Here is a 72089-nt window from a genome sequence, read left to right as displayed (position 1 = left end):
TCCTCAAAGAGGGGGGAGCTAGATTGGAATGAACTATTCCAGGCTAGATATACTAACTGAACTAAGATCCTGTTACATACTGCTGCCACCTGCTGGTGTACATGGGGAATTACAGCAAAATACATAAAACAGGCCTGGAAAATACATATAATGGAAAATGCATTGTTAGATTACACAGGATGACAATATACATATACACCTGACATGATGCAGCGGGGAGACAGAGTTTAGTGACATACTCTGGGATGTTACACACGCGCCTTGCAGCCACACTGCAGCCTCTTTCATGGGACACAGCCCTGCTGCTGGACAGAAGCTAAGTAAGTGATGTGGATAATAGGACTGCGGTGGGCACGGAGAGCGACCCTGATACACAGTCATCTACAGAAAATCTGGAAGTATCTGGAAGAACTAATGCTGTTCAGATGCAAAGGGTGGTGACACCAAATACTGATTGGATTAAAATTTCTCTTTTTTTCATTCACATTACATTTTGTTAATTGATAAAAATAAGCTAACAAGACTTCTATTTTTGAAAGTATTCTTACTTTGCAGCATTTCCCCACGCCTGCCTAGAACATTTGCACACTACTGTATATGTAAGGTTGGGGAGATTGTCAAAATTCCCAGAATTTGGCAATGGACACCTTTTCAAGGATTGAGCACTCCCATCCTTCCAGTTGCCTTTATGGCTGCTTTGCCAATGGATTTTCTCCGTTTATCCGTTATCATTAACCCAGCGCCCTCTACTCTACGCTTTTAATCCATATGCAAATGAGCAGTTAAGTGCACTGGGGGCGGGTTCAAGCCACACTGTGCTCCTCCTGCCTTCCTCTCTTTCTCAGGGTCAGGTGAGATAACTATCCAGCAACCTGGTCCTGTGAATCAAAAAGGGGCTGACAGAGGAAGAAGATGAGCAAGGGTGCACAGAGTGGCTTGGGCCCGCCCTCGATGCACTTAACTGCTCATTTGCATATGGATTAGAAGTACTTTTCCTCCTGAACGAAGTAATAGATCATTACATTTCGCTAAGCTAGCCCTACAAGGCACCAGGACCCTTGTGTAGCTGCTCCCTCTACCTATATCTACCGTAGGTTGTGTATAGACTTTGAATACGGATACATAATATAAATGTTGCACAATTACTCTTTCTATGTCTCTCTAGATGTCTTTTATATTTATATATTGTACTGTATCTTGTGTTGTCTGTGGTCACACGACTGTAATTTATGTGGTTATTTCCTTTCTTCTCCGGACACACAAAGGCCATCCTTCAATGAATATCAATGTCCCCATGTAGAATGAGTCACCGCAGATTTCGAAACTTTTTTTTTTCTAGTCAAACTAACCATAAATGTTTGATTGCACTGGCTAACCGGAGGCGAGAATTATACCTTCTACATTATGAATATTGTGATTTTGTGAACGCCGGACACCTCGAAAAATAATTCAACATTATTATGAACTAAGCTAATTAGAGGATGAGATTTCCAAATTATTTCAAGATGATTTCTTTGCAATAAATAATCATTTTGACTGCAAGGATTAACTCCTTAATAACCAAACCTGAAAAAAGGCCTTAAAGAGGACCTTTCATCAGTTTAAACCTAGTCTAATTATGGTCTCACCTTATAGGGCGGCCCCCAGCTCATTTTCCGTGGCTAAGAGCGGTGCGCTCTGATTGGATGCGCTCACAGCCACAGAGAACCGCCCCCAGCAAAACTGCGAGTCTCTGCCTAGTATAACCGAGTCGGCTCATTATAATATAAGGCGCCGAAATCAGCGCGGCCAACAGCGAACGAACGGGGGGGGAAAGTGTGGGGGTTAAGTTTGAAAAAAAAAAGTGCCAAAGCATCAGTGGGGGCCGCCCTATAAGGTATGACCATAATTATACTAGGGCTAAACTGTTGAAAGGTCCTCTTTAAAGGGTTTGTCTAATATATAATTCCCTTCAAGCGGAAGATTCATACTTATGTGAGATGGAGAAACAGTCACCATTGTCTGAATACTGTATACGTGCATATTGATTTATTAGCACTGTCATTCTGCTCTTTAACCACAAGGTGCCGCTGTTTCTTAACACAGCTAACATATTGCAAGTGTTTGAATATTCATAGTAGAGGGGTTTGGACAGTCTAGAGAAGAACCAGGAAGCTGCAACTGCCTCCATCTTGAGAACGGAGAAGGACTGTGTGTGAACAGAATCCGGTCGAATCCTGGCATAATGCGGTCCTGGAGTGGCCGGAGTCGCAGCAGAGAGTAACTGATCGCTGTCCTGTACCCAGATCCTGTCCGGAGTCAAAGGATTGTTTCTAAGAAAGCTGTTAGGAGCTTTGGAACGGAGCGCTGCCTAGCCTGCAGGACCCCATGGTTGCTGAAGAGACTTGTTGCTGTTCAGTTTTAAGACCTCATCGGATACAGAACAAGACCCGGGTCAGTAAAAGCGTGCACGCACCAAATTGAAGATTGGCGCCTAAGAGACTGAGGCTAGGTCTGTTAGTTAGTTAGATAGGGACTCTGTGTTATATAAGGCCAAAAGTATTTTCCACGTTTACTACAAGGACTCCATAACTAAAAGGGACATTGCACAATTGAGAGCTGACAACTTGCCCACGACTTCAATTCAGTTCCACGCATTTCTCAGGAACAATACTCTGATACGGGTTCCTGGACTAGTTATGGGAAGGGAGGTGTTCTAGAGTGGATAAGATTGTAAGCTGCTGTGCTGCACCGCAGACAACCCCGTACTAAGCACTCACACAATCGTTCGTGTCGTCGATAGGGCAATAACAGGTATGGTGGGGAAGTTTTAGTGTGCCCGCCAGTAGGTAAATTATAGCAAATTTCCTTGGTATCCACCAGGGGGCATCTTGCTGTGCAGCACAGGGGTCCTCAGCTGTGGCTGAGTGTATGTAACTTCATTTTCTTTGCCTCCATATTTGGGATTGTGTTCATTGCTAAATCTTTTAGTAAAGAAAATTCTGTTTTGCATAAGCTGGTGTCAGTGTTGCTTTCCTCATTCGTGACTTCGCTGTATCCTGGGGAGCCCACCCCGGTACATGGCTTACACTTACCTGCTTCCCTGCCGCTCCGGTCCTCTGTCCTGCCCTTGCTGTCTCCATCTGCTGGTCCCTGTGCTGTTCCCATTCAGCTGACTATGAGCAGGACACCAGACCTGGGAATACTACATTTTTTTGCATGTGGATGGTAATGGTGGGCAGGAGAAAGGACTAACCACTCTGTTCCTCCGCTCTTGGTAGAGGTGGCCCTCCTGTGTAACCAGATAGAAGAGAGGAATCGCACTGTTGAGCTCCTGCTCCTAAAAATGATTATTCAGAGTAGAAAAGCCGTGAGAATTCAGGCAGAAGTGACCAGCTAAAAACTGCATCAAAAACAATGCTGTGAGGTGAGGGACTATAGCAAAGACACCCATCATTCAGGATACTACTAGGCCAGTACAATACTAGTGCTAAATTGCAGCAGTTTAAGTGGTTATCCCTTAATTAATGCAAAACATTTCAAATCAGACAAACATGACAATTCCTTACTAACAAAGCTAGAACCAGCCCTGTACCTCACATGGATCTAGAGATCTCCCCATTCATTGCTCAGCTAGATTTATATCAAGCTGGCAGCTCAGGGGGGCAAGTCCTTTCTGCTGCAATTGGCTGTACTAAATTTTTAATTATATGTGATTACAAAATAATTCATATCCATGTGCTGGTTTGAAAACTGCACAATATTTATCGTTGGACAATTCTTTTAACGATCAGAAACATTTTTTTTTCCTCTTTGTATTTTAGCAGCCATAACTTTTTTTAAACATTTTTCCCATAATTTTTTTTACATTTTGTCACACAAATTATGGTGTGAGATTTATTTTTTACACTGTTTATGTTTCAAATGAAATAACCTGATAATTAAATTCTTTAGTTTATCATGGTTTGTGGATAACTAATGTGTATAATTTTTATTTGTATTTAATCTGTGCACAACATTTAAAAAAAATTCCAATGGGTCCGCAAAAAAAATGGGTCAGGTAAGGGCTCTTTCACACTTGCGTTGTCCGGATCCGGCATGTACTCCACTTGCCGGAATTACACTCCGGATCCGGAAAAACGCAAGTGTACTGAAAGCATTTGAAGACGGAACCGTCTTCCAAATGCTTTCAGTGTTACTATGGCACCCAGGACGCTATTAAAGTCCTGGTTGCCATAGTAGGAGCGGGGAGCGGGGGAGCGGTATACTTACAGTCCGTGCGGCTCCCGGGGCGCTCCAGAATGACGTCAGAGCGCCCCATGCGCATGAATGACGTGATCCATGCGATCACGTGATCCATGCGCTTGGGGCGCCCTGACGTCACTCTGGAGCGCCCGGGGAGCCGCACGGACTGTAAGTACACTGCTCCCCGCTCCCCACTACACTTTACCATGGCTGCCAGGACTTTAGCGTCCCGGCAGCCATGGTAACCACTCTGAAAAAGCTAAATGTCGGCTCCGGCAATGCGCCGAAACGATGTTTAGCTTAAGGCCGGATCCGGATCAATGCCTTCCAATGGGCATTAATTCCGGATCCGGCCTTGCGGCAAGTGTTCCGGATTTTTGGCCGGAGCAAAAAGCGCAGCATGCTGCGGTATTTTCTCCGGCCAACAAACGTTCCGTACCGGAACTGAAGACATCCTGATGCATCCTGAACGGATTTCTCTCCATTCAGACTGCATGGGGATAATCCTGATCAGGATTCTTCCGGCATAGAGCCCCGACGACGGAACTCTATGCCGGAAGACAATAACGCAGGTGTGAAAGAGCCCTAAGATGACTATCCAGCAACCTGGTCCTGTGAATCAAAAAGGGGCTGACAGAGGAAGAAGATGAGAAATGGAAGTGACTCCGTTCCATTTCCGTATGTCCATTTCACAAAAAAAATAGAAAAAATCCTATTATTGTCCGCATTACGGACAAGGATAGGACTGTTCTATTAGGGGCCAGCTATTCCGTTCTGCAAAATACGGAATGTACACGGACGTCATCTGTATTTTTTGCGGATCGGTATTTTGGGGTCCACAAAATACATACGGTTGTGTGCATGAGCCCTAATACTGCATTAGCATACTCCGCCTAAGGGCTCAGGCATACGACCATATGTATTTTGCGGTCCGCAAAAAATGGATCCGCAAAAAATACATCTGTGTGCATTCCTTATTTTGCGGAACGGAACAGCTGGTCCTTCATAGAACAGTCCTATCCTTGTCCGTAATGCGGACAATAATAGGACATTTTTTGCAGAACGGAAATACGGACATACGGAAGCGGAATGCACACAGAGTTAACTTAGGTTTTTTTTGTGGACCCATTGAAGTGAATGGTTCCGCATATGGTCCGCAAAAAAAATGGAACGGACACGGAAAGAAAATACGTTCGTGCGCATGAGCCCTTACTGAAATTTAGAAAATTTTCTGAATGCAGGAGAGTGCAGATTCTAAGGAATCTCTCAGGGTCTTCACCATTAACTAAGAAGGTATGGACTTTCCTGGTCAGAGTCTTCAGGTCATTCTCCTCACTGATTTATGGAGGAAACTTTAGCGTTTTCAGGAACTGATCCATAGGGGATTAGTCCGGATGCAGCAAGGTAGATGAGCTGAGAATAGAGTCAGGGGATGGGCCGAGAGTCAGAACCAGGAGTAGAACAACAGGTAACAGGTGAGTCCAAGGAGTCACGTGGAAGAAAAATCCAAGGTCAGTGTCACGAACAACAAAAACAACATGGGGGAGATTTATTAAAACTGGCGTAAAGTAGAACTGGCTTAGTTGCCCATAGCAACCAATCAGATTCCACCTTTCATTTTACAGAGCTCCTTTGGAAAATGAAAGGTGGAATCGGATTGGTTGCTAAGGGAAAATAAGCCAGTTTTCCTTTACACCAGACAAAGCTGTAAGCCGGAGTCCCCTTTAAAGACGACCAATGTTATCAAAGATCGTTAGCTGCCATGGCAACCTGAGGGGAAGCGAACGACAGGCCAGACCAGCGTGGCTGTAGCTGCGAGCAGGAAATGGCTTGGGGAGAAGTTCCTGACGAGAGACACTAATTTTGGTCTTCATTATGTAATGTATTTTTCCATTTTTGCTTCTCCACATTAAATATTTTTTTCCATAATTTTTCAATACATCAGGTTTTTCTTTTTTTCATTTTTATATGCTCAAATTTTATGTTTTTTTATCTTTTTTTTTTTTAGATGTTCTCCAAAATGTATTCAAATGTATTACAGCCTTTGAAAGTAAAATGCACAGACACTTGTTAGGGAAAAACTGCTATTGCCAGGGCTGAAATCAGGGGGTGCCAAAAGGAGCCCCCCCCCCCGCCCCTCTTGTTGTGCCATGTTGTGCAGTACCACAAACGGCTACTGCAAAGGGTTAATTACCGCAAAAAGGGTTAATGTAATTTTATTGTATTGAACTTAATATCAAAGTATGGGCAACCAAACGGTTAATATTGGCAAACTGTTTAGGTTACCAGAGGGATGGACTAAGCTTACCCTGTTTAAGAAGTCTAGCCTGAGCAGAGCTCATAGAGCTGAACTGTGAGAACAACCACCACCTTCACGGCCACAGCTACCACTCCCATCCTCCATGCACTTGTTACTGGTGGCAATATAACAAAGGTTAAATGATGTGATTGGAAGCGGCCCCCGTTGCCACTCAGGGGACCTGCCTTGCCCACCCAGTCACCATGATATAACTGTACAGATGTAGAAGGCGTTGAAGTCATTCCTGGCGCATTAACACACAAGCTTATTGCTCTGACTTAGTTTAACAACGCGCAAAGTTTCTAAAGTTTAAAGTCGGTATGAAGTTACACTGTCGGGGTAACGCTTTAACCCAGTGATGTTGGCGCTTGCCACATCTGTATGGCTTTTTACCGTCAACACCACGGGCCTGCAGCGCCATACGTTTCTGACGCATGGCGTTAAGGGTTAAACAGCACCTATCAGATATTCCAGACACAGTGTTTTCTACATTCCCGCACTGCACCAGTAAAATAATCGGATTGCGCTCCTTCTAGAATCCTAGAGAAAGCATCTGATTACTAATCCATGTGTCTCCTCTGCGTTGACTTCATTGTAACTATAGAAGAAAGCATCAGATAATCCGGCCATAAGATGAAGTGCGGAGTGCCGCTGCTTAGGATTCATAAGACACGGAGGAATTCTGGCAGACTCAACCCGCTTCTTCTTGAGAGTCTATGACTCAGCCAGCTGAAGCCTCGGATGCTGCAGTAACCCACCGTGCTCCGAGACTGCTGCTGCTGAGTTTTTACATTATAACTTGAGACAAAATTAATTCTCGGCACTCGCCAACGCAAAATGTGTGTAAACACGCAGACGCGAAGCAGACGTTGCAACAGCTAGAAATTGTCTACATTTTTTTTTTAAAGGAACACTAACCCTAGTAAACGGTGAAAAAAATGTTGTCGAAATATTGCAGATTGATGGATAAACCCTATTAAACCAGGAATGCTGATGGGTACGGTTGATCCTGCCAAAAATCGTTTGTGGCATTCCCCGCCCCCCCCCAAAAAAAAAAAATGACTGCTTTATTCTCAGAAAATTAACCGCTGCAAGATTTCAACAAGATTTTTTTTCCACTATTTCCTAGGGTTATTGTTCCTATAAATATAAGATATTTCCGCAAATGAATTTCACAAGACGGGTATCCTTTCAGTAGGATCAACCCCACCAGGCAGCATGCCTGCGCTAATAGGGTTGATCCTGATGACTGGTGTTTTTTTTTTTTTAAGCTCTATCCAATCACCTCTCAGGAAATAAACCTTTGCAAAATCTCAAAAGGATTATTTTTTCACTAATTCCTAGGATTAGTGTTCCTTCACAAGACAGGTCTCATCTTAATCAGAAGGATCAACCTTACCAGGCAGGATGCCTGTTTGGTAGGGTTGTTCCTGCTGACAGCGGCTACTTTAGATATTGTGGAAGGGCTCCTGCTCCAGCCAATTGCCTTAGGGCTCATGCACATGAATGCATTTTTTTCCCCGTGTCCGTCCCATTTATTTATTTTTTGCTGCCCGTATGCGGAACCATTCGCTTTAATGGGTCTGCAAAAAAACGAAAATTACTTTGTGTGCGTTCCATATCCGTATGTCCGCGTGGCCGTTCCGCAAAAAAAGATCGAAACATTACATAACCTATTCTTGTCCGTTTTGCAAACAAGGATAGGCATTGTTACAATGGATCCGCAAAAAATGGACGCAATATGGATGCCACGCGGACGTCATCCGTATTTTTTGAGGACCGCAAAATACATACTGACGTATGCATGAGCCCCTATGGGAAACTGTAAGTTTGTGAGAGGGGGAAATAGAGCATATTTTTCTATAGGGTTTTTTGGGGGGAGATGTAATATTTCTGATGGGATAGATTATCATGCAGAATGAGTGGTCAGTGTGGTACACTGTACAGTGTCTGGCATAGTAATGTCCACACGTACACCACTGTATTACTTATCTGTGGGGTCCCAGGGATGAGACCCCCACCAATAACACATTGGTAAGCAGCAGTCCTTAGTGGGGATCAGTATTTAGTGACAGTATTATAGGGGGTTTTCAGGACTAAAATATTGATGACTTATCCTAAGGCTAGGTAATCAATATCTGATCGGTGAGGGTCCGACACCCTGCACGCCTGCTAATCAGCTGTTTATAGAGGCCGTGGTGCTCTGGTGAATGCTGTGCCCTCCCTGCTGTTTTCCAAGCACAGCACCATACATTGTATAGTGGCCGTGCTTGGTATTGCAACTCATGTGACCAATGAACGTGACGTCACTGGCCAAGAAATTTGATCGGCGGGGTGCCTGAAGTCGGACCCCCATTGATCAGATATTGATGACTTATTTTGAGGATAGAACATCAATATACTAGTCCAGGAAAACGCCTTTTAGGAGAGACCATTGGCAAGATGAATAGTAACTGGTAGCATTCAATGAAGATCTGTACCAGAAGAAGTGGTTAAAGGGTTAATTCAATGGGTAGGGTATCATTCTTTAAAAAGGGCTCTAAGTGGGATAAAAAAAAATAATTATTAAAAGAAATGGTACTCCCCCTCCGATCCGGCACTTCCGGCCTCTGCATCCTGGTCTTTCTTGACCCACAGGAAATTCATATGTAGTAATAATTAAAACATGAAAGCTCTAACCCTTTCAGTGCTGGTCCAAATATCACCTTAAGGCCGAATGCACACGACCGTGTTCGGTCCGTGGTATGCCGGGCTGGATTCCTGTTCAGAGCAGGAGCGCACGGCGTCCTTGGTTGCTATGACGCCATAGTGTATTACTGTTGTGCAGCGGCAGCATGAAGTGCACGGCGTCATAGCAACCAATGACGCCGTGCGCTCCTGCTCTGAACAGGAATCCAGCCCGGCATACCACGGACCGCTCTCGGCCGCGGAACACGGCCGTGTGCATTCGGCCTAACAGAACGGTGGTCACTTTGTATCCAGCTGTTGTCTGTGTCCAGTTATTGTAAACCAGAGGTTGTAAGGATGCGCCTGGAGATTCACAGGTCGGTGTGCAGTAAACCCCTGAGGAGCCGGTGCAGAGGATGGGAGTGGTAGTGGCCCTAATGAGATATTGTGTCATGATGTACTCCCCGGGGATCGCTGCAGTGGAGAGGTGGTTTGAAGAATCAGGCCAGAAGTAAATGTATAGAAGTCTCTCTTTACTTAGTGCAGACGATAACTTGTGGCACATCTGCAGCGGGTGCCTCCCCCCAGGGCCCTTTAAGAGGAAAAAGTACTTGTTTTCGTGACGCCAGTTGCAGTGAAGCAACAAGGGCACAGGGCCCCTTTTAGTGATGTAGTAGATGGTACCTAGGTGTAGGAATGCCAGAGTGGTGTAGGGTGGCCTAAATGTCCCTTAATGTTGGTGCACGTGTCACGGTGCTCCTACATGGATACCCTGGACCCTAGGCGTTGGCTCAGCAGCAATTTGTTGATGAAGGGGATGATGAAATAATCCCAGAACTTGTGATGAAGTCGATAACAGCTTTACTTTGCATAAACATTTCCCCAAACAGTCTAAGGCTTTAGCATTAACTGTGGCAGGCAAACTCCTCTCTGCTACATCTGTTACTTTCTGGCTCTGCTGTGCTGACAGGATAGCTGTATAATTTAGCTTTCTCTGGGTGCTGCAACTTCACTTTGTAGTCTGAAAGCTCCATTCTCTGTACCTGTAGCTCTGCCATTTATGCTGCCACCTACTGGTGAACTAGGCATATTACACGTGAACATAAACAGTTGTAAAATTGGAAATGCACATTATGAAGGACTTGGAAATAAAAACACAGATGACATGATATTAGACCATTAGAGATAGTAGCAGGGTGCAGTAGTGGTAATGCCATTCTGGGACATTACACATCAATAGCAGTTGATAGGTGAGAGCTGCAGTGATTTTCTTTTTACCTACATCAATAGCAGTAAATGCAAAGTGCAGTTTCTGGGACCCGAAGAGCAGATATGGCGGTTACTTGGATGGCAATTTAATGACACTTACAAACACTTTTGAATATAGATGGCCACTGTTTAATATAGGCAGGGAGTTAGTACGGCATGGTGATGGGTGTCGGCCCTGTTTTCCCTCACTGGCAACAGGGTCTGCAAAGCTGAATCTTGCCGGTGACCCTGCTGTCTTGGCACACTGAAGCTTCTTGATTCTGGCAACTTCCCTGGAGTAAATATTCCTTTGAATACGAGCTGTAGCCTTTGCTTTCTTCCTCCACTCTGTCTGGACTCGTACTCCCCCTCCTGGCAGGAAGTAGAACTGGCCCACTCCTACCAACAGGGGAGGAACAGGGTGGTTATCTCTGTTCCTGCCAATCATTGCCAACCATACCTCTTCACCTGGAACACAGCAATTCATAACATTAACATTACATAACAATACATTAACCCCTTAGTGATTAGCCTGTTTTGGGCTTTTCTTCCTTTTTTCATCGTTGCGTTCCAAGAGGTATAACTTTTTAATTTTTCCGTCTATATAGCTTTATGAGGGCTTGTTTTTTGCAGGACAAGTTGTAGTTTTTAATGGTGCCATTTTGGGGTACACATAACTTTCTGATTAACTTTTATTAACTCTTTCTTAGGGGGAGATAGGAAAAACAGCAATACTGCCACTGCGTTTTTACGTTATACATTTTATAGCGTTCATTTTTTGGTATAAATAACATAATATCTTTATTTTCTGGGTCAGTACGATTACAGTGATACCAAATACATATAGTTTTTTTTTTACATTTTACAACTTTTGTGCAATAAAACCCCCTTTTTTTTCTATGGAGTTGTGTGAGGGCTTGATTTTTGCGGGACGACTTGTATTTTTCATTGGTTTAAATCTGGAGTAAATGGCGCTTTTTGATCACTTGTTATTACGTTTTTTCGGAATAAATTAGCAATTCTGTCTATTTTTTTTTTTTACGAAGTTCACCATAGGGGATAATTTACATGATATTTATGTAGTCAGGGTCATTACGTACGCGGCAATACGAAAACATATGGGGAAGATTTATTTTTTTGCAATTTTTTTCATTGAAAAGCATATTTTCAATAGAAAAAAAACATTATTTTTTTATGGGATTTTTTTTATTGAATACATATATACATATATATATACACTGCGTGCAGAATTATTAGGCAAATGAGTATTTTGACCACATCATTCTCTTTATGCATGTTGTCTTACTCCAAGCTGTATAGGCTCGAAAGCCTACTACCAATTAAGCATATTAGGTGATGTGCATCTCTGTAATGAGAAGGGGTGTGGTCTAATGACATCAACACCCTATATTAGGTGTACATAATTATTAGGCAACTTCCTTTCCTTTGGCAAAATGGGTCAAAAGAAGGACTTGACAGGCTCAGAAAAGTCAAAAATAGTGAGATATCTTGCAGAGGGATGCAGCACTCTTAAAATTGCAAAGCTTCTGAAGCGTGATCATCGAACAATCAAGCGTTTCATTCAAAATAGTCAACAGGGTCGCAAGAAGCGTGTGGAAAAACCAAGGCACAAAATAACTGCCCATGAACTGAGAAAAGTCAAGCGTGCAGCTGCCAAGATGCCACTTGCCACCAGTTTGGCCATATTTCAGAGCTACAACATCACTGGAGTGCCCAAAAGTACAGGGTGTGCAATACTCAGAGACATGGCCAAGGTAAGAAAGGCTGAAAGACGACCACCACTGAACAAGACACACAAGCTGAAACGTCAAGACTGATTTTTCTAAGGTTTTATGGACTGATGAAATGAGAGCAAGTCTTGATGGGCCAGATGGATGGGCCCGTGGCTGGATTGGTAAAGGGCAGAGAGCTCCAGTCCGACTCAGACGCCAGCAAGGTGAAGGTGGAGTACTGGTTTGGGCTGGTATCATCAAAGATGAGCTTGTGGGGCCTTTTCGGGTTGAGGATGGAGTCAAGCTCAACTCCCAGTCCTACTGCCAGTTTCTGGAAGACACCTTCTTCAAGCAGTGGTACAGGAAGAAGTCTGCATCCTTCAAGAAAAACATGATTTTCATGCAGGACAATGCTCCATCATACGCGTCCAAGTACTCCACAGCGTGGCTGGCAAGAAAGGGTATAAAAGAAGAAAATCTAATGACATGGCCTCCTTGTTCACCTGATCTGAACCCCATTGAGAACCTGTGGTCCATCATCAAATGTGAGATTTACAAGGAGGGAAAACAGTACACCTCTCTGAACAGTGTCTGGGAGGCTGTGGTTGCTGCTGCACGCAATGTTGATGGTGAACAGATCAAAACACTGACAGAATCCATGGATGGCAGGCTTTTGAGTGTCCTTGCAAAGAAAGGTGGCTATATTGGTCACTGATTTGTTTTTGTTTTGTTTTTGAATGTCAGAAATGTATATTTGTGAATGTTGAGATGTTATATTGGTTTCACTGGTAAAAATAAATAATTGAAATGGGTATATATTTGTTTTTTGTTAAGTTGCCTAATAATTATGCACAGTAATAGTCACCTGCACACACAGATATCCCCCTAAAATAGCTAAAACTAAAAACAAACTAAAAACTACTTCCAAAAATATTCAGCTTTGATATTAATGAGTTTTTTGGGTTCATTGAGAACATGGTTGTTGTTCAATAATAAAATTAATCCTCAAAAATACAACTTGCCTAATAATTCTGCACTCCCTGTATATATATATTTTTTTTACCACTTAATAGTCCAACAAAGGGACTTTAATAGACAGCTTTTTGATTGCTTTTTAAATGCAATGCATTATCCCTATAGTGCATATCATTCTAATGGCAATGCTATTCTAACATTGACCAGCAGGCTGCACCACAGAGGCGCAGCCCGCTGGAAATTACTGAAGGCTGGTCTGGGGCCTACATCAGACCCCAGGCAGCCTTCACACACATTGGCACCCCACTATTGCATTTGCGGGGTGCCGATGGGAGACAAGGAGTCCGTTCCCTCTGTCAGCACTTTACATGCGGCGGGCGCCATTGCCCGCGGCATGTGTAACGCGCACAAGGCTTTACCACGCCCACTCCCTGCCTCTGTCTGTATATGCACTAACAATGTAATTTTAATGCATTGATTCCAGGTCCTCCACATTGTGCATCTCCTGTTATACTATCTGATTATGATCAGGTAATGTGCTTGGTTTACCAGCGGGTGGCAGCAAAGCTTGGCAGTGCTACACTAGCAGAGAGTGGAACTCGATTCCAGTCTCTATGCCTCCGCAGGGAGGGCAGGAAGTGCGATAGAGGTCAGAGTGAGTCATCCCCTGCATGAGGGAGGTGGTGTGGTGAGAGACTCGCCCCTTACGGGCGAGCTTTCACAAAGAACGGAAGAAAAGATACTCTGGAACTACAGATAAGAGACAGCATAAAGATTACTTGCAGCACTAAGAGAGCTGAAGATTTAGCCAGCTTATTCATACAGCAGAAAGAGAGAGAAAGGATTCCTATTTAAGTTTGCAAACCAAAAGTACAGCAAAGAGAGATAGCAATAGATGTAGCAGGGCCGAGAGTGTTTACCAGCCTGCCAAAGTTTGCCAATGCCTGCTGGGAATCAGGAAAGTACAAGAAATTGTTTTGAAGAAAAGTTTATTCAAGTAAAGCTGTGTTTGAACTTTATAACCAAGTCTGGACTCGATTCATTCCTTCATCATCCAAGTTCAACTACCCCTTGCTCTGCTTCGGACGGCCATGTCTGGGATCTCAAGGATCTTCCAGGTAGGAGCATCATAACACGTGCATCTAACATCTGCAGTGACATTGTAGGCCGCACTACACCACTCTGGCAATCCTACACTGGGTGCCCCACCAACAACACATCTTAAAAGGGAGCCATCCGCTCCTGCTGCTTTACCGCAGCTGGCGTCACGACCAACTGTTTATACCCCTGTTGGTCATAACACCTTAAAGGGATCTCCAGGCCGGGGCCGGACGTCGTACATGTAAAGTGTTAAACAGCCCGGATCGGCACTCCTTCCGGTCTGGGCTGCTAGAGCAGGGCTGCAGCTGTCATGTGAGAGCCGGGGTCCCCGCTCCCCGCTGCACGGGGGACCCATGCAGCACTTAGACTGGGCCGCCTAAGGCCCCTTAGTGACCACTGTAAAAACACGTATGGGTGGTCTCTAGGGGGTTAAACTATGGCAGTGCGGCAGTGCAGGGAGAGATGAGCGCTTCCATTGTGGGAGCGCTCATCTCTATATCCATCTGTATCTCCATCCTCAGGACACCCTGGCACAGTATCAGCTTAGCACAGTTCTTTTTTGGGGACATTATGGTTACACTATTAGTGTCAGGGACACTACTTGCTGGGTGCAGTTATTTTTTAAGGCACTGTGTTCCAATTATTATTGAAGGGCACTATCTGTGTGTAACTAGTATTTTCAGGGGGCACAGTATTGGGGGTGCATGACGGGATGTTGAGAATGGAGAAGGTGGGAGGATGATGGAAAAGTAGGAAACTAAGATGTCTGTCTGTCAAACTCTGCAGAGACGAGATGCGGCTGAAAGAAATCATCATGGCGGTCTGGTCTGAAAGGAGAAGATGAGGAAAGAGAACATCTACATCAGAGGAGACGTCACTGGATATAAGAGGTATGTGACACTGTATTAGGCTACCTTAACATATGCGTTAGTGATTCACTGGATCTGGCACTGCTGGATGCAGGCAGAATACCCGCCGGCCCCATTAACTATAATGGGATTCGGCAGAGATCCGGCCACAATCTGGCAAAAATGCAGAGAATCAGCGGGACACAAACCGCGGCATGCTGTGGTTTGTGTCCAGACGGAGCGTAGTGCCGCAGGTGTGAAAGTAGCCTTAGAACTTATGCACACGACCGTGACATACAGTCCGTGAGCGATCCGTATGTCCTGGAGCGGCATACATCGTACGCATGGGAGAGCACAGCATCATAGGTTACTACGATCCTGTGTGCATCTGGCCGCCCGCGGGGCTATTGTCCTGCACTTATAAGATCATATGAATGCAGGACAATAGTCCCGCCGGCGGCCCGATGCGCACAGCATTATAGTAACCTGGCCCGCTCACGCACCTTATGTCTCGGAGGGCATGCGGTCGTGTGCATGAGCACTTACCCTGTATGTTTTGTATTGCTATAAGTAATGTTAGGAGGGAATAGGTTATGTTGAGAATTTGGCTTGGGGGGGGGGGCCTGGGGGGGCCCAGGCACATTCTTTGCACAGGGGCCCTCTGCTGTCTGTGTCCGCCCCTGTATGGCAGGTATCCCCCAGACACTGCTGTGAGGTCTAGAAAATTGTGATCTAAAAATAAAGAAAAAACAATAAATCAGATTTGGTTTTAGAGAGTAAAAGGTTCTTCCACTTAGGCCCCTTGCAGACGAGCGTTCCTCCCGCAGCGAGTCCGCAACGCAGCTCCCGGCCTGACCTCCCAGCGCTGCCGGGGGTCACATAGCATTATATTGATTTATGATACTTTGTAACCCTTACAGTTCTGAAATCAGAGACAAACCAAGTGGCCGCATTTCCCAGACCAAATCCGCGCCTCGTGCTAACGCCTCCTGTGCTCCGAGGGATTGCCATTAGCAGGTCAGATACACGATGAGCCGTGGACTCCGTCGTGACAGGCGTAGGCGTAAGAAAAGTGAAATCTAGTAAAGTAGAAGCAGGAGATGTTGGATTCATAATCTATAACTGACCGCGGATATGAGTAACCCTTCACCTGCTGCATGTCTTTCAACAAATGTGACTTGTTTTTATTTCAATAAAGCTGCTCTACAAATTTCTAATATACTTTGTCACTATTTTCAAGATCACTGCTTGCTGTCAGTGAATGATAGATTATTTTTTTTTTAATCCAAAATCATATTCAGTTCTGCTTACAGCAGAAGGCAAGAACATAAGAGCGGTGCCTGAGGGTCAATGACCAGAGGAGTCCGCAGCCCTTTAGGCTAGGTCTACACGACGACATTTTGTCGCACGACAATATTTATAATGATAGTCTATGGTGTCGTGCTGCAACATGCTGCGACTGCGTGACGCGACAGTCGCAAAAAATCCATTCAAGATGGATTTTTCTGCCACTGTCGCATCGATGTCGCATTGCGACACCATAGACTATCATTATGAAAATTGTCACGCGACATTGGTGCGCAACAAATGTTGCAGTGTAGTTGTGCCCTATCTGTCGCGCGACTTATTGTCGTCGTGTAGACCTAGCCTTAGTCAACTACACTTAACCCTTTGAGGAGGCAGCTGATTTTCTGTTTTTATTTTCGTTGTTCCCTTCTCGCCTTCCAAGGCTTTTTAAAATTTTCTTTCACATAGCCATCTAGGGGCTTATTTTTTTAGGTTGCATTTTAAATAGCTACGTCTTGTATTGAAAAACTAAATAAAAATAATCTTTATGGGACAAAAAAAGCTATTCCGGCAAGTTTTCTTTTGGTTTTGGTATTCTGGCATTCGCTGTGCAATAAAAATGACATGACGTTTTTATTCTGCGTGTGAGTATGATTATGGCGATACCAAATTTCTATCCTCTTTATTTTGTTTTACTACTGTATCTTAGTGATGAGCGGGAGGTGCCATATTCGATTTCGACGAAATTCGCGAATATTCGCTTGAATATTCGTCGAAATCGAGTATTCGTCATTATTCTAGTTATCGCGATTAATATGCGATTTAAATAATTGCGTATTGCGATTTTAACTTAAGGCTACTTTCCTATTCGTTTGATATCTAGAATTAGCGAAGATGACGAATATGACGAATGTATTCATCATATTCCTCAGAACGAAGATAACAAAATATTCTCCATCTTCGTTTTAGCTCCATATTCGTCGAACTTCGCTAATTCTAGCAATCAAATAGGAAAGTTGACTATAGAGACAGCTAAGTTTAATTCGAAATCGAATATTCGTCATTATTCTGGAGCAGCCAGGAATCCAGGAATCCTCAGGACAGGTAAGAACTACTTTTGGGAAGTGGGAAAGAAAAAAAAATATAACAATAATAATAAAAAAAACAACGAATATTCGAAATAGCGAATTTATAGTGCTATATTCGAAATATTCGCGAATTAGCAAAGTGCCGATATTCGCAAAAAAAAATTGCTATTTGAATATTCGCGCTCAACACTACTGTATCTATCTTTGGAAAAAAAAATCATACCTTTTGCTATATTCTTGTACAGAGCTGTATGAGGGTTTGTTTTTTTATTACTTTCTATTCAATTTTATATATTTTTTGGGGGGGAGGAGTGACCAAAAAATGGGGAATCATGTATTTATTATTTTTTTTTCCCGCAATAGCATTCACCATGCAGGAAAATATATTTGTATATTTTAATAATACGGACATTTGGGAATGTGCCAATACCTGTTGTGTTTATTTTTTATTGTTTATTTATTTTCATATTGGTAAAGAGGGTGATTTGAATGTTTAAAGGGACACTGTCACCAACCTGGCTGGTTTTAAACTAATCGCATGGTTCAGTGGGACACAAAGACATGACACAGATCCTCCAAATCGCCCAAAAAGTAGTTTTATAATATGCTAATGAGCCATCGCAAGTGCCCAGGGGCGGAGTGTTTGCCTCAAGTGCCCAGGTCCCCCTGCCTTACTCGCGCCTCAGTATTGTCCGGCTGGTCCTGTGTCTATGTGACATAATTTTCCCTGTAGCCCAAATCCTGTGCCTTCGCAGTGCCTGTTGTCACTAAACAGTAAAATACCAAATTTTTTGTTCTGTAAGATGCCCTTTTTTACCCAAAAGTGGAGGAAAAGTGTCCGCGCGTCATATAGGATGAACACTAATTAGTACATTAGGACCGGGGAGCAGTGAATACAGCGCTCCTTGTGCTGGCTGTACTCATCGCTCCCTGGCCTTCATCTGCCCGTAGGCCCGCTCTGTGACCTTACACTGTGTGACGCTGGGTCAAAGAACAGTGAGGCAGGAAGAGCACTAAATCTCCGGAGTGTTGTCGTCTGAAGCATTTTTTTGTCCAATCTGAGGTCTGATTAGGGGTTCGAACTGAGGTCTAATTAACACCGGGGGTGTAAGATCCTCACCTGCTTTGCACTCCAGGGGAACCAAGAGGGGTCCTCGTGGAGTTGCGGGACAGGTTATGCGTGTCTCTGATGCACCAGCGCTGACCCCTTTGCGAGCCAGTGCGGGGATGCGTTCGCGTGGACATCGGAGGGGAGGACCGTCGGAGTCCCGGGGACAGAGTGGCCAGGCGAGTGACAAGACGCCGCGGCCAGGGTTGTCTCCTGGACGTTTATGTTTCTGGTGAATAAACACCTTTTTGCTTTCATCACTGGTCTGTTTGTTGGTGCCTTGCATTACAGGGGGTATGATCTGAGGTCTGAGCTGACATCTGATTAATAGAGATGTCCCGAACTATTCGCCGGCGAACAGTTCCCAGCGAACATCGCTTGTTCGCGTTCGCCGCGGCGGGCGAACATATGCGATGTTCGGTCCGCCCCTATACGTCATCATTGAGCAAACTTTGACCCTGTACCTCACAGTCAGCAGACACATTCCAGCCAATCAGCAGCAGACCCTCCCTCCCAGACCCTCCCACCTCCTATCAAAAAGCAAGGACAGCATCCATCTTAGATTCATTCTGAAGCTGCAGTGTTAGTTAGAGCAGGGAGAGTGCTATAAGGGTGATGTCACAGCACAACGGGAATCTAACTGGGGAAGGGGTGAAAGTAATCCTCCTCCTACCATGGCCACGCTGGCAAGGACAGGATGCTTTACAGACGTGTTGTTGATGGAGGACATGCAGAACTTTTTAAGTCCTACACTTCGCCACAGCCCTTCGGGGTCCACCCTCAGAGAACGACTCGACCGACAGGTAGCAGACTACCTCGCCTTAACTGCAGATATCGACACTCTGAGGAGCGATGAACCCCTTGATTACTGGGTGTGCAGGCTTGACCTGTGGCCTGAGCTATCCCAATTTGCGATAGAACTTCTGGCCTGCCCCGCTTCAAGTGTCCTGTCAGAAAGGACCTTCAGTGCAGCAGGAGGTATTGTCACTGAGAAGAGAAGTCGCCTAGGTCAAAAAAGTCTAGATTACCTCACCTTTATTAAGATGAATGAGGCATGGATCCCGAAGGGACTGACAGTGGGGGATGCATTTGACTAAAAAAGGCCTAATGAGATGCCTTGGGCTAAAAATGGTCCACACCCTGCTGTATTTAATCTCTGCATGCCAGATGACTTGCGTGACTTCTCCGCCACCAACTAGGGTTAAAGCCGCAATGTTTTAGTGCACTTTCTGCCTGGATAACATAAATTTTCCCGGCCGCTGCTACAACAATACCTAATTTTTCAGGGATGTGTACATGCCTAATTTTTCTGGCCTCTGGTGCTGCACGGTGGCTGCAAAAACAAAAAAAGGCACATACATGTGTCAATTCCCCTTCGTGATCGTTACCTTGTTGTGGTGAAGGGGCTTGCGTATCACAATGAAGCGATCACCTCTATGAGTGTGTTGGCAATGTTGGCACACCCCAGATGATAAGGTCGTTGCTTCATTGTGAACAGACCAAAAGCGATCGGCTGGATAATTTTTCATAGAAAAAACATTAATTTTCTTTGTGATCATCTAAGGTGATTATTAAAGCCTACTAGGCCAACCCCCATCGCCTGCAATCTCCCAAACGTGCGCACGAGCACAGTCATCACTACACCAAGATTGACGCATAGAGGAATAAAATTTATGCCATGAGTGTGTCAACTATTGACAACTCTTTGCGGTTGTCTAAAATCTATTCGATACACGTCCCCTGATAGGGGACGTAACAGGGATTGAACTGATAAGAATAGTACTACTTAACACACCACTCATATAGGGTAGCACAGTACATTGCACGGCGCACGCGCAGGGCCCCAAATTGGAAGTAAGAGGACCGACCAACCATCTTTTTCCATCTCCCGGTTACTAAAATCTATTCCATACACCGGCCCCTGATAGGGGATGTAACAGGGATTAAACTGATAGGAATAGTACTACTTAACACACCACTCATATAGGGTGGCACAGTACATTGCACGGCGCACGCGCAGTGCCCAAAATTGGAAGTAAGAGGACCGACCAGCCATCTTTTTCCATCTCCCGGTTCCTAAAATCTATTCCATACACCGGCCCCTGATAGGGGACAAAACAGAGATTAAACTGGTAAGAACAGATTTTTTTAATAAAAAAAAAAAGGACAGCCTCTGCGGAGCTGGGTATTTTTTGGCCGCGTTACTGAACGATCATGCACAATGGCTGTAGGCTCATGCATCCTTTTGCAGAGGTGACAAACCTGGTCAGTCAAACCCAAGGCACCATCATCGACCTCATCCCATATGTGTTTTTTCTGGAGCGTGCCCTGCGAAGAGTGCTGGATCAGGCCGTAGATGGTGTCACTGATGTAATAGGGGAGAACACCAAAAGACAGCAAGACGGAAGGGAAAAGACACTAGGCCTCACCCGTTTGCGAACATTTGCGGAAATTCGCGTTCGCCGTTCGCAAACGGAAAATATTATGTTCGCGACATCGCTACTGATTAAGGCCTCTTTCACACGGGCGTCATGGATTTGGGCCGGATAGGATGCAGGTGCGTCGCAGGAAAATGCACAATTTTTTCGCGTGAGTGCAAAACATTTTAATGCGTTTTGCATGCGCGTGAGAAACCCGGACTTCTTCACAGACAGGGATTGAACTGATAAGAATAGTACTACTTAACACACCACTCATATAGGGTAGCACAGTACATTGCACGGCGCACGCGCAGGGCCCCAAATTGGAAGTAAGAGGACCGACCAACCATCTTTTTCCATCTCCCGGTTACTAAAATCTATTCCATACACCGGCCCCTGATAGGGGATGTAACAGGGATTAAACTGATAGGAATAGTACTACTTAACACACCACTCATATAGGGTGGCACAGTACATTGCACGGCGCACGCGCAGTGCCCAAAATTGGAAGTAAGAGGACCGACCAGCCATCTTTTTCCATCTCCCGGTTCCTAAAATCTATTCCATACACCGGCCCCTGATAGGGGACAAAACAGAGATTAAACTGGTAAGAACAGATTTTTTTAATAAAAAAAAAAAGGACAGCCTCTGCGGAGCTGGGTATTTTTTGGCCGCGTTACTGAACGCTCATGCACAATGGCTGTAGGCTCATGCATCCTTTTGCAGAGGTGACAAACCTGGTCAGTCAAACCCAAGGCACCATCATCGACCTCATCCCATATGTGTTTTTTCTGGAGCGTGCCCTGCGAAGAGTGCTGGATCAGGCCGTAGATGAGCATGAAGAGGAAGAGTTGTGGTCACCATCACCACCAGAAGCAGCCTTGTCGTCCTCGATTGCTGGACCTGCGGCAACGCAGAGAGAGGAGTCTGAAGAAGAGGAGTCAGAGGAGGAAGGTGGCTTTGAGGAGGTGGAAGACCAACCAGAGCAGGCGTCCCAGGGTGCTTGTTGTCACCTTTCGGGGACCCTTGGTGTTGTACGTGGCTGGGTGGAGGAAGAGACCTTCAATGACTTCAGTGAGGACAAGGAACGGGACATGGTGTCACTGATGTAATAGGGGAGAACACCAAAAGACAGCAAGACGGAAGGGAAAAGACACTAGGCCTCACCCGTTTGCGAACATTTGCGGAAATTCGCGTTCGCCGTTCGCAAACGGAAAATATTATGTTCGCGACATCGCTACTGATTAAGGCCTCTTTCACACGGGCGTCATGGATTTGGGCCGGATAGGATGCAGGTGCGTCGCAGGAAAATGCACAATTTTTTCGCGTGAGTGCAAAACATTTTAATGCGTTTTGCATGCGCGTGAGAAACCCGGACTTCTTCACAGAAGTTCGGGTTTGGGTTAGGTGTTATGTAGATTTTATTATTTTCCCTTATAACATGGGTACCTCCTGACGAAGCCTACGTGGCGAAACACGTGTCGAGGTTGAAGCAGTGGGGGAATCGTGCTACCATTCTACAGCAGCAACATGGGTAGGAAACTTGGTAGCTGGATCAGGGTGGGACGAGAGGCTTGCAGTTCATTGTTATATGCCATCTTCATTAGTAGCATTGCACCGTCCATTGACACCTCACAGCATCCTTGGACAGATGTTGTGGACAATAGTCAGGTAGTTGTTTTTTACTAGGGATTAGCAATTGCACCCGCAACTACACTTTTGTTCACGGCCTCTGGTAAATTGTTGTTCCCTGCTGTTTATGGTCACATTATCCCCCATTGTGATTCTCCACATTGTATAGCCCTTTGTGGCTCAGTCTCCATGTCCTGTCCCTTTTGAGCATTACCTGTAATGATCATGTGATTTATATTGAATAAAATGAGATTTTTTTGTAAAAATCCTTGCTCTTTTTTTGTACAAGGGACTAAATGGCAAAACAGATACCCTCAGTGGATCTGCTTGACCCGTTCTCTTTGTTATGAGGCACATCACTTCAGAGTCTATTCTTAGACCGGTCTCCATGAAACATGCTGCAGAGAATGACGAGGTCTAGAGCTTCCTAGTGCTACTCCATGAGTGACAGTACATGGTTGCTTCCTTAATTATGCTCCAAAGGTCATGATTATAGCCTCTGATTTATAAACTGTTTTCTGTCCAGATCAATGCTTGTCCTTTTCATGGCTGACATTTATTATAGAACGTACACGGATTCTCTTTACTGAGGAATAAAACATAATGTGTCCCACCGTCCTTGTAGACCTGCCAAGAAAATAAAGCCATGATCAGTCATCTCTAATATGAGCCTTCACGAATTGTGCTCAGATTATCTAATTCTTTTATATTGGTCTTGTAATACATCGGGGGAACAATAGAATTCAAAACAGCAAAACCAAGTGATTGAAAACGGGAAATTGGGCACTTATACCTTACGATACAGATTTATTTGCTTTATTTTCTAGGACCTAATAGCACCTAATAGGACCTAATAGGATTTCGTAATACAGATGCTAATGAAGAAGGCTATGCCATTGTTATGCTGCCTTGGGGGCTTCCTACTTAAATGTTGATTACAAAATGAGTATCTCTGACCTTTGCTGTCTCGACAGGAGTGCAGCTGTCAATTAGAGAGAAGCAAATCGAACTTGACAAAGTGTAATTCGATCCAAATTTCAGGAAAAATTTGATTTGCACCAAATCCAAATTTCCTCAGGCTTCGTGGTAACTAATCGCAACTTTTTCTAAAATGGCTGATGCACGTGTGAGGACATGGAGCAAGGAACTCAGGGAAGGCGGGATCACCCATAATGCCATGCATTCAGCCAATCAGCAGCCAGCCCTGTGATGTCACAGCCCTATAAATAGACTCAGTCATTTTGGATTCAGCCATTTTCCAGTGTACTTAGTGCAGGGAGAGACGTCAGCAGGCGCTAGGGACAGTGCTAGGAAAAACTTCATTGTGCTAAAAAAACGATTTACAAGTTCAGGGAAAGATTATTCAAGGTGTAGGGAAAGGATAGGGAGGAATCATTCCACAGCATTTATGTAGAACAGCGTTCAGTAGGGGAGGTTACAGCCTGGGTAATAGGAACAATCCTATTACACCTTGCTGCACTGACTGCGGACCCAAATTGCCATTATACAGCTCTGTAATTCCAGCAAACCGTTCTTGTTATTGGGGTGCAAGTGCTGTTTGATACAGCCATTACCAGAGGTTATTACAAGGAAATATTTATACGTCTTATTTTCCCTTGTGCAGTGCAGTTATATGTTCTAAAGCATTTTTTGGCTTGTATTAGAGGGAAAAAAGGGTTGTGTGGAAAAGTGCGAAAATTACAGCCCATTTTGGCGTGTATTAGTGGCAAAAGAAAAATATATTTGCCGTTCAGCGGTGCAGTTATATGTTCTAAAGCCCTTTTTTGTGTGTATTAGTGAAAAAAAGACAAATATATTTGCTGTTCAGCGGTGCAGTTATATGTTCTAAAACCTTTTGTGGAATGTACAAGTGGAAAAAAATAAGGACCTATTTGCCGTTCAGCGGTGCAGTTATATGTTCTAAAGCCCTTTTTGGCGTGTAATAATGTCAAAATAAAAATATATTTGCTGTTAAGCGGTGCAGTTATATGTTCTAAAGCCTTCTGTGGCGTGTATAAGTGGAAAAAAATAAGGGCCTTTTTGCCGCTCAGCGGTGCAGTTATATGTTCTAAAACCTTCTGTGGCATGTATAAGGCTAGTTTCACACTAGCGGCAAGGAACGCCAGCGGGCTGTTCCGACGGGTGAACAGCCTGTCAGATCCGTGCTGGCACTAGGGCACGCGTGCCCCCGGACTACCGGTCCGGCCCTATTGACTATAATGGGGGCAGGCCTGAGTTCCGGCGGCCACACAGGAAACACGCCGAGAGGCGGTCGGAATAAAACTGCGACATGTCGATGCATGTCTGTTTGTATCACAGTGCGGTTCTGTTACTCGTTGTTGTGTAGGCTTCTGCCTGTAACCTCGTACTGGCTACAGTTATCCTGTGTATTCTGGTTGTCGTTCGGGCGTGCTGGCTGCAACATTCTGTGTCTGGTGTGAACTGACACTTGTGATTGTATGTTCGGCGCTTCTTGTTGATCTTGGTTCTGATGGCGTTAAAATTCCCTGGTCTGTTCCTGGGTGTGGCTTATCAGGTGCCCTCATTATGCAGCAATTTCTACCTGTGAGCTGTGGGGCTGGTTGTCAGTCTTTCTTCTGCCTTACTGGGTGTAGCCCCTTGCTGCTGACCCAGAAGGTCAGTCTGTCCTGTGCCTTACTGGGTGTAGCCCCTTGCTGCTGACCCAGTTTTTTTTGCCATCTTCCCTTTTGTGTGTTGTCGGCTGGTAAAGTGTTGATGTACCTGATCTTCTGTACCTGTTCTGTGTCCTGATCCGATCTGTTCCTTGTGTAGCCAAGCAGTGCTCTAATTGTGTCTGGCAGTGCTAAACTGCTTCTGATTCTGTTCCATGTCCTGCCTGGCAGTGCCTACTGCTACTGATTCAGTCTGTCCCATGTCTGTTCTGCAGTGCCTTACTGCTTCTGTTCCTGTCCCATGTTTGTCCTGCCTTCGTGAGAGGGCCCCTGAGTTCTTCGGAGGGAGGCTCCCTAGTCGGTGTGCAGCTCTGCCTGAGACCGCCATGCTTCCATTCCGCTTGGGGTCCAGGCATCTGCTTCTGCGCTGGTTCCAGTTTGTTGTCTGTTCCATGTCCTGTGTTTGCTTGGGTTCCAGTTCTGTTGTCTGTTCCGCTGCTGCTTGCATTCCCAGTTCATCCCCACCACCAGGGGCTCTGTGAAGAACGGGGCTCACTGGTTCTCTGCCTTCTGGGTTTTTCCTCTGGTCTTCCAGTGCTCTTGGTTCTGTGGCAGTGCTACCACTATTGCTAAACCTGCTCTACTGTCATGTTCTTTTATTACATGTGTAATAAAGTACTCTGTTGGTCCCTGGTCTGTTTCTATCTGTGTCCTGTTTGCAAGACGTCCCGGAGGTCTGCCTTGGGCCTCCGGCACGTGACAACTGCAGTAATGTCTTTAGCTTTTAATACAGTGCACTGCACCTTACTGCCTCTGTTTTATTTGCCGTTACAGATTCTGGAATTTCCTTTCTCTCTTTTTCCAGGAGTATTTCAGTATAAAGATAGTTCTCTCTTGGTAGATCATCCAGACATTGTTAGCCTCTGTACCTTGACACCTAGTACCCAGCACTGGAGTACATGGACTTTGCCTCCTTTCTCCTTCACTGCTAACACTAGACTCTCCTTAGACTAGACTAAGCTAGGGGAGAAGATTACAGCCCACTCCTCAGCTTCCCTGGGGTTGGTTAACTCCATCACTCCTATACATAACCATACTGGGAATACAAAGCATAAAATGACATAACATAAATTAACAAAACTATTTGCAAGTACCCCCTGCTCTGGGGTATGGCAGGGCTAGTTGTCAATCCTCTACGTACTGACAGAGTTTTGAAAGCAAAATTACAAAAAAAAAATTGCTACTCACTCTCACTGATCCCCTGCCTCTCCTGTTTCAACCCTTAACGGTTCCCTGCTGATCTCTCCTTCCTAGTCATGACTCAAAAGAAAGGAAATGCCAAGAAAGGTCTAGTCAAGTAATCATCGGTCAAGACAGGTCGTCACCTGCCATTTCATGTGTGTTGAGCCCAGACCAGAAAGTGTCCAAATGGGGACCTGGAAGAATAGGAATGTCACCTTGGTGAGGGTGAGTATTGATTCTTAAATTTTTTTTAAACTACTCTGCACATGGACATGAATCATTGTCATAAGGCCCAATATCGAAACTTAGTATGAACCCTCCCAAACCGCAGTGCGTTTTTTGGATCTCATCCTGCACACCATATTTCTCATTTCATTTACATGAGAAAATTGGCATAATTGGCATACATTAATAAATCTCCTCCATACAGATCTTGCCTTCCCAAAACACAATATATTATAAAACTGGCTACCTGCTGGCACTGCAGTGACCACGGAAGGGGAGAGCGGAGAGGACTTGGAGGGAGTTGTACTCATGGTGGCAGCTTTCACTCCCTGGGCCTTGCAGTGATAGGACTGTGCACCCTTTCTTCTCTCAAGGCATATTCTGGCTCTGGGGCCCTCTTGCTATCACAATTTTTCTGTGCAACCATGGGGTGTCCACTATATGACAGACTAGGTTCTAATCCTGTCTCAGATTGCTGACTCTCTCAAAATGTGGCACTACAATGCCAAGCTAGTTTAATAAGTATTTCTGCTGTACCCACTGCGAGGGCAGAATATAAGAGGTGATCTGTCATACAAGTGTAGGCAACAGTGCAGCCCTGGGCTCCACCTACACCACTGTCCCTACCTACTTGCACAATCTGTCCTAAGTGATGGCCCACAACTGGACGGCAGTCCCTTCTTAGCTAAATGCAGGGCCTAAATGAAAAAAGAGTAGTAAGACAGAAAGAGGTGAAAACCAGACAGGTAAAACCACGACTGGATAAGGATCCAAAATCAAATACACAGTAAAGTTAAACCAGGAGATAATGTCCGAGACAAAGTCAGCAGGCAAAGGCGAGGTCACAACAAGCAGAGTCAAATACCAGGAGGTCACGTCGGAGGCAAAATCAGTAATGAGAGGCAGTTTCAGAGAAACAGGCAAAGGTCGGTGATCCAGATTAACAAACACACAGCTTGCTAATGAAGCTTAGAAATCCAATCACAGGCACCTGTGGACAGCAGCTGCCTGTTTAAATAGCCTTCCTCGTGAGGCATGTAATGCCAACACAGAGCCTGATTCATCTGGCATTCTGGCTCCCTGATAGGCCAACCAGCCCCACTGTCAGCAGGGATGGTTGCCATGGCAACAGAGCAACGCTTGCAATGCCGCCATATTGTGGCCGGGCTCACCGCCGGAGCGTAGACAGGTAAGTGGGTAACATGATCAGGCTGTTTCTTAAGTATTGCTGGATATCTGAAACTTCTAGTCCTACCAAATGGCCGTAAAATCCATAGCCCTAACTATAGGCTTTACCTTTCACTGGCTCGTATTCTTCAGCACTCTCCTTTGTAATAGCAGCTGCCACACATATAGGATAGTGCCCCCTTTAATAATTATTGGCACACAGCGCTCTCAAAATAACTGCCCCCAGCAAATAATGTCCCTTACACTAATAGTGCAAATAAAATGCCCCCCAAAATAATTGTGATAGAGTGATAATGTACCACGGTGTCCCCTACAATATTAGTGGTTCCAAAAGTCCCAGCAATAGAAATAATCTGCCAGTGTGCACTTATAGTTAACAGTGCCCCCAATGGTAATAATGCTCGAAAAGTGCCCATACTAATAATCATGCTTCTTCCCATTGACCCCCAGTAGTAATAATTCTCTTTATAATGTGGCAGTAGAAAAATGTCCCCTAATGTGTGTCAGTACAAAAATACCCCCTTATATTGTGTGCCAGTGCAAAAAATATTCTCTTGGAATGTGCACCAGTACAAAAAATACCCCCCTATAATGTGCACAAGTACAACAAATATAAAAAAATATCCACTTATTTAATGTGTGTCCATGCAAAACTGCCTCCTTATAGTGCATTTCAGTGCAAAAAATTCCCCCTTTTGTGTGCCAGACCAAATTTTTTTCCATCTTTGCGTCCCCATAGCATTCCCCATAATGTCTGCCAGTACAAGAACTTGCCCCCTTATGTGTGCCAGTACAAAACGCCACCAATAGATGCCCCCATAGTTCCCCCCCTCCCCCAATGTGGCCCAACAGCATGGTGCCAAAAAACAAACAATAAACTCAAATACCTCCATGCAGCTGTCAGCGATGCAGTGCAGGCTTCTTCTGGCCTGTTTCCTGAGCTGTACACTGCCCGACTCTGGCATTGTGATAATGATTATGTCATGGTGCCACCTATGACAGGCTCTTAATAGGCTACAGGCATGAGGCCTGAAGCCTATGCGAGGGAAAGGTAGGACACAGAGACATCCCTCCCTTGCCCCACTGTAGCACCTAACTGTATCGCCTTCCTGAGGATGGCGGTACATAACTGGTAGTGCGCCACCGCCAAGAGGTATACTGACCACTTATTCCAGAAGAGGAGGTAATGGTCAGCTATAGTTGTCAGGAATGGGGCCAACCACCCTGTTGCTTTCCTCTTGGTAGGAGCGGGCCTGCTTCCTGCCAATAGGCAGATTTCCAGGCTAACTAGGAAGAATAGAGCGGAGAGGGAGTTCCTGTTCTGATGGTGGAACTGTGAGGAAGCACACTGCAGAGCCTCCATGCACAGGAACCATATCTTATTTCCTGTGAGACCAACACTCCAGAGGAAAACCCAGAAACCAGATATTATTCTCCTGTGAGACCAAGTTAATCCTGCCTCAAGAGTGATAAGCGAAATACAGTTTTACAGACACTGCTGCAAGGTGAGGGACAACAGCTCAGACACCACCACCTACCTAAACCATTGCTAGGCCAGTGGACAATTATATCCACAAGTGCTTGCTAGTGCCAACTTATTGCCATCCAACCAGACACCATACATCTTCATCTGGTGCCAGGAAAATTGCACTTTGTACTTAATACTGCTGGACAGACTCGGACTGGCCCACAGGGGTACAGGTGAATCCCTCGATGAGCCCCTGAGCAATTTGGGCCCGTAGTCTCCCACCCCCTGCACAAGTGGCACATAACACAATAGACTTACTGCACTACATACATATATTCAATGTATAGCCTATGTTCATATAAAAAAAAAACTGGGTACATTATTTAAGAAATTACCCAGCTTATTATTACAGACACGATCAGAGCGGAGATGACTTTTAGGTACAGAGGCAGGACAGCCAGTATCCTCTTTTCCCAGTGACCCACCTTCTCAAAGTTGCTGCAGGGACCCCATAATTAATCTTCTTGTAGCGTCTGGCTGCTGTATAAGCAGGTAATATTTGAATGTATTTGTACACAGGGCCCCCAAAATAAATTTTACTGGTGGGCCCTGGGCAGCCCAGTCCGACAGTGCTGCTGGATGTGCCACAAGTTCTAATCTGCATTAAGTAAAGAGAGACTTTTATACGTTTACTTCTGTCCTGATTCTTCAAACTACTACTTTCACTGCACCGACGGGAGCGACGGCCTGAGGGAGTACACTGTGTCCCATCTTATCAGGACCACCACAGCTCTCATCCGCTGCACCACTCCTCAGAGGCTCGCTGCATGACATGTGGAGTAAACAATGGTGCACATTTGGGACCTATGTTAATATAGCCTTCAGCTGTCACTCTTTTTTCTACTTTTTCTTCGGACTGGCAGTCTTGGGCGAGGTAAAAATAATTCAGATATGGACCTCCAAAAATATGGCGGAAGGCATGTAATTATGGCAAAATATTGTCATTTCAAACAGCCCGGCTATTCTGTCTACAGGACAGATTATAAAAGTATGATCACTGGGGGTGTGACAGCTGCAGTCATGAGAACGAGGGACCCAAGTGCTCTGTTCTAATACAGTGGTGGTCATACAAGCACACGTTGGAACTATTCATTGTCTATGGGACTGATAGTGGTAGGTGAGCACAGCGTTGTGCTATCAATGGCAGTTAGAGACGAGTTAATGCATGTACATGACCACCACTCTTTTCAAATTGGGGACTATAAATTTCTTCTCTCATGATCACTAGAGGGTCCGCTGGTCACTAGCGATCACAAATTTATAACCTATCCATTGGATAGATGGTTGATGCAATTTGTAGGCCAGTCCCATCAATCATCCCTAATCATTGATTAGTAAATGATAAGTAATGTAATGTATGTACACAGTGACTCCACCAGCAGAATAGTGAGTGCAGCTCTGGAGTATAATACAGGATGTAACTCAGGATCAGTACAGGATAAGTAATGTAATGTATTTATACAGTGACTCCACCAGCAGAATAGTGAGTGCAGCTCTGGAGTATAATAGAGGATGTAACTAAGGATCAGTACAGGGTAAGTAATGTAATGTATGTACACAGTGACTGCACCAGCAGAATAGTGAGTGCAGCTCTGGAGTATAATACAGGATGTAACTCAGGATCAGTACAAGATAAGTAATGTAATGTATGTACACAGTGACTGAAACAGCAGAATAGTGAGTGCAGCTCTGGAGTATAATACAGGATGTAACTCAGGATCAGTACAGGATAAGTAATGTAATGTATTTATACAGTGACTCCACCAGCAGAATAGTGAGTGCAGCTCTGGAGTATAATAGAGGATGTAACTAAGGATCAGTACAGGGTAAGTAATGTAATGTATGTACACAGTGACTGCACCAGCAGAATAGTGAGTGCAGCTCTGGAGTATAATACAGGATGTAACTCAGGATCAGTACAAGATAAGTAATGTAATGTATGTACACAGTGACTGAAACAGCAGAATAGTGAGTGCAGCTCTGGAGTATAATACAGGATGTAACTCAGGATCAGTACAGGATAAGTAATGTAATGTATTTATACAGTGACTCCACCAGCAGAATAGTGAGTGCAGCTCTGGAGTATAATAGAGGATGTAACTAAGGATCAGTACAGGGTAAGTAATGTAATGTATGTACACAGTGACTGCACCAGCAGAATAGTGAGTGCAGCTCTGGAGTATAATACAGGATGTAACTCAGGATCAGTGCAGGATAAGTAATGTAATGCATGTACACAGTGACTCCACCAGCAGAATAGTGAGTGCAGCTCTGGAGTATAATACATGATGTAACTCAGGATCAGTACAGAATAAGTAATGTAATGTATTTATACAATGACTCCACCAGCAGAATAGTGAGTGCAGCTCTGGAGTATAATACAGGATGTAACTAAGGTTCAGTACAGGGTAAGTAATGTAATGTATGTACACAGTGACTGCACCAGCAGAATAGTGAGTGCAGCTCTGGAGTATAATACAGGATGTAACTCAGGATCAGTACATTATAATTAATGTAATGTATGTACACAGTGACTCCACCAGCAGAATAGTGAGTGCAGCTCTGGAGTATAATACAGGATGTAACTCAGGATCAGTACAGGATAAGTAATGTAATGTATGTACACAGTGACTCCACCAGCAGAATAGTGAGTGCAGCTCTGGAGTATAATACAGGATGTAACTCAGGATCAGTGCAGGATAAGTAATGTAATGTATGTACACAGTGACTCCACCAGGAGAATAGTGAGTACAGCTCTGGAGTATAATACAGGATGTAACTCAGGATCAGTACAGGATAAGTAATGTAATGTATGTACACAGTGACTCCACCAGGAGAATAGTGAGTACAGCTCTGGAGTATAATACAGGATGTAACTCAGGATCAGTATAGGATAAGTAATGTAATGTATGTACACAGTGACTGCACCAGCAGAATAGTGAGTGCAGCTCTGGATTATAATACAGGATGTAACTCAGGATCAGTACAGGATAAGTAATGTATGTACACAGTGAGTCCACCAGCAGAATAGTGAGTGCAGCTCTGGAGTATAATAGAGGATGTAACTAAGGATCAGTACAGGGTAAGTAATGTAATGTATGTACACAGTGACTCCACCAGCAGAATAGTGAGTGCAGCTCTGGAGTATAATACAGGATGTAACTCAGGATCAGTACAGGATAAGTAATGTAATGTATGTACACAGTGACTCCACCAGCAGAATAGTGAGTGCAGCTCTGGAGTATAATACAGGATGTAACTAAGGATCAGTACAGGATAAGTAATGTAATGTATGTACACAGTGACTCCACCAGCAGAATAGTGAGTGCAGCTCTGGGGTATAATACAGGATGTAACCCAGGATCAGTACAGGGTAAGTAATGTAATGTATGTACACAGTGATTCCACCAGCAGAATAATGAGTGCAGCTCTGGAGTATAATACAGGATGTAACTCAGGATCAGTACAGGATAAGTAATGTAATGTATGTACACAGTGACTCCACCAGCAGAATAGTGAGTGCAGCTCTGGAGTATAATACAGGATGTAACTAAGGATCAGTACAGGGTAAGTAATGTAATGTATGTACACAGTGACTCCACCAGCAGAATAGTGAGTGCAGCTCTGGGGTATAATACAGGATGTAACCCAGGATCAGTACAGGATAAGTAATGAAATGTATGTACACAGTGTCTCCACCAGCAGAATAGTAAGTGCAGCTCTGGAGTATAATACAGGATGTAACTAAGGATCAGTACAGGGTAAGTAATGTAATGTATGTACACAGTGACTGCACCAGCAGAATAGTGAGTGCAGCTCTGGGGTATAATACAGGATGTAACCCAGGATCAGTACAGGATAAGTAATGAAATGTATGTACACAGTGTCTCCACCAGCAGAATAGTAAGTGCAGCTCTGGAGTATAATACAGGATGTAACTCAGGATCAGTACAGGGTAAGTAATGTAATGTATGTACACAGTGACTCCACCAGCAGAATAGTGAGTGCAGCTCTGGAGTATAATACAGGATGTAACTCAGGATCAGTACAGGATAAGTAATGTATGTACACAGTGACTCCACCAGGAGAATAGTGAGTACAGCTCTGGAGTATAATACAGGATGTAACTCAGGATCAGTACAGGATAAGTAATGTAATGTATGTACACAGTGACTGCACCAGCAGAATAGTGAGTGCAGCTCTGGAGTATAATACAGGATGTAACTCAGGATCAGTACAGGATAAGTAATGTAATGTATGTACACAGTGACTCCACATGTAGAATAGTGAGTGCAGCTCTGGAGTATAATACAGGATGTAACTCAGGATCAGTACAGGATAAGTAATGTAATGTATGTACACAGTGACTGCACCAGCAGAATAGTGAGTGCAGCTCTGGAGTATAATACAGGATGTAACTCAGGATCAGTACAGGATAAGTAATGTAATGTATGTACACAGTGTCTCCACCAGCAGAATAGTAAGTGCAGCTCTGGAGTATAATACAGGATGTAACTCAGGATCAGTACAGGGTAAGTAATGTAATGTATGTACACAGTGTCTCCACCAGCAGAATAGTGAGTGCAGCTCTGGAGTATAATACAGGATGTAACTCAGGATCAGTACAGGATAAGTAATGTAATGTATGTACACAGTGACTGCACCAGCAGAATAGTGAGTGCAGCTCTGGAGTATAATACAGGATGTAACTCAGGATCAGTACAGGATAAGTAATGTAATGTATGTACACAGTGACTGCACCAGCAGAATAGTGAGTGCAGCTCTGGAGTATAATACAGGATGTAATTTAGGATCAGTACAGGATAAGTAATGTAATGTATGTACACAGTGACTGCACCTTTTTTGTTATATGTAAAATACATAATGGTCCTGTGTTGTAATGTGTAGTATAATGAACATTAGCAGAATGTGGCCTTTCACTCATGGTTCGTTCTTTAGCCGTTTCTCTGGATGATTGGTCATGATAAGAAGATAACTCATTGTTTATGATATCAGCCTGTACACAAGTCATTATTCAGCCACCCTGCCCCATGTCCGACATAATGAAGGGATGGTGGATGCTGAGAACAGATGCCTCTATTCCTCTACACTGTCTGATTTCTATTTTTAACAGACTGATCTAATTTATTATCTGTTGTTTTCTCTGCTGTAGACAGGTCATGAATGAATCACCGAGCTGTGGAAGACCAGCACTGTGCATTACTCCGGCCCAGCTTCCAGGTTTTTGCCTACCCTACATAGACAATTTAAAACCATAGAGCGAATAATCACAACCCATCTTCCAAGTCTAATCTTTTCTGCATACAGTAAAATCCCTATAGTCCAGCAACCATTGGTCTGGAAACCATAATCTGTCAACCATTGGTCACAATACCTCCTAATGTTTGAAACCCTATGTGTGGAATGCCCCACCCAACATTTACAAAGGCACCTTGATACCCCCATATTGGCTGGGGAGGCTCCTTCTCATAAGCCATGTCCGCTGTGAGGTCTGTTTGAGAGATCTATATAGTGTCATGCCAGGTTAGCCTCTTTATTGTGGCCTCCAGGAGAAGGTGGTGGGGGGAGCAGGTTCTTTATTGGGGTGATGGCCAATCCTTGATAATATACATACAGTATTTGGGCTCCATAACTTGGTCTGGATTACTACCATGACCCTATACATGACTGTACCACAAATACACTAGTGTCTCAATTACACTGAGTACCACAAGGCCATAGTCATAATATGCCCAACTCTGGATCACTGATGGCCCACAAAAAAGCTTCCTTCTCGATGTAGGATCCATCGCTGCATCCGGGAGGACTGTTTGATCTACATTAGAGTTGAGCGAATCAAAGGCAAACAAATTGACTTTTATCCAAATTTCAGAAAAAATTTGATTCACTGTAAAGACAAATTTCCTCGCGCTTCGTGATAATAAATCAATTTTCCCTGAAATGGGGGTGAAAACCAAAAAAAAATGCATACTCACCTCATCCATTTGCGCTCACTGCCACCTTGATTCAAGATACCATGAAAAATCTCCTGCTCAAAGATGTATGACGCTACCATGCCGGCCATCATGATGACATCATCACATCACTCGCAAAATTTGGAGGGGTATCTTCAATCAAGATGGCCGCGACGGCCTCTACACAATCAAATGGAGAAGGTGAGTATCTTTTTTTACCCTTATTAACTCCTGAAAGGCCTAAATGGTAGCCTCAGATGCTGCGATCAGTGATGAATGCGGCATCTGAAGGGTTCAATGGCGGTGGATGCCGCGTGTCATTGTGTTCACTACATACAAAAAATGCACTTCATGACAAAGTAATTCATCATGAAGCAAATTTCTTTGTGAATTTCAGCGAAGCAGTCGAATCGAATTTCCCATAACTTCGCTCATCTCTAGTCTACATGTATCATATTTGTGTGGGTGTGCCTGTGTGTATATGTATGTATCCTAACAGTATTATTTCAAGAATCAAGACTTATTATAGAATTCTACACCTAAATGAATATTTCTAGAAGTTTTATTTTGCATTATTGGCGCAAGAACATCCAATTAAAGCCATAATAAATTACGAGGTGGTCCATAGCACTCCAGTCATTTATCGTAGGGGGAATCTTAGTTTAGCTGGTGTCCCATATGAGGCTATTGTCAATTCCCCAAAGAAACCTTTCAGATTTTCAAAGACAGTAATTTTGTAAGGATTTGAGGTCACAAATGGATCTTGAAGGTAATAAAAGTCACCATTGACTAGTGCGTTCCCTGCATTTGAGAGGCAGGAACTGGGCATATAGTACAAGAACTCCGACAAACAGCAGCTCATATATCAGGTTGCTGGACCTCATCGGTCAAGAAGTTATTGGAGTTTACTGGAATCCTACAATCTTTAGGGCCAAAGGGGTTGTCCGAGTTATGTAAAAAAAAAAAATATATAATATTATATATATATATATATATATATATATCACTGTAAGTCTGATGGTCAGCAATATATACATAAGCTACAGTAAGCAAGTGTTAGGCAAAACAAATTCTGTTTCCTCATTTCCCTGGTTCTCTTCTGGCCCTTTGTTTACCTGCAATAACAACAATATCTAAGGTTTTCCTCATTAGTATTTGTGCCCCTCCTCCTGCTCTGCAAAGAGAGTGAATACACGTGCTGCCCTGAGTGACATGTCTGACTGCTGGGATACTCAGCAGTATGTTGTATGTGTAGGACTACAAGTCCCAGCTGTACAATGACATTGCTGATACACACAGGATCTTCCCCCTACCTGTTATTGTGCAATGCTCTGCAGAACTCCTCCAGTCTGTCAGCTCCTGTGCCCATCATTTGTCTCTGCACTGCCTGCAGCTGCTCAGCAAAGCCTTGAGCCCTGAGTCTGTGCTGCTGAAGAAGTTAATATTTCCTGAAGAATCCAGGGAAAGGGAGGCACAGGGCAGACCGCAGCAGCAATGCAGGGGGCATGGCCAGCACAGTGACGTTTCGTGCACAGACACAGATCTGCTCCCAAGGCTTGTGCACGAAACATCATCTGAGCAGAGAGAGAAGCTGACATCACAGGTCATGTGACCCTCAGTGAAATCTGAGAAAAGGGCCACTGCAGATGAAGTAAGTAAATTGTAAACCCCTTACATTTGATTAGTTAGAAACATACAAAGAACAAAAAAATAACTCAGACAACCACTTAAAGACCCTTTTTATATGAGCTGATGATTTTTTTTGTTTCTGGTCTTTTCCCTTTATAAACCAGCCATGTACTGCAGAGCTGCACCCAAGCTACTCCTGAATAGCTGAAATTTGGGGATGTCGGAATCCGAACAATCTAATATTGATGACCTATCCTAGTGAGAGGCCATCAATTGTTAAATCCTGGAGAAGCCCTTTAAACTGGTTATACAAATAAGATAACCGGCCAAATGCTTGTTTGGCCGACAACTATTTCTCTGTTCGGATCATGGACGTGAAAAACAGGTAACATACTGATGCCTTATGAAGAGAAAAACTGACCAATGGAATACAGTTGAAGATAAAACAGATTCAATGAAGATGGGAAATCGGCTGTTTTTAGCAGACTGCACACAGACGAGCTTTACATCACTCATTTGGATGAGCTCTTAGACATAGGTCAGTATTGGATTGCCATGCCCTTGACTGTTATGCTCGTTGGCAATAGTGATTTTAGTAGTGAGCTTTTTAAAATGGTTATAATAGGAAATTAATGTATGTAATTATCTAATCTGGCTTTTCAATTAACCTGCTACAGAATTCTGTGTAGGGGTGTTCTCTTTTTAGCATAGGTTGATTAAAGCAACATTGCTTCAAAGGACCCAATACATTTCTTCATCACACAAATAGTCCATTGTTTATTGGATACTGTGTAATGCCTTACATTGCCAGTGGTGGCGCTGCAGGGGAATTGAACACTTGATTCTTGGTTACTCACAGGTGATCGCTGGGGGATCCAGAATTGGGAAATTTCAAGATCATCTTATCTTCAGGGGATCGTTCCAACAAAAATGAAATCTCCACAGTGAAATAACTAGTGTTGAACGAACTTGTGGTTTCAAGTTCGGGTTATCTAAGAATTATATTATGGTTTGTGGTAGCGGAATCTATAATGGAATTCTTAGATGACCTGAACCTGAACCTTGTACGCCGATTTTGAAACCACGAGTTCGCTCAACACTAGAAATAACCCATTAAATCTTAATAGACTGATATAGTGGCTTTCCGTGTAGTACAAAAAAAAATACTCTGCTCAAATCCGCACACCTTCCACCAGAAGTAGTGAGGAAATCCTAGATATTTGGCTCCAACATCAAAAGAAAATATCAGGAATCTGAAAAGGCAGATGCACCAGACCAGATATGATTCCTTCTGCAGTACGAAGATCAGGACCACATTATGTCATATTATATTAAAGGGGTTGTTCAGGTTAAGAGCTGAACCCAGACATACCTCCATTTTCACCCAGGCAGCCCCCTGACAGGAGCATCGGAGCAGTTCATGCTCCGATGATCTCCTTTGCCCTGCGCTAAATCGCGCAGGGCAAAGGCATTTTTTTTAAAGATCTGGTGACGAACCGGGCTCTCCATGGGGCTGCCAGGAAGCCCGGTGAAGTCACCGGCACTAATGGGCGGGATTTAGCGCTTCCCTAGCCAGTAAAATAGCTAGGGCAGTCCTAAAACCCGCCCATCAGAGCCGGTGATGTCACAGAACACACTGCCGGGCAGAAGTTTTTAAAACAAAAGAGCCCTTGGCGTGCGCGATCTAGCGCAGGGCAAGGGAGCGCATCGGAGCATGAAATGCTCCGATGCTAGCCTCAGAGGGGCTGCCTGGGTGAAAATAAGGGTATGTCCGGGTTCAGCTCTGAACCCGGACAACCCCTTTAAGTACTGGGTTCCTGAAGACACTGGGGGGTCAACTGAGTTCTCTGAGGTCACACAATGACTTTCCAGAAAAGGAGCATAGGTTTGAGGGAACAGGGAAGATTATAAATTGTGATAGCTAAATTATAACCATTTCATGATGATGGCGATCTTGGTAAATAAAATAAAAATTTCACTACACTATTAGCTGCATCGACGATAGAAAAGGGGAATTCTCTAGTGGTAGAATATGCGTGTATGTTATGCTTTAATTTAAAGGACGGGGCTGCTTAAAGGGGTTGTCTCACTTCAGCAAATTACATTTATCATGTAGAAGAAGTTAATACAAGGCACTTCCTAATGTACTGTGATTGTCCATATTGCTTCCTTTGCTGGCTGGATTCATTTTTCCATCGCATTATACATTTCTCTGTTTCCATGGTTATGACTACTCTACAATCCAGCAGCAGTGGCCATGCTTGTACTATAGGAAAAAACTCCAGCCTATGTGAGCTCCCATGGTCCCGGCCACCAGAGAGACCAGCAATTTTTCATATGGTGTGCAAGCACGGCCACCGCTGATGGATTGTACAGTGGTCGTAACCATGAAAACAAGCAGCGTGTAATGTGATGGAAAAATAAATCCAGCCAGCAAAGGAGACAACATGGTTAATAACAATACATGAGTAAGTGGCTTGTATTAACTTTCTCTACATAATAAATGCTATTTGCTGAGGTGAGACAACCCCTTTAACCTCTTCAGGACACATGTTGTCCCGGTACTTAAGGACACATGATGCACTGGTACGTCATGTGTATTTCCGTTGCGGAAACGCTTCCGTTTCTGATCTGTCTGCATCCGTTATGAACGGATCTGGTTGTATTATCTTAAAAATAGCCATTTTATGTTGCGGCGGGGACCCGATGGCATGGAAGGCAGCGCGATGCCTAAGGAAGGCATCGCGCTGCCTTCCGGTGACGAGCCTGTGAGATCCAGCCCCCTGGATCTCACAGGCCGGAAGCTGTATGAGTAATACACACTGTATTACTCATACAGCCAACTCATTCCAATACAGAAGTATTGGAATGCATTGTAAAGGATTAGACCCCCAAAAGTTGAAGTCCCAGAGTGGGACAAAAAATAAAGTGAAAAAAAGTTGAAAAAATAAAGTTTACCCCCCAAAAAATTAAAAGTTTCAAGTAAAAATAAACAAAAACGTCATTTTCCCCAAATAAAGTAAAAAAAAATTGGTAAAAAATAGGGGGGGAAAAAAAGTTAACAAATTAGGTATCGCCGCGTCCGGATCGACCGGCTCTATAAACATATCACATGACCTAACCCCTCAGATGAACACTGTAAAAAATAAAAAATAAAAACTGTGCAAAATAAGGCGTATGCCCACCAAAATAGTACCAATCTAACCGTCACCTCATCCCGCCAAAAATGAGCCCCTACCTGAGACAATCGCCCAAAAAATAAAAAAAACTATGGCTCAGAATATGGAGACACTAAAACATCTTTTTTTTGTTTTAAAAAAGCTGTTATTGTGTATACTTGCATAAATAAAAAGTATACATATTTGGTATCGCCGTGTCCGTATCGACCGGCTCTATAAAAATATCACATGATCTAACCCCTCAGATGAACACCGTAAAAAATAAAAAATAAAAACTGTGCTAAATAAACCATTTTTTGTTACCTTACATCACAAAAAAGTGTAATAGCAAGCTATCAAAAAGTCATATGCACCCCAAAATAGTGCCAATCAAACTGTCATCTTATCCCGCAAAAAATTAGACCCTAGCAAAGATAATCGCCCAAAAACTGAAAAAACTATGGCTCTCAGAATATGGAGACATTAAAACATGATTTTTTTGTTTGTTTAAAAAATGATATTATTGTGTAAAACTTACATATTAGGTATCACCACGTCCATATCGACCGGCTCTATAAAAATATCACATGACCTAACCCCTCAAGTGAATACCGTAAAAAATAAAAACGGTGTAAAAAAAATGATTTTTTGTCACCTTGCATCACAAAAAGTGTAATAGCAAGCGATCAAAAAGTCACACGCACCCCAAAATAGTGTCAATCAAACCATCATCTCATCCCGCAAAAATCATACCCTACCCAAGATAATCGCCCAAAAACTGAAAAAACTATGGCTCTCAGACTATGGAAACACTAAAACATAATTTTTTTTGTTTCAAAAATGAAATCATTGTGTAAAACTTACATAAATAAAAAAAAGTATACATATTAGGTATCGCCGCGTCAGTATCGACCGGTCCTATAAAAATATCACATGACCTAACCCCTTAGGTGAATACCGTAAAAAAATAAACACGGTGTAAAAAAAGCAACTTTTTGTCACCTTACATCACAAAAAGTGTAATGGCAAGTGATCAAAAAGTCACACGCAGCCCAAAATAGTGCCAATCAAACCGTCATATCATCCCGCAAAAATCATACCCTACCCAAGATAATCGCCCAAAAACTGAAAAAACTATGGCTCTCAGACTATGGAAACACTAAAACATGATTTTTTTTGTTTCAAAAATGAAATCATTGTGTAAAACTTACATAAATAAAAAAAGTATACATATTAGGTATCGCTGTGTCCGTGACAACCTTGTCTATAAAAATATCACATGATCTAACCTGTCAGATGAATGTTGTAAATAACAAAAAAAATAAACGGTGCCAAAAACGCTATTTCTTGTTACCTTGCCTGACAAAAAGTGTAATATAGAGCAGTGTTTCCCAACCAGTGCGCCTCCAGCTGTTGCAAAACTACAACTCCCAGCATGCCCGCACAGCAAAAGGCTGTCCGGGCATGCTGGGAGTCGTAGTTTTGCAACAGCTGGAGGCACACTGGTTGGGAAACACTGATATAGAGCAACCAAAAATCATATGTACCCTAAAATATCGGTAGTACCAACAAAACTGCCACCCTATCCCGTCGTTTCTAAAATGGGTTAACTTTTTCGGAGTTTCTACTCTAGGGGTGCATAAGGGGGGCTTCAAATGGGACATGGTGTCAAAAAACCAGTCCAGCAAAATCTGCCTTCCAAAAACCGTATGGCATTCCTTTCCTTCTGCGCCCTGCCGTGTGCCCGTACAGCGGTTTACGACCACATATGGGGTGTTTCTGTAAACTACAGAATCCGAGCCATAAATATTGAGTTTTTTTTGGCTGTTAACTCTTGCTTTGAAACTGGAAAAAAAATATTAAAATGGAAAATCTGCCAAAAAGTTAAATTTTTAAATTGTATCTCTATTTTCCATGAACTCTTGTGGAACACCTAAAAGGTTAACGACGTTTGTAAAATCAGTTTTGAATACCTTGAGGGGTGTAGTTTCTAGAATGGTGTCATTTTTGGGTGGTTTCTATTATGTAAGCCTCACAAAGTGACTTCAGACCTGAAATGGTCCTTGAAAAGTGGGTTTTTGAAAATTTCTGAAAAATTTCAAGATTTGCTTCTAAACTTCTAAGCATTGTAACATCCCAAAAAAATAAAATGTCATTCCCAAAATGATCCAAACATGAAGTAGACATATGGGGAATGTAAAGTAATAACTATTTTTGTAGGTATTACTATGTATTATAGAAGTAGAGAAATTGAAACTTGGAAATTTGCAAATTTTACAAAATTTTGGGCAAATTTGTTTTTTTTTTTATAAATAAAAATGATATTTTTTTTCTCCATTTTACCAGTATCATGAAGTACAATATGTGATGAAAAAACTATCTCAGAATGGCCTGGATAAGTCAAAGCGTTTTAAAGTTATCACCACTGGACAGATTTGCAAAAAATGGCCTGGTCCTTAAGGTGAAATATGGCTGTTTCCTTAAGGAGTTAAAGGAAAATCTTGAGAAATGTGTTGATTAAACTTAATAAAATGTCTATCTCTTTGAGAAGCCATGTCCATTTGTTACAAAGCTGATTGCACACCACATAATATGGCGAAATATGGAAGAGCATGTGTCCAGAGACGTCGCTCTACGTCCTGTATTGTAGCACACTGCGTCTCTGCTAGGTTCCCGATGAACAGAACAAGCATGGGCTCATATGACAGGTATAGTGTATTATAATGGAGGATGCAGAGTGACGTGTCTGGGCACATTCCCCACCACATGTGATCATATGGACTAGTGTGGTCATAACCAGGGAACATGGCTTCTCAATGAAAGAAAGGGGCACATACCTTTAGATAATGGCATAGTAGTAAGTATATTAAAGGCTATGTACGCATTTTTTTAAATTATTATTTTAATAGCAGAAGGTCATTAAACAATATCGACAGTATCCCCTATAACAGTGACATCTACAGTACCCCGCCCCCTTAACAGTGACCTCCACAGCCCCTCACCCCTTTACACTGACCCCCCCCCCCACAGTGCCCCATCTTCTTAAAATGGGACCTCCACAGCAGCCCACCCTTTAACTTTGACCTTCACCGCAGCCTGCCCCTTTAACAGTGAGTTCCACAGCACCCCAGCCTCTTTACAGTGACCTCCACAGGGGCTTACCCCTTAACAGTGATCTCTACAGCACCCACCCATTAACACTGACCATAGGTTACAGTCCCCTTAACTGTGACCTCCACCATTCCTGGCCCCCTCCACAGCGACTTCCCCTTTAACAGTGACTGCCACAGTATCCCGCTCCCTTAACAGTGACCTTCACTGTACCCCGCTGCCTTCACAGTGACCTCACAGTACCCCGCTGCCTTCACAGTGACCTCACACTACCCCGCTGCCTTAACAGTTCCCTCACAGTACTCCACTGCCGCTTTAATAGTGGCCTCCACAGTCCCCTCCTCCCTTATCAGTGACCTCCACAGTGCCTGTCCCTTTAACAGTGACCTCCACAACATCCTGCCCCCTTAACAGTAACATCCACAGTGCCCTCCCCTTTAACAGTGACCTCTACAGCGGCTGCCCCTTTATTAGTGACCTCCACAGTACCACGTCTCATTAACAGTGATGTCCACAATAACCAGCCCCCCTTAACAGTGACCTCCATAGAGCTCCGTTCCCTTAAAATGTGACCTCCACAACACCCTGCCCCCTTAACAGTGACCTCTACAGCACCCTGCCCCTTAACACTGACCTCCATAGCAGACCGTTCCCTAACTGTGACCTCTGTTACCTGCCCCCTTTACAGAGACCTCCACAGAGCAAGCCCCTTTAACAGTGACCTCCACAGCATTCCGCCCCCTTAACAGTGACCTCCACAGCAGCGATCCCCTGTAACAGTGACATGCACAGCGGCCGCCTCTTTATTAATGACCTCAAAGATAGAACATGTCCTATTATTGTCCGCATAACGGACATGGATAGTACTATTCTATAAGGGGCCAGCTGTTCTGTTCTGCAAAAAAACGGAATGCACATGGACGTCATCCGTATTTTTTGCGGATCCGTTTTTTGCGGACCGCAAAATACTGAAAAAGCCATACGGTCGTGTGCAAGAGGCCTAGCAGTGATTTCCACAACACCCCGCCCCCTTAATAGTGGCCTCTACAGCAATCTGCCCCTTAACAATGACCTACATAGCGGACCTCCACAGCAGCGTGCCCTACTAACTGTGACCTCCACAGCACTCCGCTCCCATAACAGTGTCATCCACAGCGCCCTGCCCCTTTAAAGCTGACCTACAGCAGTGAAGAAAAATGGCTGGGTTGTTTTAGAAACCTGGTGTAAAACTGTGTGTATCTAGAAACTTTGCGAGCTTCTACTGGCTGATAAGGGTCATGTGACTATGTGTATGACAGTTGGGATATGAGGAGAAAGCCCTGCAGGCTTCTTTCTTTTTTCTGAATCGGCCACCATCGTAAATGATAAACAAGAGTGGAATCCACCTATCCGTAAGTGCTGGTTTATCCTGACAATATGCTATCAGTTACAGTACTTTAGTGGAAAACCTTTATAAGTTTTTGCTACATTTCAGCAGCTTGTAGTTCCCCTTTCCAAGTAGGAGAGGAGAGGAGGGGGGTGGAGCTACAGTCTATTTTTCTTAGGCCTCTTTCACACGGGCGTCATGGTTTTGGGCCTGATAAGATGCGGGTGCCTCGCGGGAAAATGCGCGTTTTTCCGCGCGAGTGCAAAACATTTTAATGCGCTTTGCACGCGCATGAGAAAAATCGGCATGTCTTCACAGAAGTTCGGGTTTGGGTTAGGTGTTGTGTAGATTGTATTATTTTCCCTTATAACATGGTTTTAAGGGAAATAATAACATTCTTAATACAGAATACTTAGTACAATAGCGCTGGAGGGGTTAAAAAAATAATAATAATAATTTAACTCACCTTAATCCACTTGTTCGCGCATCCCGGCTTCTCTTCTTTCTTCTTTCTTCAGGACCTGGGTAAAGGACCTTTGATGACATCACTGCGCTCATCACATGGTCTATCACATGATCCATCACCATGGTGATGGATCATGTGACGGACCAGGTGATGAGAGCAATGACGTCACCACAGGTCCTTTTCCTACTGCACAGCAAAGATAAAGACAGAAGAGAAGCCGGGTTGCGCGAACAAGTGGACGAGGGGAGTTAAATTTTTATTATTTTTTTTTAACCCCTCAAGCCCTATTGTACTATGCATTCTGTATTAAGAATACTATTATTTTCCCTTATAGCCATGTTATAAGGGAAAATAATAAAGATCGGGTCCCCATCCCGATCGTCTCCTAGCAACCGTGCGTGAAAATCAGCACTTGCTTGCGTATGCTTGCGATTTTCACGCAGCCCCATTCACTTCTATGGGGCCTGCATTGCGCGAAAAACTCACAAAATAGAGCATGCTGCGATTTTCACGCAACGCACAAGTGATGCGTGAAAATCACCGCTCATGTGCACAACCCCATTGAAATGAATGGGTGCGGATTCAGTGCGGGTGCAATGCGTTCACCCGCGCGGAAATCTCACCCATGTGAAAGAGGCCTTAGTTTTTTTAGTAAAATAAAAAAAAAAACAACATGAGAGTGGTGGCTGGAAGAAGTCATCTGATTGGATTGGAGCACACCACAGCTCTGACATCACATCAGGAACGGATGGAAAGGAGCCAGAAATGTAGGGGTTGCAAATACTGTTTCCGGCTGCACTGTTCCCCCAATGAGAAACACGCTACAGTGTTTGGGGTCTGAGCGGTTCCCCCATATTGGCCACTATATTTCTGTGATTCTGCACTGCATCTGCTATACAACTCCAGCTGCATAATGAGAGATTTTTATATTTGATTCTTTTCTTATAATAATAGGTACACTTTACATTTTAGCAGTCTCAGGCTATATAACACTGCTCAGTAGGTTGATGACCTCAAAATTGCATCTACAGTATGTAAGGAGATATCAAATACGAGGCGTCTTGTCCAAGGGTAGCAGGTGATGATTGCAGTCCATGCTTCAGCAGGTAGAACCTATGTTTTCTTTCCAGCCGTGCACAGAACATTCTGTTCCTCTGAATTTGGCAAACATGGATTTTTGGTAATAGTCACACCTGTAGATTTCCTTTCCCGCTCTGTCACATTAGGAAGCTTTCACAGCACAAGCCAAGAACAGCAATCAGACCTGTTAGAATGTAAGGACATTGATTTCATTAAATCAGCATAGTCACTAGAACATTTCACAAAGGGTTGGCGAGAAGGATTCACCGACTTCACAAGCGCCCTGTGAAATCACTTATAGTTGTCATGTCACCCGGCTGCCTCCTCTAGGTTCTATTATTTATTTTTTTACTTCAAATCAAGAAATGAACATTGAAATTGGAATAACAGTCTCTTCTAATCTTCATTTTAACCCAATAATACATTTTATTTATTTTATAGTTTTCCACAGAATTGTTGTTAAAGTATGTGTCATAAGGGGTTAAAAGTAAAAAAAAAACCACATCATTAATCACCTCTAATGATCCACCACCTCTGTTGTGCCACCGCTGCTCCGATCCCCACTGCTCTTCACTTCCCGGTCCAGAATCAACACACTGGGAATCATTTACAGGGAGAGACAGGGAGGCAGTACTATCTGTACCTACATTTACAGGTAAAGAAGGTGAGGCAGCACTATCGGTACCTATATCATTTACAGGAAGAAAGTACTATCTGTACCTACATCATTTACAGGGAGAGATAGAGATGCAGTACTATCTATACTAGCATCATTTACAGGGAGAGAGGGAGGCAGTAATACCTGTACTAACATCATTTACAGGGAGAAACAGGGAGGCAGTACTATCTGGACCTACATCATTTACAGGAAGATACAGTGCAGTAGTACTATCTGTACCTACAATATATCATTTAGAGGGAGGGACAGGGAGGCAGTACTATCTGTACCTACATCATTTACAGGGAAAAACAAGGTGATAATACTATTTGTACCTATATAATTTGCATAAAGACACAGGGAGGCAGTACTATCTGTACCTACATCATTTACAGGGTGAGATAGGGAGGCAGTGCTATCTATACCTACATAATTTACAGGGAGATATAGGGAGGCAGTACTACTTGTACCTACATAATTTACAGGGGGAAAAAAGGGAGGCAGTACTATTTGTACTTACAGCATTTACAGGGAGACAGGGAGGCAGTAGTATCTGTACCTACATCATTTACAGGGAGAGACAGAGAGGCAGTGCTATCTGTACCTATATTATTTACAGGAAGAGACAGGAAGTCAATACTCAATACTACCTGTACCTACATCATTTACAGGGAGACAGGGAGGCAGTTATATCTGTATCTGCATCATTTACAGGAAGAGACAGGGAGGCAGTACTATCTGTACCTACATCATTTTCAGGGAAAGACAGGGAGGTAGTTCTATCTGTACCTACATAATTTACACGTACAGACAGGTAGGCAGTACTATCTGTACCTATATCATTTGCTGGGAGAGACAGGGAGGCAGTAATACTTTTACCTACATAATTTACAGGGAAAAACAAGGTGGTAATACTATCAGTACCTATATAATTTGCATAAAGACACAGGGATATGGTAGTCTGTACCTACATAATTTACACGTACAGACAGGCAATACTATCTTTATCTACATAATTTGCAGTGAGAGACAGAAGGCAGTACTATCTGTACCCACATTATTTACAGGAAGGGACAGGAGGCAGTACTATCTGTACCTACATCATTTACCGGGAGAGTCAGGGAGGCAGTACAGTCTGTAGCTATATAATTTATAAAGGGAGACCTCTGCACCAGAATTTAAATCTACACCAGCAAAATGTCAACTACAGGTGTATGCTTGACCCACACTGCACACTCTCTGCTCTGCCCACTTTTGCAAAAGTGGCAAGTAGGGCTGAAATGCCCCCAAAAAGGCACAAAATTTTGCCCAAGCGGGTAAAGCGCCAAATTTGGCAACTTTTTGATGCCTGTTTTTTGGCATTGATAGGATGATAAATGTCCTTCCTATGTGGATAAAAATAGTCTGTCATGAAAAGAAGTTTCAAAAACGACATTAATAGTATTAAAAAGTTGAATCCAAGAACAGTTATAACTGTTTAACCAGCAGAGGCAGGAAAAAAAACGCTAAAAAAGTGTTTGGTCATTATTGCCAAAAATACACAAGATACTAGGTGGTTAAAAAATATGTGCAAGATAAAACCTAAATGTTTTGAAAATTAAATGCAGATAGGATTATGATGAAAATGTTCATTTTGCAAATTGCCGAATTACTGTATGCTTAGCTCTTCAGAAATGATGGATGGATGAGCTGCTCTTCTCAGATGCCAGATGGCAAGAAAAACTCCTTCCAATGTATTACGTAAGATTTTACACATTTCTTTTCTACCTAACCATGCTGAACCAAAAACTGACATATATTCGACCACTTAAATATAAATGTATCAAATTACTGGTAATATGTGGAATAGTATGCATGTCAGCAGCCTATAGCTACAGAATTGCTTGGTAAATTAGGACGTTTCCACTAGTCTTTATCGAGTGATAACAGTACTGCTCCTCCTCATTTCCCCAATGATCACAGCAGAACTCTCAACTTCTTCGTTGGTCACAGCAGGGCCATCCCCTCCCCTATTTTTGCAGGGTCATTGCATGGCTTTCCCCCTTCTCCAAGGATTACACCACAACTCCCTCAGTGGTCACAGCAGGGTTACTTCATTTACCCCAGTACTTAGAGCATGAAAATCTTATAACCTGTAATCAGATCTTTGCTTCAGTTTCACTGGCACATTCTTATATTGACTTTCTCTTGGAGTTGCCCCTTGAAATTCTACTTCCAACCCATTCCCAAGTAGTACTATTACACCTCAACTAATCTAGCTTAGGGCGCCTAAGTTTTCAGGTCAGTTGAGTATCTTCTTGACCAAAACCAAAGACATTTTTGTCTGCACGACATTTTATACACAAGGCTAGTTGTGGTGGATTACTGGAGATGGATATCCTTCTCAATCCCTACGAAGACTTCCATGTCAATCTGGAAAGACCATTGACCTACAAGGACATAGAGATAGGTATAATTATAATTAGGCTCTGCAGAGTGGGACTGGCCAGAGTACTAGAGGACCCTCCGGTAGACCCAAGCTCTGACAATAATGGACTCCTAATAAAACAGAGCCCTTCAGATCCCATATATATGTAGAGTGTGGGCCCTCTGAGTCATTTCCTCTGGTGGGCCCAAGAGAATTCAGGCCAACACCGAGCATTTGGGATGGAGATGTCTGTAAAAGGAACCAACTGATGTGTTTGCCCTCATAGTAAGCCATTTCCAAATCAATATCTTCCCAACATTTTAGAGGCAAATGACCATTCTGGACACGTGGGATAGTTCTGAGAGATTAGCAAAATGGCAAAATGCAACAGTGGATGGTTTAGATACTAATGTTTTGCACTGTTTGCTCCAGCTGTCTGTCTAAAGAAAATGCTATTACAAAAATATACATTTGGCAAGAATTTCTGCTTAATTGCCTTCTGCAAAAAAAAATAAAAAAAAATTTCTTTTCTGTATTGATTTCCAAAATGTTCTCCAGTCCATAAAATATTATTGCATTTTCATATATAAAAATGTAAGCTACAGAACAGAGCAAGCAACTCACAATGACCCACCGTGACTAGTGTTGAGCGAATCGAAGTCCACAATTTTAATACGAATTTTAGGATGAATTTAATTCGCCGCAAAGCCGAGTTTCCTCGTGCTTGGTGGTAGCATATCGATTTAACCTGAAATAATAATAAAAAATAAAAATAAATCCTGCTTCATTTGCTTGTGATGGGGCTGCTGCCGCCATCTTGCTTGAAGATCTCAGCCGAAATCCTGTGAGTGGTGACGTATGACCACGCCGGCTGGCGGTGATGACATCATCTCGGGCAGAGTGAAATTTTGCACTCGATCTTCAAGCATGATGGGGCAGCCGGCCCATCACAAGCAAATACAGGGAGTGCAGAATTATTAGGCAAGTTGTATTTTTGAGGATTAATTTTATTATTGAACAACAACCATGTTCTCAATGAACCCAAAAAACTCATTAATATCAAAGCTGAATATTTTTGGAAGTAGTTTGTTTTTAGTTTTAGCTATTTTAGGGGGATATCTGTGTGTGCAGGTGACTATTACTGTGCATAATTATTAGGCAACTTAACAAAAAACAAATATATACCCATTTCAATTATTTATTTTTACCAATGAAACCAATATAACATCTCAACATTCACAAATATACATTTCTGACATTCAAAAACAAAACAAAAACAAATCAGTGACCAATATAGCCACCTTTCTTTGCAAGGACACTCAAAAGCCTGCCATCCATGGATTCTGTCAGTGTTTTAATCTGTTCACCATCAACATTGCGTGCAGCAGCAACCACAGCCTCCCAGACACTGTTCAGAGAGGTGTACTGTTTTCCCTCCTTGTAAATCTCACATTTGATGATGGACCACAGGTTCTCAATGGGTTCAGATCAGGTGAACAAGGAGGCCATGTCATTAGATTTTCTTCTTTTATACCCTTTCTTGCCAGCCACGCTGTGGAGTACTTGGACGCGTGTGATGGAGCATTGTCCTGCATGAAAATCATGTTTTTCTTGAAGGATGCAGACTTCTTCCTGTACCACTGCTTGAAGAAGGTGTCTTCCAGAAACTGGCAGTAGGACTGGGAGTTGAGCTTGACTCCATCCTCAACCCGAAAAGGCCCCACAAGCTCATCTTTGATGATACCAGCCCAAACCAGTACTCCACCTCCACCTTGCTGGCGTCTGAGTCGGACTGGAGCTCTCTGCCCTTTACCAATCCAGCCACGGGCCCATCCATCTGGCCCATCAAGACTCACTCTCATTTCATCAGTCCATAAAACCTTAGAAAAATCAGTCTTGAGATATTTCTTGGCCCAGTCTTGACGTTTCAGCTTGTGTGTCTTGTTCAGTGGTGGTCGTCTTTCAGCCTTTCTTACCTTGGCCATGTCTCTGAGTATTGCACACCTTGTGCTTTTGGGCACTCCAGTGATGTTGCAGCTCTGAAATATGGCCAAACTGGTGGCAAGTGGCATCTTGGCAGCTGCACGCTTGACTTTTCTCAGTTCATGGGCAGTTATTTTGCGCCTTGGTTTTTCCACACGCTTCTTGCGACCCTGTTGACTATTTTGAATGAAACGCTTGATTGTTCGATGATCACGCTTCAGAAGCTTTGCAATTTTAAGAGTGCTGCATCCCTCTGCAAGATATCTCACTATTTTTGACTTTTCTGAGCCTGTCAAGTCCTTCTTTTGACCCATTTTGCCAAAGGAAAGGAAGTTGCCTAATAATTATGCACACCTGATATAGGGTGTTGATGTCATTAGACCACACCCCTTCTCATTACAGAGATGCACATCACCTAATATGCTTAATTGGTAGTAGGCTTTCGAGCCTATACAGCTTGGAGTAAGACAACATGCATAAAGAGGATGATGTGGTCAAAATACTCATTTGCCTAATAATTCTGCACGCAGTGTAGAGCAGGTAAGTATAAGATGCCGCGATTATGTATAACTTGTCAAGTAACTTGTCAAAGTAAGCAAACTGGCCCGAAGTCTCTTAAACACCTACTGAAAAATGGATAATAACACTTAAAAAACTTGAAGGGATATTCCTAATCTGTGATGTTGATAGTATATCGCTATGATGTGCTTCTGCATCTATGCCACCTCTGGGACCTGCTCCTATCTCCAGAAAGAAGCCTTCAAGGTGAAGATTTGAAGCACAATGCACATGCTCCGCTTGCTCTCTATTCATTGCTATTGCAGCAAGCTCGTGTTGGAAGTGGAAAAGATGGGAGTGGTAGTGGTGGCACTGATAGAATTGGTAGTGGTTCATGGTTTACCTCCCTCCCTGGGGATGTGCAGTGAATGGAGTGAGCACCCTTTCTTCCAGCGGGACATCTTTGCTGGGGTCTCCTAACAGGTATTAGGTGGGGTGCGCTTGATGTTAAGTACATAGTGGCAAGGCAGGAGAGCAGTGGACGGTGGGATCAGTGGATGACAACAGAGTCAATGACCAGGCTACTCTGTTACAATAAATAAAGTCACTCTTTACTGAATTAATGATGGGAGTAGTAGTAGTACAAATAGCAGCAATAGGCGCAGTTCTATAGCATATTACAGTGTAGTCTTTTCCCAATAACTGCGTATAGGCAGGAAGAATGATGGTGGTAATCATCTCCGAGTCTCACTCCAAGTTCACTTTGCAATTTACCAAATAGCCATATGCATGCAGTTCCATTCTCTGTTGGGATGGTATAATGTGCCACAATATGGTATTGTTGGTCCTGCCTTCCATCAATTTGGACCCAACTACAAATCGGGGACACTTTTAGTATTTTTTCCAGGGCCATTTTAAGTTCCCAATCTGCCCCTGGTTATGACCACCCTGCAGTCCAGAAGCATGGCTGTGCTTGTACACTATAGAAAAAAGTACCAGCCTACGTGAGCTCCCAGCCACCAGAGAGGCTGGCATTTTTTCTTATAGTGTGGCAAGCACGAGCACCACTGATGGATTGCAGGGTGGTCGTAACCATGGAAACAAGCAGTGTATAATGTAATAGAAAAATGAATGGAGGCAATATGGACAATCGCAGTACATTAGTAAGAGTCTTATATTAACTGGTCTACATGATACAGAACATTAGTAAGAGCCTTATATTAACTGGTCTACATGATCCAGCACTCAAGATCTCAATGCACTAATCTCAACACCGAGCTCCATTCAGGTCACTCCCAGACCACTTATAGCCTCGAAAATTACACAATTTTACACACCAATCCAGAATACAAGAAAAAGACAAAAATCCGTCACAGAGGATGTAGAGGAGGCCGAAAGAGACATGCCGGTCCCCAAAAAGAACAGACCCAAATTGTTATCCCAGTAATTACCCCACCAACACAAAAAGACCTACTAAGAGAAAAAGGGATCTTCAATCTATCTAGATATTTGTTAAAACCATATGAGATTGAACTACTTAGTAAAGGACTATCCTTTTGCCCCTCAACAGAGCCGGATGTTTTTGAACTTTTCATTGATTTAAATAAATTTGTCCGTAAACTTACCCTTCAACGCCATTTCTCCATAAGAAATTCATGTATCTCCAATAAAGTGATACCAACAGAAAACCAATCATCACATTTCTCTTTGTTAGTCCATCCAGTACCCCAAATAGAAGGTGTGGATATTTCCAGCATCACCCCTCTTAAACCACCATTGAAAAGAAAATCGTCTTTTTATCCCTTGGAGAGTAAAGGCCATCATATTGAGAGCTTCTATAATATGGTTATGGATGAGTTTAAAGATACTTTTTTCCCAATTGGGTCCATCCAACCAGCTAACCTGTACTAGTAGGACCAAAAAGAGGGAGTCCACTTCATTGGTCCCGGCACCTAATAACTTGAACCGGAATCTTCAGCTAGCTCTTAAGAATTTAAAAAAGAATCGGGACATAGTTATAAAAAGTGCTGATAAGGGGGGAGCAATAGTTATTATGGATACCACATATTATGAGGCTGAGTCGGCCAGAATTTTGTCGGATACAGAGTATTATTAGGAACTCAGCCATGACCCTACCAAGGAATACCTCCTAGTACTAAATGGATTGATTGATAAAGGACATCAAAATGGCGTGATTGATAAGAAAGAAAAAGCATATCTCAAAGCACTATATTCTTCAATAGCACGCTTCTATTTTTTACCTAAAATACATAAATCCCTTCAGAACCCCCCTAGGCGGCCTATTTTTTCAGGGATTGGCTCACTCACGTCCAATTTGTCTGAGTATGTTGATGGTCTACTTCAAAAATATGTCATTTCTTTGCCCTCCTATCTTAGAGATTCTGCCCAACTAATCTGCACTCTAGAACCTTTTGAGTGGAGAGACGAGTACATGTGGGCAGCTCTTGATGTCACAGCACTCTATAGTAATATTGTACATTCACTAGGCATAAGATCAGTCAAGGAGTTTATTAATGCAGATATTCTTATGCCACAGACGCAAAGAGATTTTGTTCTACAATGCATTGAGTTCATTTTATATCATAACTATTTTATTCTCAATAACACTTTTTACTTGCAACAAAAAGGTACAGCAATGGGGACCAAATTTGCCCCATCATATGCGAATCTCCTGATGGGGGCCTTTGAGAAACAGATTGGTTTCCTTTGCCACCCCAACATCGTATTTTATAAACGATATATAGATGATATTATTTTAATCTGGAATGGCAATGTTCAGGATCTGAAGTCTTTCATAAATATTGTTAATACAAACAATTGGAATCTCAATCTCAAGCTAGAATGCCACCCGAGGGAAGCTGTTTTTCTTGATTTACATCTGAATAGTGTCAATAACAGAATTCTGACAAAAACTAATAAAAAAAATGTAGATACAAACAGTTACTTAGATTTTAAAAGCTGTCACCATCATAAATGGAAGAGTAACATACCTTTTAGCCACATGAGACGTATTAGGCGGAACTGTATGGATAATACGGTAATGAGGGAACAAATAGACCTTGTGGGTGATAGATTTATCACCAAGGGTTACCCATTACAACTTATTGAAGAATCAAAAAATAGAGTTCTGAAGGAGACAAAAAGTGCTAGTCTTAAACCAAAAACCAAAAATCAGATTAACCCCTATGTGCACAAACCAAGTCTCATTACAAGATACAATTCTAAACATAAAACCATAAGACAGATTCTCAATAAGTACTTGCCGATTTTACAAAAAGACCCTATTTTAGGTAAAGACATCCACCAACAACCGAATCTGATTTATCGCAGAGCCAAAACACTTAAGAATATAATAGCCCCCTCTTGTCCAGGGAAAGCTTGTGAGAAGGCTACTCCGATAATGCATGGCCAAAAACTAGAAAATATCAAAGGTGCATTTAAATGTGGAGTACAAAGATGTAAGTGTTGCGTAATGCTACAATGTGCAACAGGTGAATTCCAACTACCAGCATCTAACAACAAAATCATCTTCAAAGACCACATGAACTGTGGTACAACGAACGTTGTATATTTACTCTTGTGCCCCTGTGGTCTTTACTATGTGGGTCGTACCACCTAAACCCTAAGGGAGCGCATGAATGAGCATCGCTCCAACATTAATAGAAAAATTGCAATCCATAGTGTATCACGCCATTTCGCTCTAGAACATGAGGGCAATCTGGCTACCCTAAAAATGATTCCTCTGGAACATGTATAGTCTTCCTTTCAGATGTTTTGGATATATTACCTTAATACATTAACGCCTTTCGGCCTAAATGAGTCACTTGAATATGTTAATTACTGATGGAGGTTTTTTTTAGGTATTCTTTTAGGTATCTTTTAACTACTATCAGGCGAATAACATAATTTTTAAATATTTTGTGGTATTTTTATATAGTCTTATCTCATTTTACACATGATTAGTAAATACCTTTTAATAGTTTTAATAGTGCCAATATTATTAACTATAACATTAGGGCCAACAAGGATTTCTTTATATATATTTCCCCTCTTTTTTTATCATTCTAAATGTTTTTATTCATGCATATATATATGTATTTATTCATTTTGATACCATCGTGCGGATGTATGCATATGCAAGCTCATTTGGGCATGTACAGTACAGACCAAAAGTTTGGACACACCTTCTCATTCAAAGAGTTTTCTTTATTTTCATGACTATGAAGGCATCAAAACTATGAATTAACACATGTGGAATTATATAGATAACAAACAAGTGTGAAACAACTGAAAATATGTCATATTCTAGGTTCTTCAAAGTAGCCACCTTTTGCTTTGATTACTGCTTTGCACACTCTTGGCATTCTCTTGATGAGCTTCAAGAGGTAGTCCCCTGAAATGGTCTTCCAACAGTCTTGAAGGAGTTCCCAGAGATGCTTAGCACTTGTTGGCCCTTTTGCCTTCACTCTGCGGTCCAGCTCACCCCAAACCATCTCGATTGGGTTCAGGTCCAGTGACTTTGGAGGCCAGGTCATCTGGCGCAGCACCCCATCACTCTCCTTCATGGTCAAATAGCCCTTACTTTCAAAGTTTTCCCAATTTTTCGGCTGACTGACTGACCTTCATTTCCTAAAGTAATGACGGCCACTCGTTTTTCTTTACTTAGCTGCTTTTTTCTTGCCATAATACAAATTCTAACAGTCTATTCAGTAGGACTATCAGCTGTGTATCCACCTGACTTCTCCTCAACACAACTGATAGTCCCAACCCCATTTATAAGGCAAGAAATTCCACTTATTAAACCTGACAGGGCACACCTGTGAAGTGAAAACCATTTCAGGGGACTACCTCTTGAAGCTCATCAAGAGAATGCCAAGAGTGTGCAAAGCAGTAATCAAAGCAAAAGGTGGCTACTTTGAAGAACCTAGAATATGACATATTTTCAGTTGTTTCACACTTGTTTTTTATGTTTATAATTCCACATGTGTTAATTCATAGTTTTGATGCCTTCAATGTGAATCTACAATTTTCATAGTCATGAAAATAAAGAAATCTCTTTGAATGAGAAAGTGTGTCCAAACTTTTCGTCTGTACTGTATATGTATGCATATATGGGGACATGTAGTATTTTTATAGTTTTATGAGATACTGTGGTGTCTATGTATATCTATGTATTTTATGTGTGCAATACTTTTGGCATATATTTTTGAACATTTGATATGGTTTTATTCTCAAATGTACTCATACCAGTCCCTTTTTGGTTGTATAATGATTCAATTGTAATGTCTAAGAGAAATTCGTGCCACTTGTCTTTCATCGCCGGACCGGAAGTCCATCTATGCGGTCCAGCGTGAGGTGCACAACAGGAACCGGAAGTCTATCCGTGCGCCTCGTGAGGGAGAAACCAGAAGCTTTCAGTGCGTTCCAGAGTGGAGCGCTTGCCGGGCCGGAACTCCAGATGCGTTCCAGGGTGGAACGCATGGTAGACCGGAGGTTCGGCTTCCCTTTCCTTCTTTCGATTCGCTCAAGCTGCGAGCGCGCTTTTGCAGGGGGCGGTCCATTACTTCCAGCGTCCCATGTGTTCACCCTGGGCCCCAAAAAGACGCCTCCCTAGATTTCTAATTGGCGGTTTTACAGCCCTATATTAAGGGCCACCAGGTAAAGACTACTGTTACTATATGCATATGTCTATTTGTACCTACTCCTGATGAAGGGGTTTGCATACCCCGAAACACGTTGAGCCTTTTTTATGAGCTATTTGTCTACATTAAAGAAGCCAAAGCCTTCAACAATATTACTGAGGTGAAGGCTTTTTTCCATACTGGGAAACTATCAGTTTTGAAGACTCTACAGGCCCTCCTGGCTGGGGGGTTGTTGGTCCGTGCTGGTGTTTTGAGTTTATCCAGCTGGCCACCCCCCGTGAAGTGAGTTAATTACTACCTTTGGTTATTTCAATATACCTATTTATGGCTAATATATGTGATTAATTTCACCAACTGTCATTATAGGTATGCTCTAATACTGAGTTTATTGTTCACTGACTCCCCCTTCTCCTTGAGTCACCTTGTATTAGGGTGGACACCCAAACTTCATTTTTAGCTAATAATCTTTTGATCACTTTTTTTTTTTTTTCTCTGATACACTTTTGGGTTTTGGCGTTTCTTATAGGGGTGTAACCTCTTTGACTTGTTTAGTCACTTTCTCTTACTGTCATTTACACACTGATCTCTTTCAGCGTGAACACCCCTTTAGCTGCCTCCCCTGCTACACTTGATTTTCTTGCCTCTTTTTTTCTTGTTCTCCATCCACTGGCACCTCAAGTTATATCCTATCTCTTGGAGTCATCCACTAGATTGGATTAACCCTCGTTTTTTATTTTCTTCATACCCATACTACATGATAAATGCCACTTGCTGAAGTGAGAGGACCCCTTTAAAACATTTGGGTAAATGGCATGAAAAACGACAGCAATTCTGCCATTGTTCTTTGGGTTCTGTTTTCATGACGCTCACCGCTTGGTATCTTTATTTTACAGGTTAGTATGATACGCCAGAAGCAAATTTATATAGCTGCTTCATGTTTTTCTACTTTTGCTCTTTCTTGACAATTTTTTTTATTGTGTTGCTGCATTCAAAGACCCAGAACAGTTTTATTTATCCATCAGTGAAGCTGTTTGAGGGCTTGTTTTTATGGGATGAGTGATCGTTTTTTATAGTGCCATTTTGGGATACACATGACTTTTTGATTGCTTTTTATAGCAATTTTTTGCAAGGCGAAATGAAGAAAGAATCGTCAATTTAGACTTTTTGTTTTAATTATGTATGCTGTTCATCATACGGAATAAAAATGTGATCATTTTATTGTATGGGTCATAATGGACACAGTGATACAAATTTTGTATAGCTGTTTTTAAGGCTATGTCCACCTTTGGGGGCTATTTCTTTATTGCATTTTACTTATTTTGGGCTAAATATCATTTTTTTTCAATTGGTCTTTATTAAAAATATATTTAGCTGTTCTGTCACAAAGGGTTAGCTGTCTAGCAATGAGAATCGCACTTTCACTTTGTGCCGGTCATCTAATAACCCTTCTCACTAAATTACTAAAAGGTGATAAACACTTATTTAAGCCGCATTATTATCAGTAAGATAAGAGCTGAGGTATAATGATTGTTTAGGAGGTCAGAGATCAGAGATAAGGAGACGTCAGCTGAGTTGCCTGACAGAACAGAGTGAAAAGTCAGAGCCTGCTACTAGAGAATCTCAAGGCTGTACAAAGAAAAGGGTTCAAAATTTAACAAAAAGACCAATTGAAAAAAGGATTTTTAACTAAAAATGAGTACAATGCAATAATAGAAAAAAAATGCTCCCAAAGGTGTATATAGTCTTTAAATGAAAGTGTTTGCAAGCAAAAAAAATATAGTTGTTCATAAATAGCAGGTCTAGCAGTCATTATTGGGCTCCTGACTGCCACAGCTACCCTTTGGCACTCGACAAAACCGAGGGAGCGAGCGAGGAAGCCCACTACCTCTCTCTAACCTCTGGATGCCATGGTCAGCATTGACAGCAGCATATAAGGGGTTTAACTGCTGGAATCAGGGTTAGCACTAATACCAGCAGTGACATCGAGATACCAACTGTATAACACAGCTGGCACCTGTAAGTGATGGTGCGGACACAGCTCCTGAGCCTGCACCATCACAGCTCTGTACTTGTGGATCCCACTACCTTCTTGCAGTGACGTACATGTATCGGTCAAATGTTAAAAAGAAGCCCTTTCATTCCTCCATATGTTTTCTTAACCTCACAGTCTTCTATTAAATGTGCCCTGTAGGTTCCTTCTGTCTCTGTTCCAATATAGAGTTGTGTCCTATTGTGTGAGAATAACCATAAAAAACAATACCTAACTGTAAGCACCACATAGTATGGGGCCTACAAAAATGTCTTATTCTGACCAATTACCACTTCCATACAATTGCCTAAATAACAATGACATGCATGTGCGTCCACCTCAATAGATGGACGTGGACTTTAATGTACAGATTGATCACCAGGGGGGGGGGGGGGGCGCCTTTATAATGAAGTTACACAGGATATCTCACAACATTTATATTATTTTAATATTTCTAACAGAAAATACATTACAAAAGTAACTCGTTTTTCATGCTGAATTACTTTGAAATAACAGTTAATGGGGGCACAACCCCTTTAAGATGGTGCATAATGGGGTAATGAAATGGTTAATAAACGTCCATGGCTATAGATTCGTGTCCGTAGAGAAACATATGTGAATCCTGCATGCTCTGGCTGTGAGTGATCGCTCTTCGAGCTGACAGCATCACTTAGATGGTGACATGGACCCAGGTCGTAGGGTTAGGACAGCTGATGAGACACATAACATATGGCGCTCATTACCCCCCCCCCCCCCCCATATTGTTCCTGTCAGGGACGGGGGCGACTTCACTAATGAGAATTCTTGTGGTTTGTCCCCGAGATCATTTTTCTGTATTAGACGGATATGTCATCATCCACCGAAAAAAGAGCAAAATATAAAATTCTATTGTAAAATGATAAAATATTACATTCAATTGTCCTGACCAAAGGCAAATAAAAATCTAAAAAAAAATACATATTTTGATATTTGAAGTTGCAGACCCTAAGCCTTAGGCTGCACTACTGATAGGTTCTGATACAGGTGGGGACTGGTGTCGTGAATCATAAACTCACCCTACTCCTGTTATAGTTGTTCACCGAAGTTCATTCCCCTCAAGCTTATTATCGCTAGGGAAGCTGTGCTTTTACATGCATAAACGGTGCAGTCGTAAAAGGCGAAATGGCAAATTCGGCTCTGCTACATCTGTACATAACGCCTGTTGACAGATGGCAGGAATAAACACATTGTCAGATGTTTCACAATCAGAAGTTATGTGATTTGAATATCTAAGGGATGGTTGGGACACAGCGTTCTGGGATGGAGCAGAGCCGTGTGCGCTGCCTCCTCTGTTACTATGTGATCTGCTACCCCAGAACCCTTCTTCTTCCAGTACTCTTCAGACCCAGCACCCCTAAGACCCCAGCACCCTTCATATTCCAGCACCCTGCAGACCCTAGCACCCTTCATATTCCAGCACTCTGCAAACCCCAGCACCCTTCATATTCCAGCACCCTGTAGACCCCAGCACCCTTCATATTCCAGCACCCTGCAAACCCCAGCACCCTTCATATTCCAGCACCCTGCAGACCCCAGCACCCTGCAGACCCCAGCACCCTTCATATTCCAGCACCCTGCAGACCCCAGCACCCTTAAGACGCCAGTCTCCTTCAGACCCCAGCACCCTTCAGATTCCAATATCCTTAAGACTCCAGGGCCTCTCAGATCCCAGTACCCTTCATATTCCAGTAGCCTTCAGACCCCTGCACCCTTCCTACCATAGTACCCTTTAGACCCCAGCACCCCTCATGCCATAGTACCCTTCAGACCCCAGCTTCCATCAGATCCCAGCACCCTTCATATACCAGTACCCCAGCAATCTTCATATCCCACTCAGCACCCTTCAGATCGTAGCACCCTTAAAGCGGTTGTCTGGATTCAGAGCTGAACCCGGACATCCCTCCATTTTCACCCCGGCAGCCCCCCTGACTTGAGCATTGGAACAGTTCATGCTCAGATCCTCTCCTTTGCCCTGCGCTAAATCGCGCAGGGCAAAGGCATTTTTGGGAGTTCCGGTGACGAACCGGGGCTCTCCATGGGGCTGCCAGGAAGCCCGGTGACGTCACCGGTACTGAAGGGCGGGATTTAGCCAGTAAAACGGCTAGGGCAGCGTTAAAGCCCGTCCATCAGAGCCGGTGACATCACCGAACACACTGCAGTGTGTTATGATAAACAGAAGAGCCTGTGCCCTGCGCGATCTAGCGCAGGGAAAGGGAGTGCATCGGAGCATGAGATTCTCCGATGCTAGCCTCAGGGGGGCTGTCTGGGTGAGAATAAGGGTATGTCCGGGTTCAGCTCTGAACAACCCCTTTAACGTTAAATAAAAACGTGGGCAGCCCCTGTCATGTTCCTGGCTGCAGGCGGCGGTTCCACGCACACAGGTCAGCCTGCAGCCAATCACTGCCCTCAGCAGTACATGGGATGTCACCGCTGCAGCCAGGAAAACAATCAGCAGAGGGGAGGACCATAGAGCAGCCCTGGAAGAAGCAGGAGAGAATAGGGGTGAATTTTCATTACTTTGTTATGTTAGACGATGTACAGGGGCCCAAGATTATATTTAACTCAGACAACCCCTTTAAGACCCCAGGACACTTCATACCCCAGGACACTTCATACCCCAGGAACCCTCAACCTCCATCATCCACCCGATCCTAGCACCCTTCAGAAGTTAGCAGGCTTGGTTTCCCAGCACCTATCCGAGTAGTTGTGTAGGGAGAATTACCGCGGCTTCATTTATCATTGGCATCAATATTAATGAGAAGGATTCCTCCTCTGTGCGGCTTCCTTGCCCTTTCTGCTGCCCACCTGGCACGGGCCTTTATCATGATGATATATTGGCCTGTAGCCCTTTCCACAATGCTCGTCACGTCGCAGACTGAATTCATGTAAAACTTGAAGCAATACTTGGCTTCGCTTATCTCGCAGAATGTGGCGCTGAATGCTGAAAAGCAACCTGAACAGCAAAAGGCATAAAATGACGCCACCAGCTCAAAAAATGAAAATAAATAAAAAACGAATTTAGCCTGAAAGGGCCGTTACCTGCTAACCCTTTGTTTTAGGGCTTGTTCACACGACCGTGCTGTTTTTTTGCCGTCCGCAAATTGCAGATCCGCAAAAAACGGATGCCGCCCGTGTGCCTTCTGCAATTTGCGGAACGGAACAGGAGGCCCATTATAGAAATGCCTATTCTTGTCCGCAAAACGGACAAGAATAGGACAGGACTCACGGGGCCACGGGACAGAGCGACGGATGTGGACAGCACACAGAGCGCTGTCCGCATCTTTTGCGGATCCATTGAAATGAATGGTTCCGTATATGGACCGTATGCGGAACGCAGAAAACGGCCCGTATACGGAACGCAAAATACGTTCGTGTGAACGAGCTCTTAAGATGATGGAATAGAGCATTGATTTTATTCGATGAGAGACGCAACTTTTTTCTTAATCTCGTGGATGACTATTTAGGAGACACTTTTTTTTGTGCACTGCTGTGGAATTACGCACAGACTCGTATCAAGCGTGTTATTGCGGATGTGCTAGCGGCCATCTAACAACCCATGTCCTCAGCTCTATACACAAAATCCCGGTGACAGGTTCCCTTTAAAGCAGGGATGCCCAACCTGCGGCCCTCCAGCTGTTGCAAAACTATAACTCCCAGCATGCCTGCATAGCCTATAGCTATTAGGTCATGCTGGGAGTTGTAGTTTTGCAACAGCTGGAGGGCCGCAGGTTGAGAATCCCTGCCGAAAAGTGATTATCTCATGAATTAAAATAATGTAAAAATGCTGTGTGATTTTCAGCTTTTTTTCTCCTTTTTAGGCCTCATGCACACAACAGTATTTTTTGCGGTCCGCAAAAAGCTGTTCCGTTGTTCCGTGATCCGTTTCCGTGTGTCTTCCTTGATTTTTGGAGGATCACCAGACATGAAAAGTGAAAAAAAAATCTAAGTCAAGTTTGCCTTGCAAATGATAGGAAAAAAACGGACGCGCGGACGCAGATGATCTTGAATGGGTCCGCGAACCATTGTCCGTGAAAAAAATAGGACAGGTCATATTTTTTGGACGGACTGGAAGCACGGATCAAGGACACGGATCACAAACGGTGCATTATCCGAGTTTTCAACTGACCCATTGAAAGTCAATGGGTCCGCAGAAAATCACGGAAAACGGAACACGGACACGGAACACAACAACGGTCGTGTGCATGAGGCCTTACTGACATTAATATTCTCTTCTCTTCCTGTGGTCACTTGCACCCCAGGAGTGCACTGTAGTCAATCCTTGTTATGCCTGTCCACCAAAACATAGAATAACATAGATTAGGGCTCATGCACATGAACATATTTTTTGCCCGTGTCCCTTCCATTATTTTTTATTTATTTTTTGTGTGGCCCATATACAAAACCATTCATTTCAATGGGTCAAAAAAAAAAAAACGGAAATGACTCCGTTTGCATTCCGTATACGTATGTCCGCAAGTCCGTTCCACAAAAAAATAGAACATGTCCTATTGTTGTCCGTTTTGCAGACAAGGAAAGGCATTGTTAAAATGGATCTGAAAAAAAACAAAACATATGTAACATGGACGTCATTCATTGTTTTTGCGGATCTGAGCTTTGCGGACCACCAAAATACGTACGGTTTACACAGAACCAATGAACATATCCCAAGCTTTCGCAGACAAGACTTACATACTTACATAGAATAGACAAAACGAACAATTTATTCAACAATGGTTAAAAAAAAAAACAGAATCGGGATCAGAATCGAAACTAAATGTAAGGGCTCATTCACACGACCGCGCCTTGTTTTGTGACCCGCAAATTGCAGATCCGCAAAACACGGATTTGCGGGAACAGAATGGGTCACCCATAATAGAAATACCTATTCTTGTCCGCAAAACGGACAAGAATTGGACATGTTCTATTTTTTTTTTTTTTTTGCTGCCCCATGGAACGGAGCAACGGATGCGGGCAGCACATGGAGTGCTGCCACATCTTTTGCAGTACCATTAAAGTGAATGGCTCCGCATCCGAGCCACAAAAAATGCGGCTCGGATGAGGAACCAAACAACGTTCATCGGTAACAGCACAGACCTAGTCTCACCCAACCACTGTCTGGATGATCTGTTCTAAATGACAGGCCCCAACTGCTCGACAGTCCCTATGCTGGCTATGTGCAGGGACCTAGTCCAAGCACCCGAAGTTAGAACTGCAGAGAACTGTTCACACAGCTGGAACCCAAGCTGACCAAATAGACACAAATCGAGGGCACAAGCAAACCAGATCAAAGACACAGAGTCAGGATCAAGGTGTAAACTGGAACCCATGCAGATCAGGATATAATCAGGAAACAGTAAATAACCAAAGACAAATCAGACATCGATGAATAATCAGGCTGACCATACAAGTTAGGGTAAAGACTCAAACACTCAGAACAGCATGCACCCGGACCACAGCTTTCCTGGAGACAGAAGACAGACTGATCTTCCAGGCATAGAGCTCACGGGTCTAAATAGCAGAGTGATTAGGACGCCTGATGTTCAGACACAGATCAGGGGAACATTAACCCTTACATGAACACATGGTGCATACAAATCACGGGGAACTGTTCACACATACCCGCAGAAGTCTGCAGCCAGCACACACAACACAGGCAAGCAGCATACATGGGACACGTCAACAAAGCCAGTACGGGAGAGCACAGGCAGCCACCCATACAGCAACGAGGTGTCACAGCACCAGAGATTTCAGGTATACAATGTCATTTCCTTCTCCACTGTCTAGAGAGAGATACAGCTATACACTATGCATTTTGCACTATAGATGAATGAAGGAAAGGTTTCTGGGCCGCTTCATCTTTTATGAGATCAGTAATCGGGCACTGAGAGGAGGGCGAGGTCAGGGAAGCTACTGAGCATGTCAGTCCACCACTGGGTGCAGGAGAAGGTGGACCAGAAGGATAAACAGCAGGGGGCGCCACCAGAGAGGAAAATGTACGTAAGAAACAGAACAATATTTTCATTGAATGTATATTATATTAATAATTTATATGAAATGCCCTAATCATTACATAGTAATACTTTTCATGGGATAACCCCTTTAATGTAAAGCTTGTCAGCAGTTTTGACCATGGTAAACTGCTGACAGCAATATGTAGGGCTGGGTAGAATAGCACAAACATACCTTTTATGGAACTTTTGTTATCAGGAGTAGTGTGAATAACAAGTTTTATTCTTCCAGTTTCTGCTCTTGTAAGTGCCTGGGAGGTGGGGCTTCACTGTGAAGTGCTCTCTGCATTGAGTTTCTTCAGAGCCCCTCCCTCCCCTTTGCTCTGAGTGACAGCTATAGCATCCACCCAGGAGACTACTACAGGTGTCAGTCAGGGCAGAGGGGATGTACAGCAGCTCAATGCAGAAAGCACTTCCCAGTGAATCCCCGCCTCCTGGACACTTGCAAGAGCAGAACCTGGCAGAATAAAACTTCCTATTCTCACTAATCCTAATAATAAAAGCTCTGTTTGGACTGCTGTCAGCAGTATAGCATGGTCAAAACTGTGGACAGAGTATCTTTAAGTACCAAACTAGACCACATCTTTAAAGGGGTTAAGTTCTACATTATTCCTTACGATCTGTGTATTTTGTTTGCAGATTGTTATGTAACGTGTCACTATTAACACCTACTACATGTAACTGTTCTTTTTTTATCGCACCCCGATGACTAAGCCTGGTGGCCGGCTGTTCTCAGGCACTTAAAATTACCTAGTGAAGAAGAACTAAGAGGAAAACTGCTCGCTGGCGTGCGTCTTGTGGTCTGCACTTTTAGCCAAGACAATGGGATACTTGCTGTAAACAGAACTCAGCGTTAATGTCTTTACAATGCCGGATCCACTGCCATGGGTAACAGTGGGTAATATCTTTTACCCTACATTGCCATCTAGTGGCCAGATGAGGGAATACATTTGTTAAATTCAGAATACCAAGTGGCATTTTATTGTAATATATCCATACAATCTGATATGGTAAAGGGGTCCTGTGCCTAAAATGGTTATAACTTACAGTATTATGGAGGTTTTGTATTAAAATATACAGGCAGGTCCTTCTGCTCAGGAAGAAGAATTGCCATTGTGTTTTCAGCTAGGGTTGTGAAAGGGTGTCTTGTGGCAGTGTCTGTGAAAAAAAAATTGCAGACACAATTGTCATGGTGGGGAGTGGGGAAAACCCCCCACCGTACAATGTCAGAGATATAAAGGGGAAGCAGCTAGGCCAGGAAGCTGGAATCAGGGAACAGGTCACCTCCTAAAGCGTCCCTAATCCTCACCCTAACTCCTCACCATATGAGCGGACCTGGATGGTAGGACGGCTCATACCAGGATACCTTTGGCCCTGAGTCGCCCTGATAGTCCCTCTCATAGGAGCAGGGGAGAGACAACCTGTTTTTCCAAGACACGGAAGGACAGGAGTCTCAAATGGCCTAAATGCAGGGAAAAGAAGGAGTTACTAGAATGGCAGGTAAGCACACAGAAACACACTTATCTGCCACAGCCACCATGACTGGAACCCGTGCATAAGTACAGGAGCCCACACACCAAATAGGACACCGTACAAACAACACACACAGGTATCCAGCACACCAGATACTGCCTGGACCCCATGCCGCAAGATGCATGGCAGCCCCAGGCAGCACTGCACACAGGCTTATGGTTCACCCCTCCGGGAAACCAGCCCCCTTCCGGAGGTAGACAAGGGAATGTCTAGCATACATGCTGGACAAAACAAACAACACACCAGACATGTATCAACAAACTAGACATAACAACAAATCCCCAAATCAAACCCTCACCAAACAGACAGCAGATAAGGTAGGGAAAGGACAAGGAGAAGACAGAGGGATGACATCGCAGAGAACATCGATGTCAAACTTGGATGGCCCACAGATCTCATCCATGCACAGAGCAAGCATCTCAAATGCAAGGCAGACAAACAAAACTGATCTCAGTCTCCAAGTCAAAGGATATAAAGAGGTAGTGAGGGACTGCTGATTGTCTGTTTTTTTTCGTACAGCTTGCTGGCAAGTTCTACATTACACAAGCCTGCAAGAAACTCACATTTTTATGTATAATCAACCAGCCAGCATTTTTTTGCCAAAAAAATTATACAGTCTTATTGCCAGCACCCCAATATCATACATTCTGCTGTTAACACTGAGGGATTGCCTTTTTTTTCTAAATAAGTTTCTATTTAACATTTGTAATTGGTATTATAGTGTATTATACCAGTGTTCTTGAACACAATGTATATTACTTCAAGATACCATTTAGTGTTATAGCAAAAGCAATACTGCAATAACGCCATTAATATCCCTATGTTATTGAAGGTGTTGAATATTACTGCAGGATTCCATTCAGTGTTATAGGAAATGCAATAATGTATTCATGTAATTGTAAGTGTGCTGTAATAATGCCATTATTATACCAATGTTAATGCACCTCTTGTATATTACTGCAAGATACCATTCTATTTTTAGCAAAAATCAATACTGAAACATTGCTATTAAACACGTTGCATCATACTGCAAAATACCATTGAGTGTTATAGCAAACACATTTTACAGCAATAACACATTTATTATACCCTTGTTATTGAACACGTTGTACTACAAAAATTGCATTATTAACATTGTAAATTGTCTATAGCAGTGTGCAGTGTGTTTGTAGGGGAATAGGGACATGAGGCTACTTTCTGACCAGCATCTTCCCTTTCCACTATTGAGATCCGTCATAGGATCTCAATAGCGGGGGAAAACGCTTCAGTTTTGTCACCATTCATTGTCAATGTGGGCAAAACTGAACTGAAGGGAACGGAGTGCTCCAAAATGCATTCTGTTCCATTTCATTGCGTTCCCATGACACACACAGAAGCGCAGCAAGCAGTGTTTTTGAGTGCGTCCTGGGATGCGGAGCAAGATGGATCCGTCCTAACTCACAATGTAAGTCAGTGGTGACAGATGCGTTTTCTCTGACACAAAAGAAAACGGATCCGCCCCCCCTCCATTGACTTACAATGGCTTTAGAGACGGATTTGTCATGGCTACTTTAGAGATAATGCTACCGGTTACATTTATAACGCATGCAGAAGGTTGTATTATCATGACGGAAGCGTTTTTGCTGATCCTTGATGGATCCAGCAAAAACGCTGGTGTGAAAGTAGCCTGAAATCGCACCTCTTTTAATTCTAGTCTTTAAAGGGAACCTGTCACCAGTTTTATGGTGTCCTCACTAAGGGCAACATAAATAAGTGATGATTCTCTTAGCACAATGCTGGGTCACTTTCTTTAATTGACCCAGTCAATCTGCCAAAATCTTGTATTGAAAAGCTCCAGCTGATAATTATGAGTCCTGAATATTCATGAGCTCCTGACTCTCCCCGCCCACCTGCTGCTGAATGACAGTTTGTTTCCATATGAATCAGCAGCAGGTGGGCGGGGGAGTGGCTATAGCCCTGAATTAAATATACGCTGGACTCAATGACATCACGCTGGACTCAAATCAGCTCATTAGCATGTGGCATGCAGCATCTTTGTGTGTATATTATGAGGTAACCATCTGTCACACCAGTAAGTGAATACATCTAAGGTACATTTTAGTAGTTAATGATTGTATATAATTAGTTAGATTATAATCAAATATCCACATGACAGGTTCCCTTTAAATTCCTAAAAAAAACACTTGCCCTTTTTCTAGCACCGTTTAATAATCTATGAACCAAACCCGTGACTTTTCATTTATAGGCTTCATAATAAAACCTGTGCTAAGTGGAAGAGTGGGAAATGAAAAAACCCATGACTTGTTATCCATGATTTTGAATGCAGTAGCAGCCACCTAACCAGTAGTAGTAGCAGTAACAGGCCAAAGTTATCCCTGGCTTCCAATTGATGCAACATTATTATTGAGGACAAAGAGGATGAGATTGTGGCTCACTTCTCCTCTCAGTCACAGCAGAATGACATGGAGGTCATCTCTGAGGCTGACACCTTGACTTGTAGCCAGGGATCACAGCATTCGTCCTGCTCCTCCTTGCAACCCCAGAGAAGCCTTCCAGACTGAAATACAAAGCTGAGCATTGAGAAGGGGGCCACGATGACATATCATAGTATGATAAAAGTGGTGGTGAGGGGGAGGACTATGGTGATGACTGTGTTGGACAGGACCTGGGAGCCAGATTGTAGTACTGAGGAGGAGGTGACATCAGAAGAGGAGGATGGTGGCTGCAGCAGCAATAAAAAGGAGAGGCAACATATGGCCAAAACCTAACCCCCCCCCCCCCCCCAAAAAAAAAAAAAAAAACATTCAGGGCAAGAGCTGCTTCTGTTATGGTCAGCTCAGGAACTGGTAATGCCGCTGATACTGTGGGTGCAGGCTCAAAACGTGCCAGACCTAAGGTGAAATTGAGTATCAAGCCTCAATCATCTGTTTACATATATTTAGTCGAAACCTATATTGAAAGAGCCAAGCCCAAACAAGGGTGCAGTGCTGCAACATGGAGGGCTTCATGAACTTAAATGCTTCAGATGCAGCCCTGGTGTCCAAACCTATATTGAAAGAGCAAAGCCCAAACAAGGGTGCAGTGCTGCAAAAAAGGGGCATGGTTCAAAACAATAGGGCAATGGCCTGGCCGTTTCTACACAGTTGAAATAAAAATAAAAATTTGTGGGGTTAAATTTCATAAAGCAGCATATACGTAATTACTGCATTAATACCAAGATTTTCTCACAGCTCAGGCTGATTCTGTTGAATACACATCGCCTTGCCGGCGGTGCCCCATCTTGCCACTGTTTCCGTCTGTCTGCTTAACTATGAAATCGCAGTATGTGTCTGTTAAAAGGTGAGCGTCAAAAGGAAAAGGATGATATCACTGCCTGTGTAGACGGTAAAATAAAATAATAAATCTTTATTGATAAATATCCTAATAAAATAGGAGTGGCACCCAAATACAGGCAAATCGCGGCACTAATGAGTAAGGGGTATACAGGTGTCTGTATCATAAGCCCAAGGGGATTAGTAATGAATCCTATCGGAAGGGGCATTGATGCATCTTATGTAACCCTTTATTTGGGGTGAGTACACATAAATCCGTGTGTCGTGCCAGGGCAAAAGGAGGAGAGTAGCAGTAAGGCTAGATACAGGATGCTACATAGTTAGCGTCAGTAAAGAATGCTCATAGACAATATCAGTGGCTTATGGAATCAGGGCTCGTAGGAGGCATGGTAATCGCGTCCCAGCGCCGTTCCTTACTCCGTATACCTTGGGATCGCAAATACAATTCAATGTTGCGATCAGTCCTGTCTAGACTATGAAGCAAAGCTACATGTGGTAATTCACTAAAACTGCTCTACATGGATAACTGATAATGCTTAACGCGTTTCGACAAACTAGGTCTCATCAGGAGCGCAATAGTGATGTAGAGAAAATTTAGCTGATAATATGTGGCACGGCATCGAGCTCTAGTATGGGCGCACTGGTGCCGCATGCCGCGGCGCACATTACCAGCTAAATTTTCTCTACATCACTATTGCGCTCCCGATGCGAAAAGCGTTGAGCGTTATCAGTTATCCATGTAGAGCAGTTTTAGTGAAGGGACAATTTTTGCAAGCTTTGGAATCTGAAAAAGCATAGCACATGTACTGGGTGGTGCGGTATCTTTTTAAACACGCTGTATGATCACTGTCAAACGTGCGTTTATCCACAGCTATGTACAGGTTCTTCTAAAAAAATTAGCATATTGTGATAAAGTTCATTATTTTCTGTAATGTACTGATAAACATTAGACTTTCATATATTTTAGATTCATTACACACAACTGAAGTAGTTCAAGCCTTTTCTTGTTTTAATATTGATGATTTTGGCATACAGCTCATGAAAACCCAAAATTCCTATCTCAAAAAATTAGCATATTTCATCCGACCAATAAAAGAAAAGTGTTTTTAATACAAAAAAAGTCAACCTTCAAATATTTAAGTTCAGTTATGCACTCAATACTTGGTCGGGAATCCTTTTGCAGAAATGACTGCTTCAATGCGGCGTGGCATGGAGGCAATCAGCCTGTGGCACTGCTGAGGTGTTATGGAGGCCCAGGATGCTTCGATGGTGGCCTTAAGCTCATCCAGAGTGTTGGGTCTTGCGTCTCTCAACTTTCTCTTCCCAATATCCCACAGATTCTCTATGGGGTTCAGGTCAGGAGAGTTGGAAGGCCAATTGAGCACAGTAATACCATGGTCAGTAAACCATTTACCAGTGGTTTTGGCACTGTGAGCAGGTGCCAGGTCGTGCAGAAAAATGAAATCTTCATCTCCATAAAGCTTTTCAGCAGATGGAAGCATGAAGTGCTCCAAAATCTCCTGATAGCTAGCTGCATTGACCCTGCCCTTGATAAAACACAGTGGACCAACACCAGCAGCTGACATGGCACCCCAGACCATCACTGACTGTGGGTACTTGACACTGGACTTCAGGCATTTTGGCATTTCCCTCTCCCCAGTCTTCCTCCAGACTCTGGCACCTTGATTTCCGAATGACATGCAAAATT

This window comes from Bufo bufo, chromosome 2 (assembly GCF_905171765.1).
Source record: "Bufo bufo chromosome 2, aBufBuf1.1, whole genome shotgun sequence".
Taxonomy (NCBI): Eukaryota; Metazoa; Chordata; class Amphibia; order Anura; family Bufonidae; genus Bufo; species Bufo bufo.
This window is presented reverse-complemented; position numbering follows the sequence as displayed.